This window comes from Oryza brachyantha, chromosome 2, assembly GCF_000231095.2.
Source record: "Oryza brachyantha chromosome 2, ObraRS2, whole genome shotgun sequence".
Classification (NCBI taxonomy): Eukaryota; Viridiplantae; Streptophyta; class Magnoliopsida; order Poales; family Poaceae; genus Oryza; species Oryza brachyantha.
The window spans coordinates 12,594,197-12,666,285 of record NC_023164.2 but is presented as its reverse complement, the minus strand read 5'-3'; the positions used below and the strand labels follow the sequence as shown (position 1 = coordinate 12,666,285).

The window sequence follows — 72,089 nt, the reverse complement described above, 5'->3', positions numbered from 1 at the left end:
ACATCAACAGATCAGCACGACTCCTAGGAGTAAGTAATATAAACTTTCTTATGCACTTTAAATGCCTGGTTCTCGTTTTCATATTCTCCCTCTTGCTTCAACAAATTCTAGCTAGGTTCGACACCAAGTCCCGAGCTCTATGACTGCTAAGCCCCGAAATGGAGAATCTGGAGTAAATTGCTCACGACAGGAATGAGATCCTTGAGAGGGCCAAGATAAGCGAGGAAAAATATTTGCCCAAGATTAAGGAGCTCTGGATGGTTAGGATCACTACTTAGAACACCATCGAAGGTATCCACTTCAATACTTGAGTCCCTCTATCACTTTAGTCATCCGAATCAAATTAATATTGAGTATTTCACTTGTGTTGCAGCCAAAGCCATTGAGATCAAAAAGTTGAATGCCAGATTGGTTGCCAAGTGCTCACAAAGATGGTACTCGACGCCAAGTGCCTCAAGCTCAAAAAAGGCAAGGACAATGCAGTGGCCAAGCTTGTGGGTAAGATCATTAACCAACCTTTCCATTCACACCAGGCATTTCCAAGGAAACTCTGTGAGAAAATTCCCCCGTGAGTAGAGGAACAAGTGTGTACTCATGTGCATACTCAAAGTTGCAAAAGAGGACCATCAATGACAACTCATACACAAACCCTGCCATATCTGTTTGGGGGAGGCATCTATAGAAAAAGAAAGGAAGGGAATCAATAGATGCTAAGAGACAAAGATAAACAAAATAAATAACATGGAAAAAACAAAAACTTTATGAAATAAAATTTTTGCATGAGAAAAAACCTATACAACCTAGTCGACAAGAAGTAATGCCAAGATATCTTACATATTATAGAAAAAGAGTTCACAATAACTCCATGCATCCAAAAGTAGGACCTAGGCCTAATCCATTGACTAATTTTTTCCCAAAAGTTTCCAACTCATCGCAAAAAAACTTGTCATTTTTCTCTATTCTATGGTCTAAGAGATTTTTGAACTCCAAGTAAATAAGAGCTTGAAATTTCCCAAACCACAAGAACCGTCCCTTTTTTCAAAAGGATTCAAAATTTTGAAGACCTCAAATATGCACATGAAGGGGGAAAGAGCTCCTTAGGGATTTCTATTTGGCTTGTCATACGGTCAAGGTCGGCTCTAGTACCAACTTATCATGCCTAGAAATTTAACCAAATTCTAAACTTTAATGTTCATTAAATCATCAGACCGGGTACATAGAACACAAATTAATATAGTACCATCATATTACAAAACAAATAAAAGAACATGTCTTAAACAATGCAAAGTAAATAAACTAGGAAGCGAGACAACGGCCGACAGGCAGTCCTCGAGTGTAGCGACTTGCCTAGTCCTCTGAAGGATCGTCATCTAACACGGCTCCTGTGTCTGACGGAAAAGGGGGAATTTGCAAGGCTGAGTACAACCATCGTACTCAACAAATGAATACAATAACAATACGGGCTATGCGACATGAACAGCAGATTCGCACGTGCAAACAAAGATTCGCCCAACGAATTCTAGACACAAAAGGACACATGCGACCGACGGCTAGGGCATAGATGACCAGTGACGGTGGCGACAACAACCAGCAGCGGCGCTAGGGCAGGGAGAGGGAGGAGAGGGCCTAGCGCACATAAAGGGGATATAACACGAAACAAAGCCAAGGTCCATTTAAATAGCGCGGGAAATAGATTAGATGGAAACTTTGGTAGGGACATGAGATTAAAATAAACTAGAAAACCAATCCTCGTAAAGAAGGAAAGGAATAGGTAAAATGGAAAAGAGATCGTAGCCAAGAGAAAGGAGAGATTGATTGCGGCAAGGAAGGAAAAAGATCGTGCAAGAAAAGGAAACACAAGCGAAAGGAAAGAGAGGGGAAATGAGGAGGGGCGGCCAGCCAGGAGGGAAGGAGGGCAGCGGCTGACTAGGGCAACCATGGCTTGGGCTCGACTTTGGCTAGGCCCAAGGAACATGAAGAAAAGGCCCACAACTAAGAAAAAGAAAGGGCAAAGAAAGAAACGGTTGCCTTTATTTTGATTAAATTTGTGAACAACTTTTATTTGTTTAAACTTTAATCTATTCTCTCTGTAATATTCATTGTAAATCTTGTTAATCAATTTCGGCATAACGAATACGACAAAACTATTCGCGGTCTATAGGTCCTTTTGATTAAATAATTTATTTTCATTTAGTTAACTCTTGATTTAAGCAAAAATAATTTCTTTATTCCTTTTTCAATTATGATTTAGCTTAGGAAAAACTCAGCATGTTACATCATGCCACCATTGCACCCAACACAAATAACGTGTTATGTCTGATGTGCCATGGTTGTGACTCATTGGACATAACCTTCACTTACCACTAGCGGGTGGAGAGGATGGCCCCTCACGGGTAAGACCTAGCTTGCCTATAATAGGTCAAGCCACTCGACCTCATCCATAACGAGCCCTTTTACCGACAGTTTGTGAAAACGTCGTCCGTAGTAGTGGTCAACAAGCTGCTCGACCTCATCCACAACGGGCTCTTTCGTGATCCATCAAAGGTGAGGTTATCTGTGACGAGGTATTGTGTCCCATCACAAGTAACCCGTTGCAGTTGACAACACAAGAGCATGCAGTATGATGAATCGATCATTAATTAGTCAAAACCTTACTCCGAATTATACAGTTTTGTACTGCTACGGATCGAACTTGACGGTCAAAACAAGACGGTAAGATCACGATAATGTCTGAAACAACATGCATGTATCGTTCAGTTTTGGTGAGTATATACGGATATACCATCTCTTATCCAGAGGGAGGAGTTCTCAGCCGGTTTCAGCATCATCATGCGTGTGTCTTAACTACTACTATTTAATTAGCTGACCGAGTGAATTGCATGTGATGGATATATGATATGAACGCTTGCTCACCATCGATCGAGGTACTGTCAACGGGAGAACGAAAACTAAAGTTCGATCGATCGATCTGCTGCATGCTGTCATATATTAATTCCCGAACCACTAACACTTGGTCAGCAGCAGCCTCGTTAGCTCTCGTACGTTTGTGTCTATAAATACGCTTGGTTTGGCTTTGCATGCATAGCTTCTCATCGCAATTGCAGAATAAACCATCTTAATCAGCTATATACACATACATACAGAGTGAAACACTGATCGAGGTGTGACCATGGCGTCCAAGGGTTTACTGATGTTCACTCTCCTGCTCGCTGCTGCTCTCTTCGTCAACTGCGCTCAGCAACCTCGTGAGCTAGCCTAACAAACCAACCCCGGCCCATCCGAAAATTCTGATTAAAGAGATCGATCGAGCCTATACATGCCAACTAATATATATTATCTCAAAAAATATATGCCAATAATTAATCTCCTAAGTTATAGTTTTACTGATTTTTCTTAATTAGTTATCTATCCACGACGAATCTAGCTATATATCTGTTTTCTATACTTCTTGCGCATGTATTTATGTTATTATATATGTAAATATATAAGTAATATATACATGTATTTGCTTTTCAAATATAAGAAATTAACTCGATCACGCGTATATATGTGTTTGATGCACATGTAGAGCCCAACCCGGGCGCCGGTGGGGGCAGCGCCGGCGGCGGACCAGGTGGAGGCGCCGGGCCAAGTGGCTATGGCGGCGGCGCCGGACCAAACGGCGGCGGCGGGCGTGGCCCTTGGTGGCAGGGTCCCTACTACTGCTCTTTCGGGTGCTGCGAGTGCAGCCGCTACGACGGCGGCTGCAGCCGGTGCTGCTCCTACTACGAGCCCTACCAGAACTAGCCCAGCCGCCACACCACCACCACCGCCGCCGCCGGCCGATTGATCACTACGATGCCGCTTAATTAATAAATACTTAATAAATTAATACATGTATGTTTGGTTAATTAATTTGGTGAAATAAAAAGGGTGTATGTGATGACTGGTTGTATACGCTAGCTCCTCCTGCTGACATGCAGCCGGTCACAGCTAGCCGGTGTGTGGTCGTGTCTCTTGCAACGTACGTACTATTATTGTACATGTGGTATTAATATATAATACGCGTGCATGGAATAATAAAGGAAAAATTGCAAGGATGTCATTATAATTTTGTAAAATTAGAAATATGTCATCCTGACCCATATGTCATTGACTCATGCGGGTCTCATATTATGTCATTGAGATACGAACGATATATCTCTAACTTTGCAAAATTATAATGACACCTTTACAAATTTGCTAATAATAGAAGGGCGATATATATCTAGCAGCTTAGTTAGTTAGTGTTATTCCCTGTCATTGTTGTGCCTGTGCCATAGGCTGTGTTTCAGCTTCAATTCGCCCCTCTCTGAGATGACAAGAGTTAAAAAAGATGGAACAAAACACCTCCAGGAAAATACACGAAACGGTGCATCACACCTGACACAAGAGATGTGTGATTCGTCACGTTATCAAAACTAATCAGATCATTGGACAATTGAAGTCCACATCATCTTTAATTTATCTGATAAATTGACGTGCACGTCCTAAAAATTCAGAGTTTGCTATATGCATTAGCTCTAGAATTACTGTAGTTATCAACGCTACTCTCCCGACCTCACCATGTAAACATTTATAGCATTTAAATCTTATTCCAAAATATAAGTATTTATAACACTATTCAGTACTCACAATACTACATGTCTTCTCGATCGCTTCTCATTCAAGTTCCTTTTTTAATAAATAAAGGATATCATAGTCTTTTCTTTCTAACCTTAATATCTGCTGAATAACCGAGAAATATTTATATATTTGAACGGTGGCAATAATTAACATTATCACCGAATAAGTCATAGCTGACTGAATAGGTCATTTAATTCACAATTTCACTGGCGCAAATTAGTTTACACATATATATGGCTATGACTTAACATTCGTGACAAGCATATAACTAGTGGCGGGATCAACCTAGTAACACGTTCTCTTTGATAAGCTGGAACCGGCGAGAGACACAACCATGCTGGCATAGGCTAGTGAGATATTAGAAGATTTTTTTTTACTAGTACAATGGTTTTTTTTAAAAAAAATTGAATTGACTAGACTCCCTTTCTGAAAATCTGATTAGCTATAAAATAATTGTTAACGATTGAAATCATACAAATCAATGCAGAAATGCATATATCATGATATTCCCTGCAATTCCATAATTTGGACACGAGTATAGTCGAACTTTAAAACTTTAACTATTAATAACTTTTAAAATATTTAGTTTGAACAACACTAGAATAACACACATATATATACGAGTCATAAATAGTACTTTAATAAAAGTATATTTTAATTTTTAATAGAAAATTATGGTTAAGATAAATTTAAAAGATTATGTTATCATCCAAAACGATAAGAATTATCAAAACGGGAAGAAGTATAAAATTTCAATCTTAGAAGTATTTATACATTGGGACAACGGGCGTAGCTTTCATTAATTAGTCACATGCCAGGCCTCGGTTTTGCATACATGTACATTCAATTTTGTCAAACACCCAACATAAATTTACATATTTAACTTCAACACATAAAATCATTCTCCACTTTTTCATTTGGCGCTGTTGGCTTTTGGTTCTACATTAGACTATTTATCTTATTTAAAATATTTATATAATTATTAATTATTTTTTTATGATTTGATTTTACTAACTAAATTTAAGAATGACGTATGATTATGCATATCTGTAGAAAAAAATAACTAAATGGATGGCCAGATATAGATACAAAACTAAATAATCTCAAATGAAAAAAAACGGAGGGGGTACTAGATTATTTTCATGAAATACTCTTTCGTAATGTAATGTGTTTATAATTTGCTCTGATTAATTATTTTCATGAAATGCTCTTTCGTAATGTAATGTGTTTATAATTTGCTCTATAATAGAGTGCTGTGGTTACTCATACAAATAGCCAACAGTATATACATCATGTTGCCTGCGTGCATGTCATCTATATATCTTGCTTTTGCTTGTGTCAAGTACATTTTTATGCCGGATTTGAATATCTCTTAAGGTGACTTCACTAGCTAGCTAGCAAGTTGTCATCGACTTATTTAAAATTTTAATACAAATATAAAAAAATAATAAGTCATGCTTAAAATTATTTTGATAATAAAATAAGTCACAAGCAAAATAAATGATATTTTCATAATTTTTTAAATAAGACAAATAATCAAACATTGCATAAAAAAAATCAAATATCTTACATTATGAAATGGAGGGAGCAGCTTTTACGTTGACGGCCAAAAGAGACTTGCTCCAAATTGAATAATTCCTGCTATGCTATAGAATTGGTTGACTTGAGATGTCAAATCTCATGTCCGAAACAACATGCATCGATTTGGTTGAGCATATTTGTTTTATCCATAGGGAGCTCAATCAATCGGTTTGGACATCGTCATGTGCGTCTCTAGTGTATATATACATCAGCAGTATTTGAGCTTTGAGTTGGATATATACGGGGCAGCAGCTATCAGATGAGACCGACAGCCACGGCTTTTCGCTTATGCTTGCGAGTCAAAATTTAAAATTATAACCTTAAAATTGGAGTTAATTTTCTTCTTTTTTCATTGTAGATTATTTTTCCAGTCTTCGCTTTTATATCACTAAAACATGTATATAAAATCTTTATGCATAAATTATTTTTTATTTTAAATCTGTCATTTGGTTTTTTAATTTCTTGAATAAGTCAAACCATCACTCCTCGAATAAATTGCATATGTATGAATGCTCAGCTCTAATTCAGTAGTCAACTCGATTACATGTGTACTCCCCGTTGATCTAGATACCGTCAAATACAGTTAATGTAATATTCTAAAATCAAAAGGCTCTTAATTAAGGAAAAGGTACGGATTACCTTCTGAAGTATCGCGGTCAGCCGAATTACCCTCTGAACCCAAAAACCAGACGTCCTTTATCCTAAACTTTCAAAACCGGGCAAATTACCCCTTGATCCAATCCAAAACGGTTTTGTCCTACGTGGCGTACACGTGGCAATCCAGTCAACTTTTTCTTTTTTTAACGGTGGGGCCAACCTGTCATAGCCTGTCACACTCTCTCTCCCTTTCTTTTGGCTGGAGCACAGGCAGGGGCGAGGGAGGTGGACGGCGATGACGCGGCGACTAGCAGAGGCAGCGGCGCGGCGCGCGGAAGACGGCGACAGCGACAGGCCGAGGAGATCTCACGGTGGCGGCGACGGATGTCATCCGTACGCCGCCTCCGCGCAGCGCCGCCCCTGCCAGCTCACCCCAGCGCTACGCCGACCATCCGCACGCCGTCCCCGCGCGGCGCTGCCCTCGCACCATCCGCACACCGCCCCCGCGCCCGTCGGCTCGCCACCCCAGCATGACCTTGCCCTCCCACCCACCGCCCGCACACCGTCCGCACACCCTCACCCTCCCGCCCGCTGCCCGCACGATCTCTGCCCTCGCTCGCGCTGCTCGCCGACCGCTGACCGCCGACGCCCTGTTCTCTGAGAGAGGGAGAGTGAGAGAGAGGGGGAGGAAGGCTATCATAGGTGGGCCCACCGTTAAAAAAATGCTGACTGAATTGCCACGTGTACGCCACGTAGGATAAAACCACTCTATATTGTGTCGAAGGGGGTAATTTTCCCGGTGTTGAAAGTTTAGGGTAAAAGATATCTGGTTTTCGGGTTTAGGGGGTAATTCGGCCGACCACGATACTTTAGGGGGGTAATTCGTACTTTTCCCTTAATTAATTAGATGTTGGCCTAGAAAGGGAACGAGGGGTGGTACGAGCTGGGCTGTTGGTAGGCTTGGCAACGAGTAAGGGCGGGACCGGGTTAGACCAGAATGGCCTTGGCCCTAGCCCCAAATTGTGGCCCCAAACACCAGACAAAATTTACATATTTAATTTAAATACATAAAAATAAGTAGTACTCTCTCTATTTTTATTTGAAATTGTTGACTTTTATGTTTATGTTTGACCATTCATCTTATTTAAAAAAATTATAAGTATTAATTATTTTGTTGTGATTTAATTTATTACTGAATGAATTTAAAAAATGAATTACACTTTTGGGTATTTGTAATAAATTTTGAATAAAATAAATGGTCAAACATAGGTCTAAAGCAAACAACATCTCAGACGACACTATGTTAAGCTATACTAAAATTGGAAGTGATGATACTGAAGACTTCTAAGTTCTAACTAAGAACTTTGGGAGATTGAAGTTATTTAGTGGAAAAGCACAATGTGATTTATAGAAAGATCATCTACTCACCTTTGATTCTAGAGAATTATCTATCAATAATACTTCTAGTGTTCTTTATGTGGTGTATTGAAATGCAGACTATTTATCCTCTGTGTAGTATATACTAGTTATTGTGTACTAATGTTCTATTTTTAACTTGCACAATCTCTAATACAAACAACTATTGCAAGTGCACATAACTTGTTCTCCTTGGGAGTTGTCATTGGTCCACATATCCTCTGGATATTAGATGTCAGATTTTTGGGAGTTGTGCATGTTCATAATATAATGATTGCCCGAAGATCATAGAACAATATATTGATGGGAACTTATCACATGTATTTTGAGTTGCTTGTGAACTAGTTGTCTGTAATTTATATCCCATAACACCATTTCATACCACCTAAATTATTCTTATTTGTTAAAATGTAAGTTTCATGGCACTATAATCTTGTTTAAATTCTCTACCTTGTTAGAGAATTTTCATCCACTTTGTGTTACAATAGAATAATAAAGTGTATGTGTTGCTTGTTGATTCATCAATATTCCAATGTATAACATTTAGTTGGTTGTTTGTGGGCCAGCTAACTGTGGCGTCCCAGGCTATGTCGGTTCACGAGGAAACCCATATAGACTAAGGGTCACATCATTACCCGTGATCATAGTACCATAGAATGATATCTCACAGAATAATAGTGGAAAACAGATGATACAAAGCTTTATTGAAACACTGATGGTGATCTCATACATCCTACTGTCGTGGACAAGACCCAAACTGGTAGTCTCATAGAACACATATGCCTAAGGCACAAACAAGATAACAGTAGCAGCAAGCGAGAAGCACATGGCACAAATGACAGGACAACTAACATAAACCCACGGATCATGCTTGGGAACTAGGCCGAAACCTTGTGATGTCGGACTCCAACTACTCCTGGTAGTAGTCTACAACTGAGGGGTCGAGGTACTCATCCTCTAACTCTATATAGATAAATAAGCAAGGGTGAGTACTAATGTACTCAGCAAGCCAATAACAAATTATGACATGTAGGCTAAAAATCAAGGTAGGAACATGGTCATTTTCGTAAAAAGTTGTTGAAACAATTTAGTTAATAAATACTAATGAGTTTGAAAACCCAAGTAATAAACCCATATCAGTATATAGATGGAGTATAACTCTCGTGCCATCTCGGCACGCCAACTTTTAATCCACCACAAATCCACACATGGCCATCTCAGCCAAACCTCCATATATACCAACACCTCGAGTCCCCAAACTCATACATCATCCCAAAAATAACTAAACCAAAGATTTTCCTTAAAAATCAAAAATAGGGGTTTTATAAAAACTACGCTATGAGAAACACCTCGCATCCGCCCATGACCGTGGGCACGGCTGTTTAAACAGTTTATCACTCTATAGAGGTTGCATGCTTTACCCATATGCCGTGACCATCACCCTTTACCCACACATGTGGATTAGACACGACGGATAAAAGAAACATCCACTACAAGACCTTTCCATAACCAAACCATGAGCATCCCTGGTCACATAGCTAGTCCAATCTCTAAAACCAAGTATCAGGCAAGTCTCATGCCCTCGTCTACTCAGGTCATGCCGTATAGCGCCGACCGTATCCCAACGGCCAGGCCAGACTCCCATCTTAGGAGAATGCCTTAGTCTCCCTATTCCGACATGCCTCAACTGCCAACCTGCTAGACACTCATGTTTTAGCTACTTACTCAACCAGGGGCATTCCATACTACCCGTGTCGCCGCACTGTTTTATGTTTGGATGAATTTCCCAAAGGAATTAGTCCTTAGGATAATGTGTAGTCAAGCCACCTTGGCACTAACTCCCGCATTATCAATTTAAAAGAAAATAACCAAAACCTTCTCTTTATTTTAAAACTACCACAACATATTCCTTGGTTTAAATATAAATACAATAAATATTTAAACCATAAATGATTAATCATAAAACAGTATAATCACAACCTATAGGCTGTCTACGCGGTGATACGAGCACCAAACAATTGTATGTGGGGTTCAGGGATGATGGCCTAAATATATAAATAAGTGCAATTAATAAGAAGGTCCGACGATTCGACGCAAACCGTGGCCAAGCAATAAAAAACACACCGTAACCTAAACATGCAACTTTGCAAACAAAATAATTAATTCAAAATTATAGGAGCAAATATGATCAAATGAGGCTTGCCTGGTTTGGGAGGAGCAGCAGTCAAAGCGTCAAAACCTAGCTCAAGCCCTCCGTCGGTCTCGGACCCTACACACGAGAAAACAAAATAAAATATAATATTACAGCTGGAAAGACGATAAATTATGAAATGATAAATGAACAGGTAGAGGGGAATTTTAGAAAGATTTTGGAACTGGAACGGAGTCGATCGGAGTTACGGTTTGGGAGATATGAATTTTTAAAGTTTGGAAGTATTTTAGGGCCGCTGGACTAATTCAAAATTTAAAATGGGATGTTCCAGGGAATGTCCCCTGACAGGCGGGGCCGGGCTGTGGTGAGGGCACTGACTTTGCGTTTGCTACTACTACTGATGATGCCCTTGTGCACGCATGTGAGACAGGCTACCGGAGACACGAGGCTGTAAGTTAGGTGATTAATTGAATAAAAGAGATGAACGTGGATGAAAGAAGCCAACGGTTAAAAACAAGGAGTAAAAACGATGATTTTGAGTGACTTGGGTCTTGAGATTGTTTTTGAGATTTTTGGATAGATGATTTGGACAAAGAACAAGAATAAAATTAGGAGAACCTAATTAACCAACAAAAATAAAACTCTGCTGAAGATGGGAACCTAATAAATAAATAAAAACACGGGCGTTACAAATCTACCCCCTTAAGAGAATCTCGCCCCGAGATTCAGATGGTGGATGAAAAAGGTCTGGGTATTTGGATCAGAGATGGTCCTCTTGCTCCCAGGTGGCTTCATCTTCTATATGGTTGCTCCACTGAACCATGAAAAATCGAACGGTCTTACGGCGAGAGGTGCACTTCTTCTCATCGAGGATCTTAATAGGTTGCTCTTTATAGGTTAGGCCCTTTTATAGGTCCACTATCTGAAGAGGAATTTGCTCCTCTGGCACACGTAGGCATTCCTTTAACTGGGAGATGTGGAAAACATAATGGATGCCTACCAACTCTAAGGGTAGTTCAAGCTCATCTGGCCATGATTGGGTAAGGGCCAATGTAATGTGGGGCTAGCTTTCCTGACATTCCAAATTGCTGGTTCCCTTAAGTGGTGACACTCGCAGGTACACGTGATCCCCTACTTCGAACTCAAGCGCCCTTCGTCGATGGTCGGCATAACTCTTCTGCCTAGACTGGGCCTCTCGGAGTTTGACTCGAATAACCTTTACTTGCTCTTTGGCTGCCTGTAGAATATCAGGCCCGAAGACTTTCCTTTCTCCCACATCGCTCCAACAAAGGGGTGTTTGACACTTCCGTCCATATAGAGCTTCGTTTGGGGCCATTTGGATATTGGCTTGGTAGTTGTTATTGTAGGAGAACTCAACATAAGGTAGACACGAGTCCCACGTCCCCTCAAAGTCCATGGCACAAGCCCTCAACATGTCTTCTAGGATTTTTATTTTATCTCTAAGAGAGTTATAGTCCGATCGAGACTTGTGTGTTAGAGATAGAGTCTACTTAGAAGTTTGTTATTTCTTTTTATCTATTAGGAGTCGTATATCGTGTTCAACACGGACTAGTATCCACCCGAGGGTATAAATATGTATGCCCGGGGTTATTGTAAAACATCTACTTCTTAATCAATAGATCAATTACTCTCGGCGCATCGCCACCCTCCTAACCGAGGTTTCAACTCCGGCGGAACTTGGCACCTAACGCGGGCTGCATCGCTTCGATCTCCGGCGGAGGGGTAAGTCCTACGTTCCGCCAGGCCAAGGTAATCGTATCGGCTAGATTAGAACTGTCTTGGTTCAGTCCGATCTTCTAATCTGATTGTGCGATTGCTAGTTATTGTATCAGTTTTAGCTTAAGTTACTTCGGTATCTTGAGTTGATCTGGTCGACCACTTTGGGTGATCTACGTTGGTTTGATATTTGCTATTTGACATTTTCAATCTAATATTGTCTCGGTTCGGTTCGATCTAGTAGATTGCGTTTATCAGATGTTTTATATCAGATCGATGTATTTTGTCCATCGTTTTATCGAAGTACCAGCTGATAAGTTATCAGTTATGTTGCATCGGCTCGCGAGAATTACAAACAAATTGGTTTTAGCCGACTGCAGCAAAGCATTCATCGGTTTATTTATTAGCCTTACCGATCTTCATGTTTCCTATAATTATATCGTGCTCGACTGCATACTGTCTTGGTTAAGTCCAATCTATGTATGTTTTGTTCAATCTGGTTATAGGGGCTCGTTCGATCGACTAAGATTAATAAGTAACTTAGAGGATTACGTTGGTCTAATATTTAATTCAAGTCTATTTCTATCAAGTGTCTAGCTGATCCAAGCTTTTTACAGCAGATCGTTTATCCTATCGGCTAAACGCTGCTACACTAACATCTGATCGGCTGGATATTTAGTCACCTATCTGCTCGATAGCCGATCGGCTGGTTTTACCGCTCATTTTGTCAGTTGTAGGATCAAACTGACTGGCACGTCCGTGCATTCTAAGATTTAGGTCTTGCACTGGAGCATTCTGAGAAACGACTCCTAGATCTTCGTGTGTGACACGTCATCAGTGATCACATTTTGACATCAACAAGATGCCAAGCATCGGTGGACATGCAACATCTAGGGTAAGCAATGGCCTATTGGGATTGGGAGCAACACACCACACTAGGTCTAATAGCATTTTGACCTGGGCCGTGTTCATGCTGGCCCGACACAAACAAACCAGTCGTTCCATTGGGTCATGCTTGGGCTGCCCCTCTCGCTCAGGTGTGTTGGCATGATTCGACACAATGACCAGCTCGTGCTGGGCCAACAGAACATGTTTCAGCACGAAGCATGATGGGTTGTGCCATGCTATCCCAGATAACCCAAGTCCCATCTCTAGTTGAGCAAAGGAAGAATAACCTTATGTTTATCATTTCATTCCAAGTTATGTTGATTATTAAAGGTGTTTTACTTCATTTCTTCACCTCACCACAATTCTATTCCTCAATTACAAAATATAAACATTTTTGCATGCTTCTTGAAATGCTTATATTTATATCTAGAGTCATTTTAAGAAACGCACCAAAATGTTTAGATTTATTTCAAAAAAAATGCAAAATGCTTATATTTTATAACACGACAGTATAACTTAGTAGCAGCAGTAGTGAGGAGGAGGAGGAACAATTTTGTCCAATCTTAATAAGGTTGGGAGGCGGTGTATTCAAAGTTGAAGGATGAGAGAGAATTGCTATGTTGCTATCTCAAAACATGGTTTTACTGTAATGCCACTTCTAGTTTTAGACCCCCTTTGATTCGTAGGAATAGCATAGAAAATTTAGAGGATTTTAATTCTATGGAAAAAATTCCTATGAGAGCCTTTGAAATAAAGAATTACATCCTAGACTTTTCTTTAAAATTCCTATGGATTGGGCAATCCTATGGAGATTTTGGAGGAAAATAAATATGAGGTCCTACTTCATGTTTTTTCTTCCCATAACTCTAAGGCCCTCTAAAATTTATGTGTTTTTCCTGTAGGCCAATCAAACGGCCATTCCTACATTTTTCCCGTGTTTTGCAATTCTCTGTTTTACATATACATTCCTGTTAGAATCCTATGTTTTTCCTATTCGTCCGTTTTTTATTCATGTGATTCAAAGGGGTCAGCTTCGCTAAAATGCTAATATCAACTGATGCAATACACTTAAATGCCATTTATCTCATTTCTCCAAAATAAAATCAATTCGACACTATTTCCTTTTACATTTTCGCCCCTAGCCCATTAAGTTATAACAAAACTTATTCACCTTACAACTTTTATGTGTGGAGAAAACCCAAAACCCTAACCTAAACTTTATAACCGTGGGGTGCTATTGTTGTCGGAATGTTAATCAATTGAACTACTCGAACGCTATTGGAACTCTTAGAATTATGCTTATGCTTGAGTGGTGCATTGGAGTATCTATAGTTTCTTTTTATTTTTCATATTTATTTTGGTTTGTAATAAATATATGGCTCGACTCACTGCCTTAATATTATATGTTTTATTATTTTTTGCTTTCAAAATATTTCGCTAATTGCCCACACCATTTAATCTACTGAACCAGCTTATACTCTCATGGGTAATTCGGTAAACTTACCAAGAAATAAACAACAAAAACATTTCTTTTGCATAAAATGAATAAAAACAATATTTTAATACGTCGCATTAGTTTGAGAATGATATTTTTACGAAACAAAAACTTGAACCATCTTTCCGGTGAAACCTCGTTTTGACAGTGACAAAATAACAATTTTCTGGAATGATACCGCTTGACATAGGATCCGGATCTTATAATGCAACTGTCGTCGTAGGATGAAGATCGGATGGCCAAAACACACATCTAAAACACTGTAGCAAACACTGTGCCGTATTTTACTGTTGACAATACTAATGTGACGGTTATTGTGTGCGATTGATCATTAAAATGAACTGCTATACTGGGTGCAGCCTTTTAAGTTGCAGCCTGATCTCAAATCCCTGGCGGAATCAATGCGGTGATATCCAGAACGTGTCAACAGGAAACGACTAGCCGGGCGGTCGGTCGGCTCACCTCCACAGCACGAGCCTGACTCTACCCGGGTTGCACGACTTGTGCTGCGCTGTCCCTCTACTGCTGCGCTGCGTGAGTCCCCCTCCACCTTGACTGCTGGTGCCGCCGCCCACCTCCCCAATGGCGGATCCCCGCGAGCCCGCCGCCCCCTCCCCGTGGGACGACATCCCCGACGACTTCTTCCTCTCCGCCTCCATCTCCTCCCCATCCACCTCCACTCCCCCTCCCCCCGCCCCCATCCCCTCCACTTCCCCGCGCGCCGCCCTCCGCTCCTCTTCCCTCCCTCCCGCCCCCGCGTCCTCCTCCGACTCCTTCCATCCCCACCACCACCACGACCCTGACCCTCCCGCACACCGCCATCTTCACCCCACCCACTCCCTCCCGGCCTTCTCCTCCGCCGCCGCGGCGGCCGACGTCTGGCCCCCGCCGCCGGGGCCCCGCCATTCTGGCTCCCTCCCGGAGTTCGCCGCCCCTGCCTCCGCGTCCCGCGCCGCGCACCGCCCGCCCCCGCGCGCCGCGGTGCGCGCCGACCGCCCGCCGCCGCTCGAGCTGCGCCCGCGCCCACCGAGGGAGTCCCAGGCTGGCGCCGCGCTCCGCGCAATCGCCTGCTGCGCCGCGGGGCCCGTGGACGGGGCTGACTCCCGTCTCTGGGCCGCCGGCGAGGCTGGCGTCAGGGTGTGGTGCCTCGCCGACGCCTTCCGCGCGGCCGCGTCTCCCCAGAGGTGGGGTGACGAGGCTGCTGCGCCGTTTCGCGAGTCATGCAGGACTCAGCCGGCGCTTTGCCTCGCGGCCGACCCTTGCCGTGGCATTGTGTGGAGCGGCCACACCAATGGGCGCATCATGGGGTGGAGCTCCGATCCAGGACTAGAGCCTGTGGAATGCATTGCCTGGGACGCTCACCGTGGACCAGTATTCGCATTGACCACCTCCCTATATGGTAATTCTCCTTTAATATGTTTTATGGGTGACATTTGATCCTATGCAGCAATAATACTACAATATCAACCATTTGCTGCAAATTCAAAATTCTGCAAAGCAACAACCAGTGGATGACATAAAATCCTCACTAGGGAGACCGGCTTTGCCGTATCTTACTGTAGAAAAATGAGATGTAAGATGAGTATCAGTTGACAATTGGAAATTTTTCTTGTACAAATATTAGCTTCAACTAAGCAATCAATGTATTGAAAACTCTTCCAGGCGTCTTAGCTAGTAGCCACATATATGTTACCATAAACTTTCCTCCTTTGGCCTGCAGTCCATGACGAGATCTCGCTGCAAGCTGTTGTTTGTATTTGTGCTTACTCACAGTTTCAGTCGTTCCGTGACTTGTATAATTTTCATTTTGTATTTTTTTTGTAGTTTGTTCATTTTTCTGGTTTTAATTTGATGAAACATTCTATGCTAATATGGTTCTTTCTGCTTTGCCAACATCTGTGCACATAAGTGCCTAGGTATATGTACTTCATCTAAACTATGTTCTGCAGGGCATACTTGTACAGTACAGTTGGAAATCCAATGATACTGAGTTAATTACTATGAACAGTATTGTATAATTATCAACATCATGTAGAATGTAATGTTTATGGTGATCATTATTGTATCTAGAATATAATTATTTTATGTTGGCCAGCGTTAATAAGTTGTTCTAACAATTAATAATAATAATAAAGTTCTAACAATCAACGGACAAGGACTAAAGTTCTTTCTGTGTAGTAAAACCTAGGTACTAAGGTGTGGACAAAGAGATATCATTTCTTGTTCATTGTTAATATGTGGACAGCAATGCATTATTAAATTGCAAACTTGCAATTATCAGACATGAACTTTTTCACTATGCGGACTCACTGCTTGCGCCTGGCAACTTTCCTTCATAGTTGCTGTATTTTAAATGCAACATTGACTCTTTTAATTTGCAATCATCATAGGGGACTTGTGGTCTGGCTCTGAAGGGGGAGTAATCAAAGTTTGGTATGGAGAAGGAATTGAGAAGTCCCTTGCTTTACAAAGAGAAGAAAAGCGTAAGACTTCCTCTTTAGTTGAAAGATCATTCATTGACCTTAGAGCCATGGTCAGTGATGGAGGGGCCTCTCCCTTGCCTGCCGTAGATGTAAAACTTCTGTTGTCTGACAATTCTAGGTCAAAAGTATGGAGTGCTGGTTACCTCTCACTTGCACTCTGGTACATTTCGTTCATCCATTTATCTGTTAGTGTTGCGTTTGGCTGACATTAGTCCAGCTGCTATATATGTCTGTTATATTCTTGTCTGTTGTGCCATACAGGGATTCTTGCACCAAGGAGCTTCTGAAAGTGATTAATGTGGACGGCCAAGTCGATACTCGTTATGATATCTTATCTTCTCAGGATTATGGCTACGAAGCAAAACAAAACCTTTTCTCATCGCCAAGGAGAGAGAAAGCCCGCAGTCCTGTTGGATTTTTCCAGAGATCACGAAATGCTTTAATAGGAGCAGCTGATGCAGTCCGGAGAGTTGCTGCTAAAGCAGGATTTGGAGATGATTCTCAAAGAATAGAAGCATTAGCAATGTCAATTGATGGGATGATCTGGACAGGGTCTGCAAATGGATGTCTTGCTCAATGGGATGGCAGCGGTAATCGTTTGCAAGAGTTCCAGCATCATTCATGTTCTGTTCAAAGCATTTTCAGCTTTGGGATAAGAATATGGGTGGGTTACATGGATGGTACCATTCAGCTGTTGAACTTGGAAGGTAATTTACTAGGAGGATGGATTGCACATAGTAGTCCAGTTCTGAGTATGTCTGTTGGAGGTTCATACATCTTTACATTGGCTGGTCATGGGGGAATCCGTGGATGGAATTTGTCATCCCCAGGGCCTATTGACAACATTATGCGTTCTACATTGATTGAGGCCGAGGCTTTATACAAAAAATTCGAATATATGAAAGTGTTAGTGGGTTCTTGGAATGTCGGGCAAGAAAAAGCATCTTATGAATCACTAAGAGCTTGGTTAAAGTTATTGACACCAGAGGTTGGATTAGTAGTAGTTGGATTGCAGGAGGTGGACATGGGTGCTGGTTTTCTTGCAATGTCTGCAGCTAAAGAAACAGTAAGTTGTTTAAGTTCTATTTTTTTCAATTTGTTATTTCAATACAGGCATTTGTTACTTACTTGTTGCACTTAATCATCTGCTACTATTATATGGAATCAAGGATGTTGCTAAGACATTCTTGTGCAATCCAACTATTGATATGCTTGTTTGTGTCACTTATTGATTTTTTTCGGGTTGAATAATCAATAATCATTGTCATTATGTATAAGATACCTCATTATACAATCTTATGGGCTTGACCACAAAAAATACACTTGTTTGACATGCTGTATCTCTGTTGTTCAGCAATATTCTAGAGTTAAGTTATTTTATGCCACTGTCTGTTGAGTGTCTAAAATACACCACTGATTAGCACAGGAGTACAGGACCCATCTGTCATTCTCGCAATGAGTGGCAGCATATGGATGAAACTCAATGACACAAGGATTTAACCTTGCCTTGCTAATGATAGTTCTACTGTTAGATTTCCCAAGAATATTAATAAAGGTAACATGAAAATGGCATGGTTTTTTTACTTGCAATCTTGGTACTATTGTACTTCTGCTTGCTTTAGGTTGGGCTGGAGGGAAGCCCAAATGGAGATTGGTGGTTGGATGCAATAGGGCAGCAGTTAAAGGGTTACTCCTTTGAGCGTGTTGGTTCGAGGCAGATGGCTGGATTGCTTGTCTGCATATGGTAAATTGTTAAGGGCTTATTTTATCTTGCAGCTTCTCTTCCTTCTGCCTGTGCATAAATTATTCAGTTTCCTTTTTTTCTCAGGGTCAAAACACATCTTAAGCAGTTCATTGGTGATATTGATAGTGCTGCTGTCGCATGTGGATTAGGGCGAGCAATCGGCAACAAGGTACTTCTTGTATCTTATGGCCCCACTCTCATACTTTCTTGCCACGAGATAAACTTGAAATGTTGCTTATGAGGCATTTGACTCATTAAACATGTCTTTACAAATTTGTTTTCATTTATGTATTTCATGCTTCAGTTATCAAATTTATTGGACGCGTTCATCACTAATATCTCATAGTTTGCCTATTCTCTAATATTTGATTTAAGTGGGTAATACACTGCTGGCTGCTACGTGGTAAAATTCCCTTTCTTGTTTAAGCACAATGCTTGCTAGTTCATTCTAGAGAAAGGTACCAAGGAGTATAAGATGTACCATACACTATTAATTTTTTTTTGCATGCTATATGTTGGAAGAAATGATTTGTAGTGTGACAGCAAGTGCTATCTGATTCATTTTATTTCGCATTCACACATTGAACATTGTTTATTTCACTTGTTTAGAATGACCATCTTAATGTTCTTGATGTTCAAACTATAATGATACACTAAGCAAAGATATTATTCATCCTATATTCATTTAGAAGCAGTTACTATGCAAAAGCAATAAATAATTGTTTCAAACATGATACCTGCTGGCTGTGGTGCATATAATCAATAATGAGAAAACACAAATTTTAAAGCACATAAGGGGTGTAAGATGCAACTACCCACTACACTGCTAACACTATTCCTTAAAATTTTGTGTTATTTTCCTGGCACACCATAGATTAGAGACGTTCCTACAAATGGATGTCTTATCTGCTGCTTTGTTCATGACCTATACTAGGGAGCAGTGGGGCTGAGGATGAGAATACGAGATAGAAGTATTTGCTTTGTAAATTGCCATTTTGCTGCTCATATGGAAGCTGTGAGCCGAAGGAATGAAGATTTTGACCATGTCTTTAGAACAATGACCTTTGCTGCCTCTTCGAGTGGAATAATGACAACATCAGGTATTTGTTCGACCTTTTCCCATTATTTTTTGTTATTTTCCAGTGGGCATTCAAGTCAAATGACCTGTAGATTTGTTTTGATATGACAATCAACACTATTGTCTTGCAGTTACTGGTTCTACTGGTCAGCTTTTTCGAGGAACAAATGTATGATGTCTTGATTTTGTTTCATTTTATTTTCTTGGTGGATAGGCAGCAAATTCACATCTTGATATTGTAGACATAACAAGTTGTTCCTATTACAATTTACAGGGATCAAGAATGCCTGAGTTGTCTGACACGGACATGATAGTCTTTCTTGGTGACTTAAATTACCGCATTTATGATATTTCATATGATGATGCAATGAGCTTAGTTTCCCAGAGATGCTTTGATTGGCTAAAATATAATGACCAACTGCGAGTGGAGATGAGATCTGGGAGAGTCTTCCAGGGACTACGCGAAGGAGATTTCAAGTTTCCTCCTACATACAAATTTGAGAAACATACAGCTGACTTAGCAGGTATTTTGTTTTTTTTTCCCCGTGGAATCCCTAGTGCTTACTTGAAGGATCATCATGTTTATTTGTCATATAGGGTACGATGCCAGTGAGAAGAGGCGCATTCCTGCCTGGTGTGACAGAATCCTATATCGTGACAGCCGAGTCAGTTCAGGGAATGAGTGTTCCTTGGACTGTCCTGTGGTTTCTTCAATATCACTGTAAGTTATTTGTTGTGATTTTTTTTAACAGGAAAAAACTTAAAATACGTAAGAGCATCTCCAAGAGACTACTCTAATCTCACTTGTCATACTAACTTTTGACAATTTTGTACAAAAATTGTTCTCTAAGAGACTACCTATTTGACTTGCCATATCATTTGAATGGCTAAACATGGCTCCTCAATAGCCAAATATGGCAAGTCATTCTCTTACTAGTAAGATTGTTATCCATGGGTCCCACGTGGGTGAGACCCACCAGCCATCCTCTCCCTTGCTAAATTTGGAGAGTAGGGATGGATAGTCTGTTGGAGTGCACATCAGATTTAAAGTTGCCAAACTTCATATGAATAGCCAAATTTAGATTTGGAGAGTCAAAATTTAGCCATTCTATTAGATATGCTCTAAAGAAACCTTGTTATTCTGTTTTCCAGGTATGACTCTTGCATGGAAGCAACAGATAGTGATCACAAACCTATTAAATGTGTGTTCAATTTGGATATTGCTTATGCTGACAAACAGATAATGAGGCAGAAATATGGGGAGCTAATAAGCTCTAATAATAAAGTGGTGCATTTGCTTCAGGGGCTTGAAGCATTCCCTGAAGTAAATATAAATAATACTGACATCATCTTGCAAGATCGGAATCCCTCTGCTATGAAATTTCAAAACAGAAGTATGAAAGCCACAGCTTGTTTTGAGATCATTGGTCAAGCACCAAATTTGTCCAGCACACATTTTTCTGCTTTTCCTACATGGCTAAAGGTGAGGCAATGCTTTGTCTGACTATGCTTTCAATAACTTTGCACAACTGCATAGTATTAGAAATATTAATCTTTTCAGTATCAAGAGTGAGTTATGACCATATGATTGCAGTTATAATTGATTGAAGCATTATCAATAGTAAAGACAACATCACTAACACTCCAAAATTTGCTATGGATGAACTCTTGAATCCATGTTTTTGTTTATGCATTATTCATCCTTCTTATTTCACTGGTGTGAACTTAACATCTTGAAACCTGAGAACATATATTCGATACAGGTCTCTCCATCAATCGGCGTAATATCTCCTGGACAGACAGTAGAAGTCACATTGCAGCACAGAGACCTGCGAGGCCAACAAAATTATAATGACTCTCCATTGGATATTTTGCCTGGTGGAGCTACCCAACAAAAGGCAGCAACGCTATTGGCAAAAATAACTGGAGTCTATTCAACAGTTGCAAAATATTACGAAATACACGTGCAACACCAGAACTCCAGGAGCACATTGCCCTCAAGAGGGTTTAACTTTGGTGACCGATTGTTTTAATTTGATTTTGTTATCAGAAATTAGAACCAATGGCTGCATAACCATACGTCTTGTCAAAATGTGCATAGAAAGTGAATGTTGTACCAAATGTTCCTTTGGGTGAAGTCGCAAAATCGAGGCTTTCAACTACCTTAACCTGTATTTTCGAGAAAGCAAATCTGTAAAAAGTGTAATATACAGCAGCTCAGTTTTTTTTACTAGGGTTTGGCGTCGAAAGCTACCTCTTTCGTGTTTAACGTGACCAAACAAACAAACAAATACTTGTATACCGTTTCCCAAATTTTGATTTCTTACAATATTGTCCACGTAGCGCATTGATACACGTGGAAATCACTCGAGCCATCCTTTCCCTGATACCTGCATAGGAAGATAGGTGAGAGCAAGTTGTTTGCCAGTGCATCAACTAGCAAAGGATTGGAGACAACAGATCTAGTTGCCTAAGCCTCTTATGTGTATTAAAATATGTCCCCTTCTTAATTATTAACTTTTGGACTTACATTTACTCCTCCCATAATTTTCATTAATTAGTCATTCCATGTCAGGCAAACCTTTAGCTTGTAACATTTGATATACAATAGCCATTTTATTTATCATATCCTTTTTCAAAGTGAACATGGAATATAATGCCTTTTCCTTTATCTGATGTAGTGAGTTAAGGATTCATGAATACTATTTATCTCTGTTTTAAAATGCAGTTTGGTTCTTGATATCAAGTAACGCATTACCTTTCGTAAAACTCATATTAATCAAGCATATTGGTTTATATTTTTTGAATTTATATTGCTTCCTTACATCTTAGGATCAGTGTAATCACCACCATGAATCAATCACTATAAAATCATCCAGAAGCATTTTTTGATCATCCTTAATCAGATCCTGGATTTTTTTTAGCTATTGCATAACTGACCTTATTTTGAAGCCTAACTATGTATTTGACCTCATTTTTTTCACTTTGCAGATTTGACCCGTTTTTCAAAAACGAAGACGTCAGCTGACTCTAGTCCGTTAAGTGACGTTAACGGTGTTAAATAAGACATGAATGGATGTTTTTACTCTTATATATTTGATCCTACTTGTAAATACTTTTTGCACATTTGGCCCAATTTTAAATAATTTAATTTAATTTATGTTTAATATTTGAGACAATTTTGTTTGATATTTTAGTGAAGTTTAATTAAATTAACAAATGCAGTAAAATTTGAACTAAATACAACTCAAATCTGAATTAATTTAAACAAAATTTTGATAAAGTTTTGCCTACTTTTTAACAAAATTTTGACAGCACACTGCCTACAATTGTCAGGTAAATATACATCAATGTTTATGTCAAAATAGCACATAGTCATCTCCAAAATTATTCAAAAAAGGAACACACACAAGCCATTTCTGCTCTTCATTATCAACCAGGCAACAGGCCAACAGCTATACATGCTGGGTGTCATGGAAGAAATCGATCTAGCAAGCAAAACAACAGCGGGAGATCCAAGCTGGGTGCCGACGGCTCCTGCTGCCTCCCACTGCCGCCGGCTCCTGCTGCCTCCCACTGCCGCCGCCGTAGCCCCGCCCACGCCGAGCTGCCCCTGCTGGCCGCCACTATCTTCGCGCGCACCAGCGCGTGCGAGCCTCCGTCGAAGCCCCGCTGCGCACCCGAGCCACCGCCGAAGACACGCTGTGCGCGCAAGCTGCCCTCCCGCTCGCCGCCGTCTCCGCGCGTGCCGGCACGCGACCCGGCTGCCCAAGCGCGCGCTTACGCCGCCGCCGCCGCCCCTCCGCGCGAGCGCGCTGCCCTCGTCGGCCGCCGCCGCCCCGCCGCGTGTGCGCCCGCTTCCCCCGCCGACCACCATTGCCTCCGCTCGCCGCCGCAACCCCCTCCTGCCTCCTCGCGCCTGTCGGTTAGAGAGAGAGAGAGAGATAGCAGATAGGTTTGAGAGCGAGGGCATTTTGGTCTATTCGTGTGGCCTTTTCTTTTGTTTTAATTTTTTTCCAACTCTAACTCACGGCAGGCACACAGTACGATCAAACCGCGTGTTCGTTTTTAAAAAATGGAGTCAAATATGCAAAGTGAAAAAAGGGTCAAATACGTAGTTAGGCTTCAAAACAGGGTCAGTTATGCAATAACCTCTTTTCTTTTTTAAAGCAATGGGGAATCCATTATACCTCGGTGCTTTGTGCTTGTTTCAATTCCTCCATACTAAAAAGTTGTATAAGTTGTTCCCTATATATCCTCATCTTTCAGTTTAAGCATATCTTATCTTTGTAATTTCATTAGTCTCTTCTGGATGGCCAAATAATTTTTTTCCGGAATTTGGCAATGTATTGTATCAACTGATCCTGAGCTTGAATCACACCTTCCTCTTGTTGAAGGTAGTCAATAGTATCTTTCCTTCTCCTACCATTAGCTTTTTGCATGGTAGTATTTTGTATTATTATCTCATTCTAGCATTTCTTTTTCTTTACATATTTGTATTTGGAACCATTTGATTTCTTCCTCGCAGATTTACTTTGTACATATGGTAAAAGAAAAAAAATCATAAAGATGCTATTATAATTTTAAAAAATTAGAGATATGTTATTCTGACCTACATGTTATTGACTAATATGGACCCTACATGTCATTGAGATATCAATAACATATCTCTAACTTTATAAAATTATAATGTTATGTTTACAAATTTCAGTGATAAGGCTTAGTACCCTTGAGCAAATCATACATTGCTCAAGTTCCAAGGAAGTGAGGGAGAACGAGCGAGGTGAGAAGGGGACCGTCCTCAACTGCTCATCATCTCATGGCGAGTTCGTTTTGTACCTCTTCCTCTGACCTCAACAGCGTGACAGAAATTCGAGGATGAATTGATCCTCGTGCGTGCACGAGTGCTCCGTACTTGATTCGTTTTCTGTGGCTGAAGACCCTGGATTTGTTCATCCACATCTTTTCGCTTTTACTTCTAAGCCATTTAAAATTTTGAACTTAAATTTGAAGTTGATTTTACGGTTTTTCACCAAAAAATATTTTTTATCTCGCTAAGAATAACATATATAAAAATTTTAGTTAGATTATTTTTTATTTGTAAATATACCGTTTGACTTTTGTATAAAAAATCAAACAATAACACCATTATGTTGGTGGCAAATTTTTCCATAGGGACGACAAGTCGACGACGCCATGTGTACCAATAAAAATAGCCAATCTCCCTCCTCTTTCAGGAATGACTTTGGCACTTTCACAAATTGTTGGTTTGAACTCAGCGACGATGGAGAATATGGCCGGTATGGTGATGAGTTCACCACCCGACAGGTAATGATGGATGTGGCCGACGTGGTGAGGGGATCACTACTCGGCGGCAAAGGTGCAATCACCACCCGACAATAGTGATGGATGTGGTCAGCATGGTGACAAGGTCACCGCTCAAGGACACTGATCAACGTGGTCAGCATGGTGATGAGATCACCGCTTAGTGAGGAAGAAGTTAATGACAAACCTACAACCTTCTTTAGAAGATGAAAGAGCTGCCAACAATACCGGTGAAAGGGCTATTGTACTCATCAAGATTGATCATGTGCAAACCTAAAGTACGATCATGCACAGCGAATACGAGTTACCTAGGTTGGCGTTCTCAAATGAGATAATACTTTACTACTGCTTGTATGTAGATTGATTGTCTAAAACCCTACCCTAGAACAGACTTAGCAATGATCTATTCGATTGTGCCCTTGAGGGACCCTTGCCTCCTCTTATATACCGGGGGATAGGGTTACTAGAGATAGAGACCTAATCTGATTTGACTAAGCCTATATTGACTCTTACCCAATTGGTTATGGAAACCCAATATAGAATACTACTATATGCCCAATCGATTACAACCTAGTATCTACATTTATAACTTTTTATAATTCAGAACCCCTCTCTATATAGGTATGTATAGTACACAAGAGACCCCATATCTGGGTATGCTACAAAATATTTGAGTGATTTTACCATGTTTGCGAGGTACCTAGAGATACACGAAGGTGGTGCGACGTGAGTCGTTGATATGTGAGGCGCATGGTATGAAAAGAAAAAAATTATAATCAACGACAGTGATGTAAATATAGTGATATTAGAAGGGCAAATATATGTTACGTGTATATCTTCCACATATAAAAGGTATCTCCGGTATGGAGATGTATTAGGCTTGTTATTTCGTTACGTGCATTCAATCTGTAACTAGAGTTGCCACACGGTAAAATCCCTCTAAATATTTGCATCATTTCTTTGCATTGCCACATTTTACTTAGGCCGCATTCAGCTCCCCTACTACTAACTCTAGATTCCCTCGTTTTTCATACGCATGCTTTCCGAACAACTGAACAGTGTTTTTTTACAAAAAAAATTTATAGGAAAGTTAATTTAAAAAAATCTTATTAATCTATTTTATATTTTTTATAATTAATAATTAATTAATTAATCATGTACTAATATGTTACTACGTTTTCCGCGTCGAATAACTAACCCTCATACTACACATGCTGAACGCGGCCTTAATCATCATGTTAAATTGAATGGCCATTCTATGAATTATCAGGCGCATCCCTTAGTAATTACATCAAAAAACTCATGGAGAACCTGCATGCCTAGCTTGCCCCTAAATCAGAACCAACCCATTGAAAAGGGAATTAACTTGGCAATGTTGCCCCATTGTTGTTTGTGTCTCTAACTTTGGGCCTTTTTTTTTTAACTGTGGACCAACAATTTGAGCCCAAGCATGGCTTGATAGGGCCAGGCTTCAGCCAGGCTAATATGAGTGTGTCACCGCCACAAACGTATAAGGCCAATTTACTCGAACCGACCTACCCTCTATTTTATTGGCAAGTCTAAAAAATTCATGTTAGCATTCATAAACTTATTTTCTTTATTGTCCCTCTTATTAAAAAAAAATACTAATTGAAGCCATCTTTATACTATTGCCCTCGCGGCCTCGCCGTAGTTCATGTGACCAAAGCCACTTATAAAACCATCGCAAGGGTTATTTGAACCAATTTTAATTATTCGGGTAGTAGAATACTCCTTTCATCATTCATATGTTAAGCAGACCAACAAGGTAACAACAATGCTTCAGCGAGGTTAAGTGGACTTCATTCTCAATTTATATTGTCCAAAATTTTCTAGTGCCCCAATAAAAGAATTGTCTATCCTCTTTCTCCACCCATCCCCCGCATCCCCACGTGCAGTCGTGGATCTAGCCAATGAGATTATGTGGGTTTGAATAGTTTAAATAAAGTTTAAGCTCTCTTTTCTATTGATCTTTGCCATAAAATTTTAGAAGGGTCTTCGTGGGGCTCAAATGATTTTAACAGGGGTAGCGGGAGCTCGAGCCCTGCCGCCTCCATGTTAGATCCGCCCTTGCTCACCTGAGGAATCTAAGAAAAGGGTAATGGAACAAACAAGAAGCCCAACCATCAATCTCATTTTTGTTCCATTCCAAAGTAGCAGGGGCCATGAAAAGAAAAACAACCCAGCAAGTTTACATATGACATACCATTTTGGTATTGATTCACACAGTTTACGCAAGTTCATATACCAAAATGATCGTTTTACAAGTTTATGTATACACTGATTGCGCTCACCTCAGTAAATTCATATGTCTCGGTGAAACAACATCTGAATAAGCAAAAGCCGGTGTAGGCTTTGTGTGAAAAAAGAATAGAGAAGATAAGATTTGAACTCCGCACCCGGATGCATCACAACGGGCCTTGTATGCACACAACTACGTAGCGTATACTCCCTCCGATTATAAATATTTGGCGTTTCATCAAAATTTGAATCTTTAGCCTTCTCTTTTATATTAGAAGTCTTTTTCAAAATAAATCTAATTAGTAGTACCTTTAAAGCCAAGTCAACCCATATACCATTTTGTAAGTGAGCAGTTGAGAAGTAACTGATTACCAAACTTTAAATGACTGGCTAAATCTTGTCCGTAATATTTTTGGCCGGAAGAACTAGTTAATAAAAGTCATTTACTGGAAACCCTAACAGGTATCTTAAATAACCTAAATAACATGTAAGAACTACTAGTTTATTTCCCATGCTTTGCTACGGTTAAAAGAACATACTCTCTTCGTTCCATATTATAAGACTTTTTGGATTTGACTAGATTCATCTATGTATCTATGTATATAGTTTATATATGTGTCTAGATTCATTAGTATACGTATGAATATAGGTAAGGCCAGAAAGTCTTATAATGTGGAATGGATGTACTATATTATAATATTCTGAATAAATATTATAAAAATATGTTTTCCATCAAATTAGTTACACATCTTTTTCTATAAGGAATATCCAACCTAACTTGATTTTATATGTAGTAGTTTATTGTTTCTTAATATTAAGAAGTTCAACGGGTAATCTGTAGAATTACAAGAGTAGGTGAGGTAGGGTTGGCAACAAGACAGGTCGGTGCCGGATTGGTCAACAATGGCCTCGACCCCAATGGACCCCTAACCCTGACTGGCGCCCCGCAGGTAGATGACAATGGCGTGGCGCGGCGATGGGCGTGGAGGCAGCAGCTGGCGTGGCGAACTGAATCCAATTTCAAACTAAAAATCTCGCAAAATGGGTTCCTCGTGCTTGTGCCACGTAGCTTCCTTTTTGTAATTTTGTTTTGCTGCAAATCTTACAGAATTTATCTAGAGTTTGTTTTGAAATTCCTATTTATTTGGTCCGTGTGGATTTATCCGGTTCACTTACGAGTTGCAGAGATAACTCAGACATCTTGATCAACCATCCTGATCTCTCTATAAATAACAAGTCAATAACTCCACATAGCAAAAAAAACTAGGGTTTGCTTCTTTCTCTATACTGTATTGTCGCATATTGTCTACTCCATCCTGCTCGTCGGCGTGCTCCAGGATATCCGAAGTGTAGGTCTCTAGAACCATTGCCTGTGACATCCGGCGTTAGGAAAAGGCGAATAAGGTTTTTGGGAAGCTCTACGCACGACTGCTTTCTCTTTGACTACAATGACGTCATCAATGTGTGCCGATGCGCAAGGTTCGTGCAACAACTACTACGAACGGTTCAGTTCAGAACTCTGTTATGAATCGTTGGTACATTTCAATGATATTTCTTATATTTATCTATTGCTTTAATTTACATGTCTAGATCGCTTAAGATGGTTCTATTACTTTTCATGTTCAATATCATGATTAATTAATGAAATAAATTGAAATACACATATATATGCTATACTTTCAACACCGAACATGAAACAAATCCATTAAATCTATTCCAGTTCAACCCATTAGCATGCCTTATTATCCAGCATATAACATATAGGCTTGTCTCGTAATTTTTCTAGCTCAAGGCAGAAGGATATATGCTGCAGGAAGCAGAGACTTGTTTTGATCAGATGAGCTTGGATTCTGCTTGGTTTGAGTTCATGGGTTGAGAATGGATTAAAGCCATTTCACCAAAATGTGCTGGGGTTGTTTGGTTTGATGTTTTCGTTGGATTGGTTTGGTTTGGATCTTAGAAGTGATAAAATGGAGCGGGTTGGACTAATCAGGTGTTTGTAAGGAAGGTGCTGTGAGTTCGATTTGGATCGGAATCCACCCCATTGGCAAGCTTAAAACAGATTAGGAGCAAATTAATCACTAACTGTTGGTTGAGCTAAAGCCCAATTATTCAAAAACCATATTTAGTGCTAAACTTGACGAAGGAAAACTTAGAAATAGCAAATCCCAACTGTTGGATAACATATGTAGTGTTCACCTGCCTCTTCTACGACTTTGATAAGATAATTCGGAATTTTAAACCAAATATCTTCCTCTAGACTGATGGACATTGGAATGTAAGCATCTTGAAGAATTCAATATAAGGACTATCTGGATCAAGTTGACCTTGGCAAATTTAGAAATAGCAATTCCCCACAATTGGATAACATATGCAGTGTTCACTTGCCTCCTGAGTCAATTTGATTAATTAATTGGGATGGTGTCCTGTTCAAAAGAAAATTGGGATGATGTCCTGTATATAACAGATTAACAGCAAATTAACCGCTGAGCTTTTGGTTGAGCTAAAGTCCACTTGTGGAATAAGTTGGGTATAAAGCTGTTCCCCCACAAACTGACGGACAAACCAATGTGGTGAACCGGACATTATCCATGGTGTTGCACGCCATTTTGAAGACAAATTTGTAGACGTGGCAAGAGTATTTTTCACATGTGGAGTTTGCATATTATCAGGTGGAACATTGTCATGCCCAGAAATTATACGAATATCTAAACAATAGGACATATTAAATTTCAGTCCAACACCAACCTAAGTATATACTATGACAAATTAAAATAGATTAATTAAAACAATAAAGTCTTAACAACGCAGCGTAAGATGAACATCTAATACAACTATAGAGAAACAACAACAGCGACACAACGCAGCACAGCAGGAAGCACTAAAGGCGTAGCAACTTACATATTCTTATGCATCTTGAACAGTTTTATCTCAAGATTCTCTTGTTCAAGTTAATCATGACAAATTTAGAAATAACAACTCTCCACAATTGGATAACATATGTAGTGTTCACTAGCCTCCTGTGTCAATTTGATTAATTATTTGGGATGATGTCCAGCATATAACAGATTTAACAACAAAATAATCACTAAACTGTTGGTTAAGCTAAAGCCCAATTATTCGAAACACATCATCTTCCTCTTTTCTTTTCTTTTTTTTTTTTGCGGCCACGAACGTCTATATAAGCCATCGTAATTAAGCATCTCGGGGATGCACACAAACACATTTTAGAAGACAAATTAAAGAAACAAAATGGTCGCGTTAGAGACCACGATATCCATGGCCACGCTGGTGTTGACGGAGCTGAGGGACGACAAGAGGAAAAAGGTGGGTGACAACGAGGGTTCACCTTACCGTCACAGGGAAAGAAACCAATCGGCGGATACCGCGCAAAACACTATAAAAATTACAATCCGAGGTTAAAAATAGAGAAAATCAGAAAAATAGTGTAAAATTATAAAAATAATAGGAAATAATTAATATGATATAATTGTAACATAGTTATGGCATATTATTAAAATATAAAATTTTGGCATGATAACTATAAAATTAGGGATATTGCAACAATGATGTATACGGTGATAATCGATAATTAATATAGAATACAATTAATAAATATGACCACACACTTAGTTACTAACAAATATATTTTTCATTTTTTTCTACAACCTTTTCACTACAAAGTACAAACATGGGTTACGAATAATTCATTTATAACTAACAACAACCGTTACACATGAAAGTCACTGCAAATTTAAGTACATATATTATTTTCCAACCCTGCAAATTAACCTCACAAGAAATATTCAAAATATTCACAAATCTCAGCTCTATATCAAAAAAAAACCCGATGGTTTTTATGGCAAAAATTCATTTTTCTCATTGTTCTTGTGTATAAAAATGTTTATTTCATCTTTTTGTTTCACCAAACATATCTGCAAACCATTATCTACCTCATATAGATATTTTCAAATTTTCTCAATTTTTCTGAATTCAGCCAAAATTTTTGGGAAATTTGCAAACGTGTCATTATAATTTTACAAAGTTGAAGATATCATTAGTATCTCAATGACATGTGGGACCCTCATAAGTCAATTACATGTGAATCATAATGACATATATATATACCCAATTTTGTAAAATTATAATGATATCCATGCAATTTTCCCAATTTTATTTGGGCATAGCTACTGTGTCCCATATTTTTATAGGGCTTATAAAAAAGAGATAACCCCTTATATACACCTAAAATTTTAGCTAATCCATTATATACCCCTGAAATTTACTTGTTTTCTTTTATACCAATTTTGATCCCTTCCATGTCCTTCCCGTCAATTGATCGTCAAATTTCTATAAAATTGACCATTATACCTTTTCGATGAGCATAGAAATTTATGAATTACATTATTAGAAATATAAAAGTTTATCGCATTAGACTATTAATAGTTATGAGTTTGTTATGTGATTCATTATTTAGATAATAAAATAAAATAAAATAAATTTATTTTATTTTTTAAAACTCATAAAAGTGAGGAGCATCCATACAAAGATAGGACTACCAAGGGTCACCATATTTTTTAAGAGTGCTTCCGATTAAAAAAAATCTAATTGTCCTATTAAATTTAAAATATAAAATTTAATTTATTACATTGTTTTGTTTTTAAAATTTATGTGAAAATTTTTTGTACTAATTAGTTAGTCTCATTAGTTACATAAAATGAAAATACTAGGCACTCAAACTAATTCTTCAATCTTTTCAAGTTTATATTCAAACTTAAATCATCAAGGGTATTAAAAACACTTTCTATGAACTTAACAGTGAAATAAAAAATGTAATGGTAGGGGCATGAAAGGGTCCAAATTGAATTTTTAAGGATGTAGAAGTTATCAGAATAGTTTCAGGTGTATAGAAGAGATTGAGAGAGTTTTCAGCGGTATACATAGAATTTATCCTATATAAAACTTCCGGTGTACCATAACCCCTAACTTAGTCAATTACCACAACTTGTCGATTAGCATATCACGGATAGACCGGCACTTTATTTGATCTATGGTGGATATTTTCATGCAAATATACCTCACCTTCCTCTACCTATATTTTGTTGATTGTTTAACTTTAAACCCAATATCTTCCCCTGGACGGATGGACATTGGACCGTAGGCATCTTGAACAGTTCAATCTAAGGAATATCTTGTTCAAGTTGATCATGGCAAATTTAGGAATAACAACTCCCCACAATTGGATTTCACTAGTCTCTTGTGTCAGTTTGATTAATTATTTGGGAATTTTAAATCCAATATCTTCCTCTAGACTGATGTACATTGAATATGATATAATTGTAACATAGTTAGGACATATTATTAAAAAAAATGAAATTTTGGTATGATATCTATTAAATTATGGACATTGCAACAATTATGTATACGGCAATTGATAATCGATAATTAATATAGAGCACAATTAATAGATATGACAACTAACAACTATATTTTTCATTTTTTTTCTACAACCTTTTCACTACAAAGTACAAACATGGGTTACAAATAATTCATTTATAATTAACAACAACTGTTACACATGAAAGTCACTGCAAATTTATAACACATTAAAGTCACTGCAAATTTAAGTACATATATTATTTTCCAACGCTGCAAATTAAGCTCACAAGCAATATTCAAAATATTCACAAATCTCAGCTCTATATCAACAAAAAAACCGACTGTTTTTAAGGCAAAAATTCATTTTTCTCATTGTTCCTGTGTATAAAAATGTTTATTTCATCCTTTTGTTTCACCAAACATATCTGCAGACCATTATCTACCTCATATAGATATTTTCAAATTTTCTCAATTTTTTTTGAATAAAGCGAAAACTTTTTGAAAAATTCGCAAACATGTCATTATAATTTTGTAAAGTTGGAGATATGTCATTGGTATCTCAATGACATGTGGTACCCGCATAAGTCAATTACACGCATGTGGAATCATAATGACACACACACACACACACACACACACACACACACACACACATATATATATATATATATATATATATATATATATATATATATATCCAATTTTGTAAAATTATAATGATATCCTTGCAATTTTTTCAATTTTATTTGGGCATAGCTACTGTGTCCCATATTTTTATAGGGCTTATAAAAAAGAGATAACACCTTATATACACCTAAAATTTTAGCTAATCCATTATATGCCCCTGAATTTTACTTGTTTCCTTTTATACCAATTTTGACCCCTTCGATGCCCTTCCCGTCAATTGATCGTCTAATTGCTATAAAATTGACCATTTTACCTTTTCTATGAGCATAGAAATTTATGAATTACACTATTAAAAATATAAAAGTTTATCGTATTAGACTATTAATAGTTATGAGTTTGTTATGTGATTCATTATTTAGATAATAAAATAAAAAAATATTTATTTTATTTTTTAAAGCTCATAAAAATAAGGAGCATCCGTACAAAGATAAGACTACCAATGGTCACAATATTTTTTAAGAGTGCTTCCGATTAAAAAATATATAATTGTCCTATTAAATTTAAAATATAAAATTTAATTTAGTACATTGTTTTGTTTTTAAAATTTGTGTGAAAATTTTCTGTACTAATTAGTTAGTCTCATTAGTTACATAAAATGAACATACTATGCACTCAAACTAATTCTTCAATCTTTTCAAGTTTATATTCAAACTTAAATCATCAAGGGTATTAAAGACACTTTTATGAACTTAACAGTGAAATAAAAAAATATAATGGTAGGGGCATGAAAGGGTCCAAGTTGAATTTTTAAGAATATAGAAGTTATCAGATTAGTTTCAGGTGTATAGAAAGGATTGAGTGAGTTTTTAACGGTATATAGAGAATTTATCCTATATAAAACTCCCGGCGTACGATCACCCCTGACTTAGCCAATTACCACACAAGTGACCCCAAGTATATTCTATATTATAGTCGATTAGCATATGACCGATAACCGGCACTTGTATTTGATTTATGGTGGATATTTTCATGTAAATGTACCTCACCTTCCCCTACCTATATTTTGTTGATTGTTTAATTTTAAACCCAATATCTTCCCCTAGACGGATGGACATTGGACAGTAGGCATCTTGAACAGTTCAATCTAAGGAATATCTTGTTCAAGTTGATCATGGCAAATTTAGGAATAACAACTCCCTACAATTGGATTTCACTTGTCTCTTGTGTCAGTTTGATTAATTATTTGGGAATTTTAAACCCAATATCTTCCTCTGGGCTGATGTACATTGAACCTTAAGCATCTCGAACAATTCAATCAAATTTATTGTTCAAGTTGACCATGGAAAATTTTGAAAGAAATAGCAACACCCCACAAGGACACAATTGGATAACATACGTCGTATTCACTTCCCTCCCAGTTTCAATTTGATTAATTATTTGGGATGATGTCCAGCAAATAAGTAATCACTAAACTGTTGGTAGAGCTAAAGCTAGCCCAACTGAATTATTCTTAAGAAATACGACTGTTTTACTATGTAAAATTCGTACCTTTAATTATTAAGAAAGGTAATATTGCTCTTATTCAAACCGTATCGTCTTTGCCTCCTCTCTCTCTCCTTTTCTTTTGCGGCCACCAACGTCCGTCTATATAAGCCATCCTAGTTAAGCCATCTCCGGAATGCGCACAAGCACAGTTCAGATTTCAGAAGACAAATTAAAGAAACACAGCGCGCGCGCGCTGCCGAAATCCCAAAAAATGCATACGGTGGCGTTAAAGACGGCGATATCCTTGGCCTCGCTGGCGCTGACGGAGCTGCACCGGATGAGCGACAACAAGAAGAAGAAGGCGGCGGCCGAGGCCGAGGCCGACACGCTGGAGGAGGACGTGGCGTTCATCAAGAGGGAGTTCGAGATGATGGAGTCGTTCCTGGCGGAGGCAGCCGAGAAGCGCAGCGGCTCCGGCTCCAGGAGTGCCAGCACCTGGTTCCGGAGCCTCCGGGGCCTCTCCCAGAGCGTCGAGGACTGCCTCCAGGAGCTCCGCCTCCTCCTCGAGACGCCGTCCCGCGCCGGCTCCAAGTCGCTGCTGCTGCCGCGAGACGCCATCGCCAAGCAGATGAGAAGCCTGCGGAACCAGATCGAGCATGTCAACCAGAGCTGTGGGATATACTACAACGCGGTTAAATCTCATCCGGACACTACTGCCACCGCCTCCATGGTAATTAAACCGATCAATGCACTTTCTATTACTTTATCTACTCCTACTTGTGCCACTGCCACCGCGTCCATGGTAGTACGTACTTGTGCTACACTTAATATACCCTACAGCGTAAGAATTAAACCACGTACTCATCATTCTTAAAATCCAACAACTAAACAAAAAATAAAAAATATTTTTTTTTAGTAATTCAATATACTGATCATACATCCAACTGTTGACGCTGAAAATGATAACAACGTATCACACACAAAGGCCTAGGAATCACTTATAAGAATGTTCTAGTACAGGATCTAATTTCTTAGATTGCTGGGCGTGCCAGTCAGTTTGATCCTATAACTAATAAGATATAAAACAGAAAAATAGTTAGACCTAAACCGCTATCAGCCAGACAACCGATACCATTTTAGAACCCTAGCCGATGAGCTATACGACTGGCTTTACATGAATTTTATGGTGACAGATGAAGATATATCCGATCGACTGAATCAAGAATAGGATAATTACCAAACAGCTCGATCAATCAATTAATCTTAAATCGAACTTAACCGAGACAGTTTTAAGATTAATCAGCCGGTCGGACCAAGCTGATGTTTATCGCACACAGTCAACATCCAATAGAAGACTAAACATGGAATTCGAAGTAAACCGGAATGCTATGGTAATTACTAACAGAAAACAATAAGAACCAAACGCACGCATGCTTGCGCTAGACCTAGAAGGGACTAAACCAAGACAGTTCAGATCTAATCGTAATCATGCATGAAATCAGTAAAACATTGCAATGTATAAGTAATCGGATATCAAACTAGCATAATACATCAATCTATTTACTAATCTTAGCCGATCGGATAGGTTCCTACAGACAGATCGGACCAAACTTACATAGATAAGACCAAACCGAGACAGTATGCAGCCAGGTACGATATAACCGTAGGAAATATGAAGATCCATAAATTCAATAAATAAACCAATGGATTACCTGGGATAATGCTGGCTAGAACTCCAGCGTTAAGCCCTCAGGAGTACTCGATCCAATCCGACGATAGAAACCCAGTCAATTAGATTGATTGAACTAAACCGAGATAGAATCAAGTTGAACAGATTTATATCGACCGATCGAATAGAGAACTCGCGAGAACTTGATCGAGAACCTATCACTACTTGAACCTATGAATAGATCAAAGTAATAACATGTCTTAGGTAGGCCGTTGACTAGCTAGGCAGGAGATCGAACTAAATCGAGACAGTCTTGTTTTAGCCGATCGACGGGTTGACAAAGACAAACTTACATTGCGAAGCTGACAAACCTCACGCCGAGAGCTCACTCTGTCGAAAAGGTTGGCGATGCACCGAAGTCGAATAGATGAACTGATTATTGTCTTTTTACAAAACCACGGGATAGTCTATTTATATCTCAGAATCTAACTATCCTAACCGAATATGGATTCATATTAACAACTAACATATTACACTTGGACTCTAGTTAGATATAAAATCCTAAACAAACTCTAAGATAAAAATAAAACTAATTTACACGGACTCTGATTAGTACCGATTCTATCTCTAAGCTTCTGGGTCCAATCGGACTCCAATCCTTATCTGATTCAAACTCTATCGGCTGAGCTCGTATTATCTTTATTTTATTCCTCCAGTCGATTCCCCTTTCCCGGTCCAACTCGGTCTCTAATCGTGCATTAATCCACAACGGTAATTTTCCAAAATATGGTGTTAACACCAACCCAAAAAAAATGAGTCATCTCATCTATCCAATCAAACATAAAACTGGATCATCATATATGAATCAATGTCTTGTGTGGTTGACTGTCAGGTATAAGCAGAAGTCAATCTCTTGGGTTTTTTTCTAGTTTCATATTCCCCTTGCTTATAGGTGGTCAAACATCATTATTCACAATTTAAATTTTAGACAACTTTTACGGTACAATATATATATATATATATATAGCATCAGTATAAACATCACTATGATTGGAATTTACTACATAATAAAAAATATTTTAGTAATTTTTTGATTTATGAAATCAATCCAACTTCAATGCGCCTAACGAAAATTGATGAGAAAAATCCTTCTGTGTCCTTGAAACTTAAGTCAATCCCTTTTGTGCCGCTGGGTTTTACTTACTAGTACTCTCTTGTATACACCGGAATTTTTGTCTTGATCTTTTTCATACCCTTGCCATAATTGACCGTTACAAAGTGTAAAAAATTAGTTTTACCACAAAACATGTAAGAAATTTACATATTTGTGGAATGTTCCTTTTGAAATATGGCAATTTGTTTCAGTTGGTTGTATGACAGATATTGTACATTAAAATTTTAATATATATTAAAAGTATGTGGAGCATTTAAAAAATAGTAAATGTTTTGGGTAACGAATCTATTGTAATTCCAACACAAAAAATGTCAAATATACTTCTTTAAGAAAAAAATATTTTTATCATTATCTAAAATTAAACTTTACTATGAATAATATCTCGCACAATAAAACCATGAATATAATATTCACATGAAACAAACTTATATACTTTCAACAATATACTTCACAAATGTATGTATCAAGAATGGGCAAAATTAGCATTTTTAAAGAATTAAACGAGCAACTAATACTTAATTGACAGAAAGGGTATAAAAGGGATAAAATCAAAACTCGCAGGCATATAAATAAGTCGGTAAAACTTAGGGCCATACGAGGGATCGATCGCTACAACGAGAGACGACAGCACCCATGACGGTAAGTCGGTAACACACCTCATACTGCCTTAGATGCATGATATGAATTTACAAAGAAAAAACTCCTATAGAATAGTACAAATAGACAAATATGATATTTCAAGTTTTATACTACAATCTAATTAAATAAAAATCAAACCAATATACACCTTCGGATCATTTATGCTAGCAGTACGTATATACTGCTACTATATATATAAATGGCAAATACTGTAATGCAAAAGAAACAATATTTCTATCCATCCATCTTTAAGTAGTAGGTAAGCATTTTGCCATGCCAACAACTATAGAGTGACCTAAAAGTTTAGACTTATAACTCATAAGAAACTTAAGAGGTGGAGTGGCCTAAAAGTTTATATATTTGGAATTGAGTTAAAAACTTTAAATGGGAGCTATTGTTAAAAAATAAAAAGATGGTCCATTTATAAAATTAAATTACATATATCTTTATACATGCATACAATGATTAATTAGTGACTTTATGAATTCCCTCTCCGACTTTACCTTCCTCTAACGAATCCGAGGTCTACACGATTAAAGCTATTAATCACCATGGCATGATTTTGAATTAACCCTACAAAAGTGAAAAGTTCTATATTGTTCACATATCTACAACCTACTCAACATGCACTTGTAATTAATAACGGGAGAAAATAAGGTACCGTATCACATATGTTTTTTTTCCTTCTACTTGCTTTTATAGTTGTGGACTGAAACATAGATCAACAATGATGGAAATTGGCTGCGGAGTTATCTCGATAAACTGACAATTAATATCTCAAGCTTTGTGTATTTTGAAAACATGTAGTTTATAAATTTTGCCTCTGTGTTTCTATTTTATTCTATAGAAAAATATAAATAAATTATAATAGAGAGAGATTACGTCAATATTATGATGCCCATCTAAACCCTTATTAAATAGAAAATTTTGACCATTGATTAAATAGTTCATTTTATCACAAAATGTATTTTAAATTTATTCCCTTTCATTACAAATACTTTTATCGTTTCGAAAAAATAATATATAGTTCCATATGAAATTGTAACCGTATTAGACTATCGAGTCAGCACTAACATAATACTCAGATAACTCATAACTGTAACATAATTATGGGCTTTTCCCCTACTATTTATATGATAAAAATATGGTGTATATGATGTAATAAGTAGCCAGTGCAACGTACGGGTTGGCTACTGGTAAAATGAAAGCATTATAAAAGGATTTTGTTAACATACTCTCAAAAAATTACGAGTCATTCGTTGCTTTAGATCAAATGGTTCTAATTGTATTATAATACACTGGTAGTAGGTATAATTGAAATTTTATAGGGGTAAAATTAAAAATAAAATATATAACATTGTCATAAAATTGTATGTCATATATCATGTTAAAATTATTAAAAATATATATTACCAAAGTTTTGAATACAATGTTTAATATAATTATTACAAATACAAAATTAAATTAGAAATTTACTACACTGCTATCGCTAATAGTGTAAGGTACCGTAACATTGTCCTTATAAAAATAGCTCTCCTTCCACATTGTATGCACTATGTGCTTCTCATGTTTTCTTCTTCTTCTTCAGTCAAGCTCAAGACCAGCAGTACCTGCTTCAGGGAATGCTCCACTTATCGGACGAGAAAAGGATAAATCTCAACTGATCCAACTTATTTCTCAGAACTCCAAGCAGCAGCGTCAGATTATCTCCATATGGGGGATGATCGGTATTGGCAAGACCTCCTTCGCTAGGAGCGTCTATGAAAGCGAAAAGATCTGCAGCATGTTTGAGCAGCGTGCCTGGGTCACTATCTCGCATCCTTTCAGCCCCCATGAATTTGCTACGAGCTTAGCCGTGGAATTAGGTGCACAAGATGATTCTAGTGTTCATGGAAATGTGTTGCAAAAGAGGAGTTGCTTCCTTGTCCTTGATGGTGTATTATCTACTGAAGAATGGGACTTGATCCAGCCACATTTGCCTGTGGAAGCAAACACAAAAATCATAGTCACCACAGCACAAGAAAATGTTGCTAAGCATTGCTCGATGACAGGCAAAGACATACATAAGCTGGAAGGTCTTGCAGAAGATGCGGCACTTGCACTCTTCAAGAACAAGGTATTCCCATCCCACTGGTCTAAAAAGAATTTTGCTTGTGTAAGCTTGTCAATCATAAATACAAAACTATTAGGATATAAAATGTGAAATTTATATAATAAGTATACTCATGATTAAAAAATCATATATAGTTCAGTAAATGTTAAGTTTTTTGTTTAAAGTTCATTCATAGTACTGTAAATCTCCAGTTTCTAGGATTCCATATCACAACAAAAATTAATTTCCAAAGTTGAATACTGCAGAATGGAACTGTTCTGATGTTAGTCTTTGCATTTTTATTATAACATCTTTAAATTTTGTTGGGAATATTTGATTTTATCTTGTTATTTTTCCGTAGCAACTTTTTCATTAGTTTTTTTAGAAACAATATATGTTATCCACCTTAATATTTCTGTGTGTTGGCATTTTTCTCACAATAATTGTAGGTATTTATGGACAATTTAAACATTGATTTGGATCTTGACATGACAACTCAAGCAAAACTCATCATAAAGGAGTGTGACGGGCATCCCCTTGCAATAACCAACATTACCGATTTACTGGTAACAAAGCCAAAAACAGCAACAGAATGGAAGAAGATAAGTGATAGCTTCAGTGTTGGGTCAGGGAACAAAGCTCTTGAGATGATAAGAGCAGCCCTTGCACCATCCGGTGATGATTTGCCATACCATTTAAAGTTATGCCTTGTGTACTTGTCCGTTTTCCCTAAAGGCTATAATATTAGGCGCAAACGCCTCATAAGACGTTGGGTTGCAGAAGGTTACACGAGTAAGACTCGTCATTTGAGTGCAGAAGAAGTCAGTGAGAATTGCTTCGAAGAGCTTATCAACAGAAGCGTCATTCAGCCATCAAAAACACTAGCAACTTACAATGTTGGTACTGTGAAATATTACCAAGTCCATAGTCTCATCCATCATATCAGTTTCTCAATATCAGTAGAAGAAAACCATGGGTTCGTTGTTGGTGGGAGCTCTCATGACCAAGATACAATACGACATCTCTCTGTAACTGACACATGCGATGCTGGGAAGAACACACTTGAGAACAAGGACCTTTCCCATGTAAGATCAATGACTGTGTTTGGGGAGTGGAGATCATCATCTTTAGATTTCAGTAAGATGAGGCTACTCTGGGTGCTCGATTTGGAGGGCACAACCGGTTTGAGAGATCACGACCTGAAACAAATTGGCAATCTTCTTCACCTGAGATACCTTTCATTGCGAGGATGCACTGATATCTATCATCTACCTGATTCAGTAGGCAACCTATGGGACCTCCTGATGTTGGATGTTAGTGGCACAAGTATCATCAAGCTACCAAAGACCATCACCAAGCTGAAGAAGCTGCAGTACCTCCGTGCTGGCAATGCACCAAATGATAATGTCACCTCTTCTTCAGAACTGAAAGAATCAAAAGATCTCTCAAAAAAGTTGCAAGAATCAATTGCCATTGGATTGGACATGGTAGAAGCTTATCGCTCAAGGAAAAATCATACCAACCATGTAAAGAAGCATGACATATACCATAAAGGCAAAGTGTTGCTAACTAGTATCATGTTGGGTGAAGATCTAGAAGGTGTTGAAGCTCCTGATGGAATTGGGAAGCTTAGTGTCCTACACACAATAGGTGTTGTTAATGTTACATCCAACAAAGCCATCCTTGGAGAACTTGAAAAACTTACCCAACTGCGTAAGTTAGGATTGACTGGTATCAACAAGAAAAACAGCCAAAGTGTTCTTTCAGTCATTAACAACCTTGCCCTCTTACACTCATTATCATTGCAAATAGAGGGTGAGCAAGGTTTACTTGACAACCTGGATCAAAAGTTCTCACCCCCAGCTAAACTGCAGAGCCTCAAAATTTGTGGAAATCTAGTTACACTGCCAATATGGATTGCCCAAATCCAACATCTATCTAAACTCAAGCTACTAGGCACCCAGCTGGAGCTAGCTCGCTCCATGGATGTCCTTGAGAAGCTACCACATTTAGCCATTTTGCAACTATGGAAGAATTCTTTTCAGGGGGAAAAACTCAATTTCTTTTTCCAATATAGGACTTTCCAAAGTCTTCAAGTGCTAGAGCTTGCTGATCTAGATGGCCTCAAATCAGTAAGCTTTATGCAAGGAGCGGTGCCTAGGCTTGAGTTGCTGCAGGTCAAGAGTTGTATGCATATTGAAAACAATGGATTGTCTGGTCTGTCATTTCCCCCAAATCTCAGAGAAGTCATGATCAATGGTGACTACAATGACAAATTCATGGAAAATGTGCTTTCCCAGCTTTCTCTCCGCCAAAACCAACCAATTGTGAAGAGGGCATGAACTTAATAATGTTAGTCTACTGTTGTTTGAGTTTCCATTTTATGCAACTTATAATTCTCGTTCATTTTTCCCTTCCTAATATTTTCTCCTTTTGAGTTTGATAAAATAATGTCATGTTGGTGCCCTGAGCAAAGTGTGTACTGTTGGATAATCTAAAATATTTATGTATGTTCTCATCAAAATACAAAGGCCAGATGTTGCTCCTTTAAAGTTTGTATGCTTTCTTTTGCATTGCTAGATTTTACTAAAATGTAATCATGTTCAATACAAACGCCATAGTAACCTAAAATATACAAGTAGTGCTTTCAAAGGCAAGTCAACCCATACCATTTTTAAGTGGCTATTTGAAGTACTCCCACCCAACTTTTTTGTTTGACGTTAACTAGTTCATGTTTAAGCTTGCAAACGTCAAACATTTGCACATGAGGGGAGTAATTGATCGCCAAACTTTAAATGTCTCGCTAAATCTTGTCCGAAATATTCTTCACCGGAAGAACTATTTCATAAAAGTCATGTGTTGGAAATCCTAAACGACCTAAACAACATGTAAGAACTATTCTATTTCTCCAAGGTTATCTATACTACTTTAAATGTTTCTAGTGATGGTGGCAATGAATCCATCCACCGCACTGCTTTCTATAGTTCTTTTATAAATTAGCCCATGATATTTCCTGATATTATAGAATAGTACATATTTGATTTAAACAATTGATATTAGTATAGTTGAAAAAAAATTAGTACAACCTCCGTTTCATATTGTAAGACTTTCTAGCTTTGCCTAAATTTATTCATAGATGAATGTATATAATTTATATATGTGTCTAAATTCATTAGCATCCATATGAATTTAGGCAATGCTAAAAAGTCTTACGTTGTTAAACAGAGAGAATATATCATTTTGTAATATATTTTTATAGTAAAACATGGGTATTTTGCTTGCTAGTAATACATGAATTCCAATAGATCCTACGAACTCTTAACACGGCATCTGAAAAATATCTTAGCCTTCGTGGCTGGCTGTTACTGTCAGTGCCCACGCGAACGACGTGCCTGCATTCAGCGACAAACTGAAGAAATGGACCGCTCGTGTCTACTGAAAACGACAGTGGAATAGGCCGGAATGGAGATCCAATCGTAACTGGACTCTACCTGTAACTTGTGGCACTCGCAGCTGATGCCATACCAGACAGTGTGTGACTCTGCTTGCAAGGAGCACCGCATAGTATATCTTGTGGACAGGCAATTCATACAGGGACAAACACAATCACACTGGTACGTTTCTTGTTCTTACAGAAAAATGTCAAAACATTTATGATCAGATATTTTCAGGAACAGAACAAACTGGATTTTGCGCATCAAAATATAACATATATATGATCAGATATAATATGAAAGGTTTGATTTTGCACATCAAAATATAACATATATATGAAATTTCAGGTTTACGTTGCGCAAGAACCAGAATTTAGTGTACCAGATGTTTTGCGTTTATACCTATTGCCAGGACTCTTTTCTGTTTTCGTCTACATTTATGCATATTTCATCACTGAGGTTTTTCATGACTAACATCACTTCATAGGAGGTAATAAACACTTGAACTGTATTGGGACAAATACTGGAGCAAAAAAAAAAAAATCACCACAAAAAGGTACTTCCTGGTTGATCTTGAGAGGAATGGCGAACAATGATATTCCACATACAAAATCTTTTTTAAACAAGTATAAGAATGCTGAGGGCGTGTAGTATCTAATATCTACATTCTACAAGGAGTTGAGGAGGCACTACCTGAAATCTACAGTATATGGTATGATACCAAGGTATAATTTGATGGCTACGCGCCTACGCCATCTCAGCATTCCTCATCTTATGAATGTAGGTTCTTGTAGTAATGTCACTCTTATTGCTGCATATCTTGAAAAACCACAGCCTGTAGCTCCTCCCTTGTAGCTATGGAGGCTTGCACGGCAGGATGTCTTCTGTGAACTCCAGACTCCAATGGTCAGCGGGTTTTGGAACTTGCCAGGGAAGCCCATAAAACAAATCTTATGCCAAATCTCAAAACTTTATCATGAGCTCACACCTGCAGAAGCTTGTGGATAAAATCTCGAACCGATATCTCTGATTCGCGAACCATTTCCCCAGTATGATCCAAGAGTCAAACCAAATATGGCCATGATAACAACAGAGCATGCTGCAGGAACCGCCTGACTACTTCCAAGAAATTGTGAAGCAAGAAGTCCAGCGAGGGTGGAACTCTGCATGCCAGTACATACTGAAATAGTTCTGCAAACGGGCTCTTCTTGCCTGTGTAGGAATCCAAAGGAATTAAAAAGAGGTCATAAAGGCCCTTCCGAAGTATACGTGTCTGCAAGAATTCTGGATTTTATCCTCCAATAACAGAATGCAATGTAATAGTGGTCATGTGATGTTAGTTCAGCTTACCACAGAGAACATAAAGTTTCTCAGATGCTATATATAACTGGTTGTAAATCAGGAAAGTGATTAAAGTGAGTCAATGCCATCGTTTAGGAAAATGGTGGAGAAAAACTATACATTTCTTGAAAATATTCTCAGTCTCGATCATTATGGAAAAAAAATATATGCTCACTTCTTCAAAATAGTTCAGGTCGATGGAATAATAGTTTTGTTAAAACATGGTCTACTATCAAGGGAGGACCAAAACTTCAGAAGACATGAAACACACAAAAAGGGAACATGAAGTTATGTATGCATAACAAATTTCACAATTTTGTTTTACTGAGCACTTTGTTACTGACATTAGACTGACAGCATTAATAATTTAACCACCGATAAAAACAGGATTTTAGCATCAAAGAATTACCTCAACATAGGCAACTTGGAAACCCAGTAACCCACAATGAAGGCAGCAACGTGGAAAGTCACTATGGGGAGGAGTAACAGGAATCCTTCTGACGATAGGATCATGCTCCTGTTGATAGCAAGAGGGCTTCCAATGCAAAGCGATGTGCACACCATAGCAACAAATGGCATTACTGGCTGAATGACATTCACAACCGCTTTTGCGTAAGTATTCAGAAGAAGGCCTAGTGTCACGGGAACAAGAACCACCTGGTAATCGAAAAATCGCAAACTGGCATAAGTACATAACCACAAAATGTGAATGGTTTCATCACAGTCGCAGAGAAGCCAAGCAGAAACGCGTATCATTACCTGCAAAATGGATTTCGCCATGGCGATCCCATCAACAGGAACCACAGAACCAATCAACAATCCAGTGAGAACTGGTGTCACGACCACCGAAGATATCGTCGAGCAGCTTGTCAGCAGGATACTCAATGCAACATCCCCTTTGCTCAGGAAGCTAGCATAGCTCGACAGCTGCGCACCGGAGACGCAGCAAGTAAGCACGAAGCCTGCAAAGAACGCCGACGGCATCCCGAAGGCCCTCGCGATCAGCACGCCCAGCGCCGGCTTGAGAATGTACTGCGCCACGTAGCCGATCGTCAGAGGCACCGGCCTGCAGAACCGCGGCACACAATGGAAGCAGCAATGAGATGAACGAGCCGATGCACAATCAAGATGGTGATCATCTAGACAGGACATGGGCAGTGGAATGCAGAGCTTGACCTCTTGAAGGCCAAGGCGAAGTCGTCGATGGACAGCTTGATGCCAATGGAGAGCATGATGCCGCCAAGCGCGGGGGCGTAGTACTCCTTGGAGACCCTGCCAAGTGAGAATTTGTTGCAGGATTAGGCGAAAGTGAAGCGCCCAGTACTCCAGGGGTTTTGACTGACTCGGCCATCTCACCACGAGAAGGTAGCCGGGTTGCCGAGCGCCGCGACGGCGGTGGCCGCGACGACGAGCGGGAGCAGCGCCGAGAGAGCCTGGGAAGGGTCGCCGGCGGACGACGACGACGACGGGGAAGAGGCGGGGCCCGCGCGGAACGACAGCAGCCAGCTGGCGGCCCCGTCCCGGTCCCGGCGCGGCCACCCGACGCGGCCAAGAGACGGCGCGGAGCAGAACGTGGTGGGCGCCACCCGCCGCGGGCGCCGCCAGAGCAGCGCGGCGGGGGAGGCGCGCGGTGGCCGAGGGGGGACAACGACGAAGCAGGCCTGGCGGTGGTGGCGGCGGCCAGAGGCGGCACAGCTGGAGGAGGAGGAAGCGACGGCGGCGGCCGCCACCGCGCCGGCCATGTCGACGGCGAGGAGGATGGAGGGAGCGGATGGAAGCGAACGGTGAGGAGGCGCGGCTTCGAGGATAGAATCGTGGGGGCGCCATGGTTAACGGCGCCAATAAAAGCATGTGTTTTTTTAATTTAAATTCGTCTTTTTACTCGATTTTAAATATTTAATTAATACTCGTTTTTTTTACAGATTTTTATTTATTTTTTGCGTCAGCCTGGGCTTAGATGGAATGGACAGCTGGGCGCAATGGAAAAGGTTTGTGGAAGGAGGAGATTCGCGTCAGACCGTCGGTGCACGGAGATGACTTTGTTCCTTCTATTTGGCCAGATGTGTGGCCTTTTTTTCATGGAGAGATTTTTGGAGGATCTTTAGAGAAATTGTCCTGAAATGTGTGATAATCTTGGGAATTCGCTATATGCCAAAGGAGTTGTGAATTTCCGTAGACGTTGGGAAAACGGCCTTTAGCTGCGAGCGTTTCTGGACGGAGATGGCTCTGCTTGTTTCGCGTGACGGCTTTATCGAATGGAGAGATTTTTAGAGTACCTTTAAAAGAACTGAATTAAATTCACTAAGCTTCGTTTGGTTGGTGGTTAAGGTGGGATGAGATATAATCATCGATATGGTGATTTAGATTTATGTTTGGTTGGATATGTAAAATGATTCAATGTTTTGTTTGATTGGATGGAGAAGGTTAGATGGAATGGACATATTTAATTATGAATAAATAATAATAACAATTAATCAACATATATTTTATCCTAATTATTACTCCCTATGTCCCTAAATGTTTGACTTTTTTATACATGTTTGACCATTTGTCTTATTTAATTTTTTTAAAAAAATGTAAAGTTATATATATGCATAAAAGTATATTTACCCATAAATAAAATGATATAAAAAATAATTAGTAATTATGTAAATTTTTTTAATGAGACGAATGACAAACGTGCATTAAAAAGTCAACGACATCAAATATTTAGGCATGGAGGTAGCACAAATTAACAATGAAATATATCTATCATCACTAATTAACATTAATTCAAAATTGGTAATTACTAATTAATAACAAAACACGGTAATTATTGCTAAACAATCAGTAACCATCATTGTTAATGAAGACGGATGAGCTCATCTAACAAATTTGGTCAGATACATCCATCTAGCATCTTCATATAATATTCCCTTCCTGAGCCGTCCTATCCAGTTCTGTCCACAAACCAAACATATAAAAAAACTGGACGACCATTTCCCATCCATGATGTCTACCCAACCAAACACGACCTAAAATTTTGCTAATTCTTCTCTCCGTTCGAAAGAAAAGCCCTGAATAGCTATAGTGGTCTTGTTATACAACAGACGGTAGATTTGGACAAATTTCATGCTATTTGACGCTTAAATCCATGCTAAGATTTATGTGTTACATTCGTCTCGAACCAACCCTGCAAACTATATGTTTGTCGTAGAACCTCCAAATTAGGTTTTTAGGGTTTAGGGCCGGCTGAGGGCCTAGTTAGGAGGGAAGACCGTCTAGGGCCTTAGCCGAAAGAGGGCAAAATAATTTATATTTATATACCATGCGGTTTGATTTTTATTTTATTTTTTCAAAGCAAATGATTAATTAACTTATGAAACCATTTACATGGTGATTATCTATTAGTTAAGATTACTAACTCTATTATTTACTTGTTGGCTTTTTTTGTCGTAGCCAAAATTTGATATTGAAACGTAATATTAGAGTTGATTTTAAATTGTTTTTATGTAGTTTATTTTTCTAGCATTGTCTTCTACATTGCTAAGAACATAAATAAAAAGGTTTTAATTATAAATTATTTTTTGATGATTTGCTTTATTTTTTCATTCAGTTTCTTTATTTTAGTTTTCAGTTTAGTGTCAACATTATTTATTAAAATTTAGAACCGAGACTAAATTTCAAGTTAACTCTTAAGATAATACTTGGTTTATCATGTTAATAATACTTATTTGTGTTACTTTAAAAAATATTTAGCCTAAAGGGCTTATGGCACCTAGATTGCCTAGGGTTTTCGAAATTGTAGAGTCGACCCTATTGGAGTTGAGGGGATTATAGGGGAAGGGAGGGATGGATGTGGCCCAGCGGTATAGGTAGATGGCAATGTGGTGACGGTGCAACTAAAGTCACACGATTGGGGTCGATGATGGGTTCGTGTTGGTGGCATGGTCACGAGGGTCTCGACAAGCTAGGAGGTGAGGTGGCAGGGTTGTCTCTGATAGCTTCCATCCCCATCATATTGTTTTTCTTTCTCTCTTTTTTTTTTGCCTCAATGACTATATCGACTTTTCTATTCACATACACTTCGTGTCATCTATGCATTCCTTTCTCTGATAGCTCCTCCACTTCTTAGGACTTCCAACCATGAAGAGCTCGAGGTGTTAGGGAGGCGGTGGCCTAGTGGCAAGGTATGGTGGTTGAGGGTGGCATGCACTATCAATTGTGATATGATCAAGCGCTTGGGTATTTGAGGTGGTGTTGAAGGGTACTAAGCTTGGCAGCAATGACACACAACACCTCCCATTTGTCTACACATAGAAGGCACTAGCAGAAGTAATGATTACTGGGATATGTGAGAACTATGGGCGAGCCTTGCATAAGTGTTTGACATGTGCCGAAGATGAGCTATGCATGTGAGCGTTGTTTTCCTTCCTTGGAGGCATTAGTGCTTCCCTCTTTCCTTTCGGTGGAAATCTAGTTCCAATTCTTCGAATAGTCGTTGGCAAAGTATTTGTCGTTGTGTCATTATTGAGCCTTCACCTATAAGGTTTGCTTCATAATTAGATGATGGCTCAACATTGGCCTCATTATACAAAGTTAGATCTAATCGGCAGCTAAGCACAAAGAGGAAGGGTGGCTATTGCTACCAGCGCAGCAGCCCACCTTCGCTCCATACCCCTCCTTGATAGCACCAACTATCGATTGAGGCTCTACCTTACAACATATTTGGTCATCTGACACCATCGTTGCCCGTCATCAGCGGCTGGTGTAGCAGTTGTACCTCTTCTCCACCTTGACTATGATGGTCTAGCTATCGTATCTCCTTTCTTGCCACAACCAGTCCCATTTGAGCATCTGTTGATGCCTCCAACTCTACACCCCAAATCTATTTGTATACGTCCTTCAAGAGCCAAAAAATAGCCCCCCGTTGCAGCACTGTCCAGTTCTGGCTGATTACTCTAATGACGGTGAGAAGGAAATGAGGGAAGAAGGGGTGGTGGTGTGGCGGAGATTTCCCACTGCATTGGCCCTTAGAGCGACACAGGGGAGGGTGGTTAGTTAATGAGCATGACTATCATACATGTTCAATCTTATTAATAATATACATATGCATTGCAATAGGTCTATACAATTGATGAATGACTGCACATGCTAATAGAGAAAATAAACGATCCATATAGGCCGTACAACTAATGATAGATTATAAACTCATACAGAAAAGAAACGGTTTTATTTTTCTGTTATTTTAAGCAATGGATTTTACACAACGCTTCATGGAATGAGGACGTACGACTCCGTATTTAAGTAGTAGATAAAACCACTTAATTATTTTCATGGATTTGTAAAGGGATAGTTTTTACGAAATGTTACGTGGAATAGGGAGGACAAACGGCTCCGCATAGGAGAGATATATTGACCCATATTTACACTGCATCTTATATATCTTCGTGGCCCATTTAGACTGACCTAGCCAATAATTCATTAACAATTTACACGCAGAAACCTTTAATTACACCACAGCAATAGAAAAAAATTAATTGGAGCATTGCAAATGCAAACACACTGCTTGATGGTTCGTTTGATCTCTGTCCTGAATTCTGATCTATACACTTCCTATATGCCCACAAAAAAAAATCTGTAACAATTTCATTCTCTTAAATCCTATCTGCACCCAAAACCAAAATCCTGAAACCTAAAAAGGATCAGCAAGCGGTGAAACTGTTTTCTATGTACAGCCGACCAACCAATTCAGTAGCCGATGGCGTCACCGCCCATCGCCGCCGTCGGCTGCGTGCTGTTGTCGTAGTTGAGCAGCGCGAACTTGACGTTCAGCCCGATCTTGCCGCCGTCCTTGACGAGCTTGGCGGCGGTGACCATCCAGTGCCCGGGGACGTCGTGGGGCCCCTTCACCACCTCCGACATGTCGACGAACTTGAGCAGCTTCCTCGACTGGAGCGGCACGGGCGGGCCGTCCGGGTAGACGCCCGAGTTCAGCAGCGCCGCCGGCGCCGGCTCGTTCCTCGGCGCCGCGGGCTGCATGAAGGGCGAGCTCAGCGTCGTGCTGATCGTCGTCAGGAAGCTGCCCCTCTGCGACGCCGCCGGCGCCGAGGCCCAATCCGTCCTCTGGATGGTGCAGTTCGGGACGTGGGTGTAGAGCAGCCGCAGGTGGAGCACCTTCCTCGACCACGTCCCCTTGGTCACCAGCTGCGCGCCGGTGACGATGAAGACGCCGCCGGAGATCCTCTTGAGCCACTCCGGGTTGTAGTCCACCTTGGACGTGCAGACGCTGGAGTAGCTCTTCCACTGGATGGGCTCAATGTAGCCTTCGCCCATGTCTTCCGACTCGCGCCACTCCGACATCGACGACGACAGCGAGTCTCCCAGCATGCTGGGTGCACTGGAGAGGTGCTGGACATGGATGGCCAGCCGATTGCACTTCCTTCCCTCTAGATATAGCCGTAAGCCAACGACAGGCTTATGAGAACTAGATACCTGGACCAAACAGAAGAACGTGTAAATCGATCGATGGAACCTCAGGTTTGCTTTTTCTTTGCGATGACACGAAAGTGCAACCCACACACCACTATGCCGACACACACCCGCAATTAAGATTTCAATTGAGACTTAGTTTTAGTGTTGATTTTTTTAATTGTAGTATATTTTCCAGCCCTGGGACAGATAAAAAATGTTTTAAAACTACGAATTAAATTAATTTTTGTTATGTTTCAAAAGTTATGGAAAATTGGAAGGCAAATGAAGCATTAAAGAAATTGATTATGCACCCTAAGAAAAGAATTTGATTATGCAAAGTAACAATCAGGTACCTGAGAAGTGCTAACTTGAAGTTTGGGACCAAGAAATCTGAACTGCAACGAAGGATAGGAGCCTTTTCTCTTTTGAGGCCCAAGGATAAGTTCATTGAACAAAGGCGCCCATTGTAGGGGCACTTGAAACTCTAAGAAATGTTGCAGGTCTTCAGGATCAGGTTTATCTGGCAGAACACAAACTTTATAAGGATCTATTTAACCAAATAGCAGTTCGATCCAGGGTTATATAAGTTACAGTGATGCAGTTAATCTGGTTTATGCAACTATAAGGTGATAGAGTAACAATTGAAAAGGGGACTTCTAGGAAAACTTACAGCGAAGATACAAATTAATGGCATGACTGAGGTAACCACTGCCAGGAATGCCGGTAAGAAGAGAGGTGATAGGAACGAATTTAAACATTATAGCATCAGGGATCCTTGGAACAGTTTGTAGCCATTTGGAATGACTGGCTAGAGTGACATCTCCACCCCTTTTCGAGCATGTAATTGTCAGCCCCTGTTTTGATATGCAGTTATCTTTCAGTATGTAGATAACAGCTAGAGAACCAACTGATGCAGTAAACTGAGAAACAAACTCACATCTTTGGTTGATGATTCGGAGTAGCTAGAAAGATGTAGGTTATTAGGCTGCTGTACCATCCTGACAAAAACATCAGGTACCTACATTGAAATTAATCGGATTAGATAAGTTTGCTTCCAGCGTATTGCTACATATGGGAGGATAGAAACATTTTGTACCTTGCTCTTGCCATCCCTGGTTTTACGATGTATCGGGGAGAGGTTCTTCACATCAGAAAACAGGAAATCACCAAGATCTTCCAGGTGCAGCTTTAGGTCAGTAGGTGAAATGGTTGAAGAAGGACTTTGCTTAACGCAAATGACATCCTGACCCCCAACTGCCATTTCAACAATTATATGTGTCCCATACGTTTTGATAAACCTGAAATCAACAAAGATCTAGCTGCTTTAATTCACACATACAGATTATGACCAGGAAAAAAATTTATAACTCAAAGCCAGCTGAAGTGAAGGAAATCAAATTCTAAGTAAACCAATAAAAACACATACAGCACAATTAAGCCAACACAAGTTACACAACATGAAACTATAGGTAATTAGTAAATTAAGCTTCCCCTGAAAAGAGTTGTCAAAAATGCATTACCGTGATAATGCTGCAGGATCCCATTTGGGTGGAACAGCCCTTCTAACTTCATCTCGAAGAACCAATGGAGAAGTTTTTAGGTGCAACTTATACAATGAGATGAAATATCCATCGAACGCTAGATGCTTAGTCTCTTTGGCATCTGCCATCCAAGCTCCACTTAAATCAAAAAGAGTGCTAAAGTAGCCTGAAGGCACTTTCCCTTGGACTGAAGAATTCTGATTAAGTAACTCGGACATCTGTCAAGAAAACCAAATATCAGCATAGTAGGATCGACTTGAAGCATATCTCTAATATACAAAAGCAGAACTTTAGATTTGGAAAGCCATGTAAAAAAAACACCTAACTTTACTCATGGCCTTAAAGGGAAAATCCATAGTCTAAACTGTGAATTGTATTTAAATACAGCCATCAAGAAAAGCTGCTTTTCCTCTTCAAAAGCAAGAAGGTTCTACAGAATTAAGAGGCCATGTGGTCCAATCAAATGCTATGATCGTGCTTTAGAAAGACATTGCAACTACTGTCGTCTGAAGAAGCCACATTCAAAATGTCAACAATATTTTGTCATCGTACAAATAGAGTATCAGTTTACATGACAAGGACCAGTTTATTGTGCTAATGGATTATGCATCATTTGTTATCCTTCTACACTTCAGCGAGAGACAACTGAATTACTCTTGATTCTTTTCTGCTAATTCAAATTCCTAAATGCCCTACAAAATAAACACCCAAGGTTGTGTACATATCTATAGAGCCAACTGATTCAATTCAAATCCTTCACCCAGGTAACCTATAGGAAATGTCAGCAAAGAAAAATGAGTGGTTTGTTTTCCATAGTCCCTAGTAGAACACACCTCTTGTTGTGTTATTGAATTCTAGCCAGTCATGAAGTTCACCCAAGAACCACTATTTACGGGCTTAATCGTACCACCATTCGAAGCGTGTGCGTGTCACATGTTGTAACATACAAAGATGGAAAGCTGCAAGAGAGACATGTTTAAGCCGATATCTAAAGCTCAACGTAACTGACAAACAAGGTATGCTGCGGACATGAGGCGAAAACCAATCTCTAGTATTAATGAAAGGAAAGTAATGATGGGTATGGAAGTCAAGCTGATGGGTGGGAGCAAAAAATTGCGCAAAACGTGCCCACATTAATCAGAATTTCACGTCTTCTTGAATTGAGATTTCGTGGATCAAGCGACAGAGTAAAATTAGCAGTCAATCAATTTTCCGCGGCTGTACTCAACTTCCAATTCTGCTCACCGCCCATGGAATTCTTCCCAACGAAGATCTCGTCCAAAAGAAAATTGGTGAATCGCATGTAACCAAGAATAAGGGAAACGCTTGTGATCCCAAAGCTCTATCCCGAATTCCCGATTTTGACCAAACGAACCAACGACTGATCAAGGGTAGTCAGGGTTGCCACCTCCAATCTTCCCGAGCATCTGCGACGCTCCGTTCCAGAACAGGCCCAGCACGCGAAGAACAAGAGGAGAGGTACGCGTCCGTTTAAGCTCTCACGATCCTGCCCCGCGGAAAATCTCGCAAAACCCATTCACAGCGCGGCGGCGGCAAATCCCGAGCCGAGAAAAGCAGAGCAGCAGGTGGCAACCCGAGACTGGAGTCCGCGCCGGCGCCGCAGCAGGAGAGAGGAAGCCATCCAGTGATCCAGGTAAAGTAAGACGTACGTACCTGGTTGAACTCGAGGACATCGGAGCGGAAGCGGATGCGGTCGCCCTTGTCGACGCCGACGTCACGCGGCACCCCACGCAGCACCGCGGCGCCGCCACCGGCACCCCCACCCGGCACGGGCACGTCCCTGGCCCCGGCCTCGTCGAGCTCCACCAGCCTCCGCCCCTCCTTGGCGAACCTGAGCCTGAAGTCCGACGTCAGGTCGAAGCCCGCCCCCAGCGCCCTCGCCGCCCTCTCCCCCACCTCCATCCCCTCCCTCACACACTCCCAACCTCACCACCTCCACCCACACCCACACCCTCCTCACGCAACACCGGACGCCGCCGTCGCCGCCTAGCTCATGCACTCCTCACGCTCGACCACAACTCCGATGCGGCGCCCTCGCGGAGATGTAGAAGGAAGGAGGGTTTGACTACGAGGGAGGAAGGGAACGGGGAGGCGGGGGTTTGGTGGGAATGCGGCAGGTGGGGCCCGCGGGGACGTGGGGGAGGAACGGACGGCGTGGATGCGGCGAGGGGGGGATGGGTGGACGGGTGGGATGGGTGTGTGGATCCCGGGGAGGGGAGGGGGGTTGACCGTCAGCGGCGGGTGGGTGCGGGTATTTTCGGCGGCCGCAGCCAGGAAGGGGGGCCGAGGCCGCGGCGGTCGTCGGGTGGTTGGGATTGAAAACTGGGGGCCTCGCCGCGCGTCGCGTGGGGGCCATGGAGGAATTCATCGAAGCGCGTACGCTCGTCTAGTGTTGTTTTTTTTTGTCTTTCTTTTTTGAGTGAATAATAATGCCACTGGGAGGGAGGAGTAAACTTGCTGTGCTTGAGAATATGACAGTGTGATGATGTGATCATTATGGCTGGATGACATATTTACCAGAGAGGAATTTTAGAGGATTTTCGTTATTTGAGCTAATTGTTGGCTTATCAAGAAAGCATAATTCTCCTAATGATTTTTATAAAATTTTTGTTTTCATATAACAACATTTAACTACTCAACGTGGATTTTTGGTAATTGCTCTAGAGTTTGTCATCGCTTAAAGGCAAGTTATTGATTAATTTCCATCGTTAATATACACAATACAACTATCCGATAGCCTTAATATAGAGTGTATCTACGGTGAGTCGTGACTCACGGACTGCTTCGTGAGTCGGTGTCAAGAATATATCAAATCACCTCTAAATTTCGATTTATATGGTTCAATACATTCTTTATATCAAAATCTTATAGCATGCAAATTTTTTTTATTTTTTTGGAGATTTTTAAGTATTTGTTTGAGATTTTTTAAAATGATACCTAACACATTGATTATTTTATTAATATTGTACAGTCATTTTTAAAAATCTCAAAAAAATAATTAAATATCTCCAAAAATAGAAAACTTTTGTGTGCTACAAGATTTCGATATGAGGAATATATTGAGCCGTATAAATCAAAATTTAGAGGTGTTTTGATACGTTTTTGGACCCCGACTCACGGATCAGTCCCGACTCATTTTAGCAAAACAATATATATATATATATATATATATATATATATATATATATAGTCGTTCTTGTGTTTATTCTCGTGCTGCTTCATCTATCAACATGTTATCTCATCATGTTGACTCATACGCATAGCCTCGGTCTTTGTATATACATCATCCTCATTATGGACCGTGCATTCGCCTATATCGAACCTCATCTTTTGGCTTTTAATAAGCACAAGTGAAACAACTTATTAATGATTAAAAAATAATTTATAGGAAAACTTTTATAAATGTGTTCTTACTGATCTAAAAGAAAAAATTGAAAAATAACTTACAATGAAAAACATCAAAACCAACTCCAAAATTTAAATTTTAGCTTATAAATATAGTGAAATGATGATGGTGGTCATCTTCTGCAAATATTACCATTATGGCATACCATCATGTTATGCCACCTCTATGTTTTGAATATTACATTCCATCATTTTTTGAGATATTGGAATGTTTTTAATCCCAAGTCAAGTTGTTGTTATGAATGTAAAAGAACTAATTCAAGATATAAATGGATTATATAAGAGTGAAAATATTCTAAGTTCGAAATGTCGTATGTCCTCGTTTTTACAAGCTGTCTTAATTGGTAAGAAATATTATAAAGGAATCAGATAACATAAATTACTAAGGCCGCGTTTGGCAGACCGGACAAGTTATCTTAGCCTCTTATTTTCCACGTGCAAGTTTTCCGAATGGCTAAACAGTGTATTTTTTACAAAAATTTTCTTTAGAAAAGTTGTTTTAAAAATCATATTAATCTATTTTATATTTTTTAATAGTTAATAATTAATTAATCATGTATTAATCTATTATAATATTTTTCAAGCTGAATAACTAACCAACTCCCTCCTCCAGCCAAACATGGCCCAATTTGCATGTTTCTTCAAAAACATCAATAGGAGGAATATTTAACTTTTTACCACTCAAGGGGATGTGTCACCTGAGAGAGGAATCTCTTTGGTACATAGTGACAAATAGTTAAATGCACCTCAAATTTAAGACTTTACTTATATATTTATTTAAACATATATGGTTGTAGAGAGACATTTATCATAATGACGTGGCATACCAACAAACACCAGTGATGTGGTGCTACAGTCATGAATGCAACAACCTATCAAAATTTAAATGATGGTGCTTACGAACATTACAGATATAGACCATGATCACCTAGTACCCTCGTCTAGACCATTTTTTGACCGTCTAGACACAACTGATGTCTAGCACAGTGACTAGCTAGGGTCTAAACTGAACATTACTCCGACGTCTTACATATAGACACCGTCTAGTGTAGACATATTAGAGGCACGTCTAGAAAAATATCGTGCTGTTTGATTATTTATTTTTTATAAATATATGAAAATATGAATTATAATTAAAATATGTTTAGTTTTAAATCAAATCACAACAAAATAAATAATAATTACATAAATTTTCTAAATAAAAAGAATGGTCAAACGTGTATCAAAAAGTTAGCAACATTACCTATTAAAATACATAATAAAGTATTAGTATTAGGCTTGTCATTTAGTACCTCCATCCCTAAATATTTGACGCTGTTGACTTTTTATATACACTGGACTATTCGTTTTAATTAATTTTTTTATCAAATATGTAAAGCTATATATATGCATAAAAGTATATTTAACAATAAATAAAATGATATAAAAAATAATTAATAATTATGTAAATTTTTAAATAAGACGAATAATTAAATATATATAAAAAAGGTAACGGAACATGGGTGGTCGTGAGACCACACCTCCATCGACAAACCATTAGTTGCTACATGTTGTTAATTAGTGATAGTTTTGTGGAAGGTTTGAAATGTGTTTTACTAATTGGCCTAGTTCATGCTTGCTATATATATACTCAATCCAATGCCTTTTAACTTATAAGTCGGTGGCAAATTTTGAATTTAAAACCCAGTTTTAAGGTTGGCTTTGGAGTTTTATTATGGTTTATTTTTTACTATTGACTTTTAAATGGTCAAGAACATGTAACAAATTTACTCATAAATTATAATTTAGACATAGTTGTAGGTCAATTCATGTTTCTATTAATTATTGATGTTGATCAACGTATGTTATCTATATGAACAGTTGAGCTCTAGTTAAGTAGGAAAAAAGGTAGTATGTCTTTTATGGCTGGTCACTAGGGACAATCGGTCAAGGGCGTGGCTCCATTGGATAGAGTTAGTGTGGGGGTTACGAATATAGATGCTAGAGACGTATTCCTTGTATCCCATAATATAAGACACTACTATTAACTATTAGTAATACAAAAATCATGAAAGAGCTTTAATTATCTACTCATTTAGATTATCTATATACACAATACATGCATTTAATATGGTTGGATGATTTATATTATAATACTTGCATGCACGATTTATATTATAAGATAAAAGAATAGTTATGTCTTATATTATGGGATATGATGAGGTGTGATGGAGGGAGTAGTACGTATCACACCTCATTTATTTCTCATCCTCTGCTCTGATTTTTCATGTGTCATTAAAATCCATTTCGTCGGAGAGGACATTTTCCGATCGCTTCGTTTAAAAAGGGAAAACTCGTGAAAGTGGTGCACGTACGGTGCATGCTTGATGGCATCAAACCGAACGGGCAGTGCATCTGTACATATGCCAAACCACGGGGGTGGCATGCACCCTTGACCCTTCCCAGGGACGAACACAAGAGTAGCGAAAACACACACACGACTAGCTAGCTAGCCTGCTCGGCCCCCCGCGATCCATCGATCCGTACATGTCGGGGCGCGATATATGTGCGATCGATTGGATGTCGGCCGTGGTCATGCATGGTCTCACCCTGTCGGATGCGCCGGTTTCGCCCCGTGTACCACCTCGGTCCCGAAGTCCTGAAATAAGACTATTTTTCAGTTTTCTGATAGACTCCTTATCTTATTTAAATTTTTTTATAATTAATATTTTTTACTATATAATAAAACGTAAATATTATTTTATACTTGACTAATTTTTTAATCTTGTATAAATTTTTTAAATAAGATGAACGGTCGAACGTTGGACACCGAAAAAAATAAAGTTATTGGACGGAGGTAGTATATACTTGTCGACGGCACCGGGTCGATCCGATCTGATCCGATATCGTCATTCGCTCGTTCAATCTATATATATCCGACAAGATAAGATTGATGGGTCTTATGGATACATATATATTTAGTGGATACCAATTAATTTTAATGAGAAATATAGTTTTTAATAAAGAGTAACCTAATCAACAAATTGTAATATTATCCCCAACGATTTAAAAAAATAACATAAATTACCTGCTAGCATGATTTTACGAGATTTAAATAGGGCTAATGAAAAGAGGTATCGGGATAGTGAAAAATCAACCTCTATCTATATAATAAAGGTATATTAATTATCCATGAGTAAAATAAACAACCTAGGAATCATACATGAGATTTTTAAAGATCCCAAGGAACATCTGCCTATGTGAAAATTTTAAATATATATATTCATACCCGAGCGATGCATAGTTTTATAAGATATAGTTGCCGAGATAAGTTTTATCCCATAAAACTACCTTATTTAATAACTCTGATAATTCATCAATTTTACTGATGTAGCACACTATTTAATATACATGATTAAAATGTGCATTATGGAATGGTAACCAAAATTGCGATCCCCACGTCGACTCACCTCCCCGCACGCGCACGAGAGTCGACCGGGCGCAGTCCGCGCGCGTGCGTCGTCGGTCGCGGAACCTACAGCGACGAATTGTACGCGCGCCCCGGGCCGCCGTGTGGCCGTGTGCTGGTGTGCGTGATCATGGAACGGGTAGAATCTAACCGGTCAACAGCGGCAACTAGTAGATGCAAGCGAACGTACGATAGCACACTATAGCAATGAGATGCCACTCGCCTTTCGTTGCCCACCGAACCGGACGCAGCGCAACTCAAAAGCTCGATCGCCAACGTACTCCCGTCCTCGTCGGCGCCGGCTCCCATTGTTTTCCTTAAGGGGTGATTTAGTTGGCAAAAATTTTTGTTAAAGTGGTCGCATCGAACGTTTGACGGTATGTCAGAAGGGATTATCGGAAAAAAATAGAAAAACAAACTTCAGATTCCACCGAGAAACCTTAAGACGAATCTCTTGAGTCTAATTAATCCGTCATTAGCACATGTTGGTTACTGTTGCACTTATGCCTAATCATGTCCTAATTAGGCTCAAAAGATTCGTCTCACGATTTTGCCTATAACTGTGTAATTAGTTTTAATATTCATGTATACTTAATGTTTCATTTATGTGTCCAAAAATTCGATGTGATGTTTTTAGAAAAATTTTTTGGAACTAAACAAGGCCTTATTAGAAGGAAAAACCACTTTTCCGTTTTTTAGACGAAAAATTATTTATAGGTAAACTTTTATATATATATATATATGTCCATAATAACTTATAAGCGAAAGTTATAAAAAATACCATGAAAAAAACCACACAATCAAGTCTAAAGTTAAATTCTAAAATTTAAAATTAGGCTTACAAGCATTTTCTAACTGCGAAACGACCAGAGCCGTCGTCTCGACTTTTGTTCCTTTCGATTCCTTGTATATTTCTTTTTTTCCTTTTTTTTACTTACACCAAACTGCACAAAAATAAAGACAGACTGGGTTGAACAAACGTGCTGCTACAAGTAGCCTGCAGCGTTGGCTCATGCGTGATCTGGTCGCACCTACCTACTACGTTAGGCGCAGGCACGTGCAATTGCATCCCTCGTACGTAATTAAGGTCCTGTTTAGGGGTTGTATAGCTGGAAAAATAAAAATTTTTGGGTGTCATATCAAACATTTTTGTTTGGATATCGGGTTGTGCTTTTCAGACACAAATAAAAAAATAAATTTCACGGCTCGCGTAGAAACCGCGAGACGAATCTTTTGAGCCTAATTAATCCATCATTAGCGCATATTGGTTACTGTAGCAGCTATGGCTAATCATAGACTAATTAGGCTCAAAAGATTCGTCTCATGATTTCTCACATAACTGTGCAATTAGTTTTTCGTTTTATCTATATTTAGTGCTCTATTTAGGTATCCAAAGATTTGATGTGATGTTTTTCGAGGAAAAATTTTGGAAACTAAACGAGGCCTTAGTTTCCAAAAACTTTTTCTAAAAACATCACATCGAATCTTTGGACATCTAAATGAAACATTAAATATACATGAACATTAAAACTAATTACACAGTTATTGAGAAAATCGTGAGACGAATCTTTTAAATCTAATTAGTACATAATTATCCACAAGTGCTACAGTTACCAACCTATGCTAATGATGGATTAATTAGACTTAACAGATTCGTCTCACGGTTTCTAGGCATAATCTAAAATTTATTTTATAATTAGACTATGTTTAGTACTTTAAATGTATGAACATATATGTCGATGTGACCTCTTTTCCAAAAGTTTTTGGAAACTAAAAGCAGCCTAAACCGATCATTCCTAGCCGACCGTTGCCGTAGGTGTACGATCGAGGTATACACGTACGCCGCCGCTGCACCACGTTGCCATCGTCGCCTGACTCGCCCGGCCGCCCAAATCCGGCCAAATCGACCGGATTCATCCGTCCGGTATCTGAGGGAAATATTCCCCTCAGGCCGCCCTATCCTACTCCCGCCCACCAACCAAACACCTACAAAAAATGGGCCGCCATGTCCTGTTCACCCAAAACCCTCCATCCAAACACACCAGCCCTCGAATGAACACGACCTTAGTCGAGTAATATCATCGCCAGCCGGCTGGGGGAGGAAACACGTCATCATTGTTAATTATTATTTGTTTGGACTTGATTAAAATTAAACTAATACATGTAGAACTTTGACTATCAGTATAACTTTTAAAATATTTAGTTTGAATACACTAGAATAAGATGTTTATAGACTAGTCATATAAAGTATTTTCATAAAGTTAATTTTTTCCTTTCTTATTTTAATTATTTCCTTTCTTATATTATAGTAGAAAACCATAGTCAAATATATGTTTTTAAACCACATCATCATCGCAAATGTTAAAAATTATGGAACATGAGGTAGTATAGTCTAGTTATTAAAACAACTGAGATCACATTTCAATGCACTCTCTCTTTGGGATGATGCTATATTATTTTTGAAAAGGTAAACATGCGAGAGGGAAAGGAGGTACTACATTTCACTATTAGAATAAGAGAGTTAATCTAGTTTATAAGAAAAACCAAACATACAAACCTTACAAGGCACGATTAATTATAGGCAAATCACGAAAAGACCTTGACATTATCAACAACAGACAACAGTTAACCACACAAACCAGATGACCTAATCCTAAGAACAAAGCCCTAACAAAGAAAAAACTCCTTAAACGAAGCCTTCGAGAAGGAAACGCCGATAGAATAGTAATTACGTCCGATCCAAAACGAATCTAAGGTTTTCACTTGAAGAGATCCCTTAAGGTGGTGGAGAACTAGGTCTCATAACAATGCCTTCAAGGAGGTTAACGATGCTTAAGGGCATTGTCACTGCTAGCGCCTGCAAACCGAGCATGGCTTTTGCCTCTAGGTCCTATCATGAGTCCATGAAGAGAGTCACATGATACCACCTACACACCCAAAGCTACTTGCACCAACACCACCCACTAACACCTGTACACTTACCTAGATGGCTAGTACCATCTCGATAACTGCTAGCCAACTTGTCAACTAGACCTATAAGTAAGAAGGACCAAGAAGGAGAAAGGAAGGGGGAGAAGGCATGTGATGTAGGGAGGAAGGTGGACGGCAACAACGTCCACACAACTATTCGCTGCTACCGCCTATAGTGGGGACTGTTGGAGACATCTTTAAAAGCCAAGCAAACTGGCGAGCCTGGACTGCCCTATCCCCATGTCGACGATTGATGTCGGCAATAAAACTATAGGGTGGCTATCGAGCTCAGAAGTCGATGGTTAGGATGAAGAAGGTGATTTACCCAGGTTTAGTCTCTCGACTTGGCGAGATAATACCCTAATCTTGCTTGGCGATTGTATTGGATGTATGATTGTCTCTCCTATGTGGGATGCCCCGTACCCCCTTAAATAGTACGGGGTGGGGTTTACATATATGGTAGAGTCCTAATCTGATAAGACTAAGATCTATCCTAATTCGGTTACAACTTGGATCCGGTATGTGCGGCATACAATCCTACAGTCACCAAACTCCGGTTGATACCATACAGATATAATCTCCTTCCTATTCGGTACCCCTATGACTATATAGATACATGTAGTCTATGGGTACCCCTAGTACATGTATCCCACACCCCATATTTGGATATGCCTCATAGTCTCCAAAATCAGTCGACATCATGTAATACCCTAGCATGTTTGAAAATTAGTAGTGTGCAATGGTCTAGGCTCATCTACCCTAGAAGTGGTTGTGTAGTGTGGTGGTTTAATATCACCTTGAATGTTTAGGTTATTGAGTGCATTCTTATAAGCATCGGTGCTCCAATGATAATATCCTTATATTAAGACACTTTTACATGAAGTGAGGACGAAGTGTAAGAGCGGTATTATGTAAATGTTGGTCCAATCAGTGTGTAGAGAAGACAAATACGGAGTTGAGAGAAAGGGTCTTACAGTTGGTTAAAGCATAAAACTTGCATTGTATGATGCATGTAATCTAGGCCATGGTCTACACATGAGGAGAGTGTATATAGTGAGATGTTGGGGCATCATCCCTTAAGGGGGTGAGTGTAACATCATAGTGCGTCTGAAGCCTAATAGTGTGGAGCGGATTAGGCCCATGCAGCCCAGAAATGGTTGTGTAGTGGTGGTCTAGTACCACCTTGTAAGTTTAGGTAGATGATAACCTACTCATAAGAATTGATGTTCAAACCATGGTATCTTCGAATTAACCCTTTTATGCAAAGCAATGACAAAAATGCAAGCGAGATATTATGTGAATGTGGGTCCGCTTAGTGTGTAGAGTGGACTAATAAAGATTTTAGAGGTAGGGTGTTGCATGCCATCGAATCTAGCCAAGGGGGGAAACCGGATTTGAGAACCCCACCATCACCAACCATGACCTCCCTTGAGGCTGCAACCTACAAGGCTCTGTGTTCACGACCTTGTTGGAGACTTCCATGGAGTATGTGAGCATCAACACTAACAACCAATCGAAGAAGAGGAGCAACCCCAACCATGACCTCCCTTGAGGCCGCAACCTACAAGGTTCGGTGTCCATGACCTTCTTGTTGGCAACTTCCATGGAGTTCGTGAGCGTAAGCACTGACAACCAATCGAAGAAGAGGAGCATCCCATGAAAAGTGCAATTATACCCCTATGGGTTTTGGATAATTGATGACCAAATAAATAGGACACTAATGAGCTTTGATGACTAAAACACATGTTCAGTCCCTAACATAAATGCTCCCTAAGATGAAAATGAGTATGTTTGGTGACCCTTACAAAAGATGAAAAAGGTTAAATAGCTCAATATGGTTTAATTTTATTTTGCATTTTGAATTTGAGTCCTTGGATAGTTGTAGTATTAAGAGGGCCTCTTGCATAGTTGAGTGGTTATGTCAAAAATACTCCGCAAATTTTTTAATCTTTAGTTTGAGAGACACAAGGCACCTCACTTACAAGGGAAAATTGGTCTTTTTGTTTAGAGGTGATCAGAAGTTTTTATCAGAGTGATCATAACCTCTGAGCAACCTCCTCTATTTGCCTAAAAAGACTGACCAGACATCCTAATGATAATCATTAGAAGTTCCAATCAATGCTCTCTATTAAGCAAAGAGGGTGTAACATACCCAAGCCTGTAAACCCGAGAACTAAATTTAACTTAAATGCATCATGTGGTTGGAAGTGATTTTAATTGTTTTTGGATCTTAATCATCTCATCATCACATGCAATAATAGACCTAGAGTCACAAAAACAATTAATATGGTACTTGTATGCATCCAAAAATTCTACAAAAATTCTGAAAAATACCTTGATATGTCAGAAATCAACCCTCAAATTTTCAAAATTTTTCTTTAAGGTTTGCTATCTCTTTGATCTATTTTAATCTCTCCAAAATCCTGAAAAACTGTTAGTAGATTCAAACTTGCTCCCTTCGAAACATTTATTTAAAAACCTCTTTTAAAAGTTTTGTTTCAGCCAAAGTCTTCTACTAACATTCTTCTAACACCAAGAGGAGTAGCACACGCTGGATCGCTATCTAACCATTTCTTCTCACCCTCCAAAAATCCTTTGCAGCCAACTCTACTTGACTTAGCCTCCATGCCAGATTTCAAATTTCTTTCAACGACAAGTAGGCTCCACACCCCTAGGACCCACATGGCAGCCTCCCACTCTCTACTCACAGCCTCCACCGCCCCCCATGGCCAATGGAAGCCCAAGAAATCCCATCATAGCACCAGCCACCTTCTCTCCCTCTCTCAGTCTTTGTAAGCATTTCGTCGAACAACTGGCGGGCGTCTTCCTTGGAGTGGAGAAAACAGCACCCCTAGCTTCCCACCATGCCATGTCGGGCCTTCTCCACGAAGCTAAGATGTTAGCCGACGCTGCTGGTGGGTCTAGACACCATGTCTCCATACTCATCGTCCACCTCGAGCCATTCTCCCCAATCACCACCCAGGTACGACTCCATTGAAGGTAGACAAGGCCGTTCCGACCAAATCACCGCGCCCAGACCAAATCTCCTCCTCCACTACTCTTCCACGGCACGCTGCACACGTCCTGACGCGCCCAGCCGCCCTGTTCCATCGTCGCACAGCTCAAGAACGCAGGGACAGAGCTTAGGCCATGGACCGAGCTCACGGGCACCGCGTCCAAACTCCATCTTTAAACCAGCCCTCGCGCCAGCAGGCACTCCTACCTCGCCTCTTCACGTTCCAAGCGAACTCTGGGAAGGAAACCCCTTGGGATGGCCGGAACGCGAGCGCCCATGTCGGCGCCGGCGAGCCCACGTCGCCATTAATCTCTCCCTGGTGAGTCTCATGAGAAACCGTCCGCGTCATCCTTCTTAGCATCCCTCAGTGAACCCATTTTACCCTTGTGCTCAGACGAAACACCACCGAGCAACGCCGCCTCTCCGACGTCCTTCGCGTCGAGCACAACACCGTCGCCGCTGCCCTTACCATTGTCGACGCTTTTCCTCCCCGGCTGGCCGTGTTGTAAGCTCCCTGGAACCTCTAGGTACTCATTTCATGCCTCATTCTAGCCGGATCAATCAAGAATAGCAACATGCACCGTCGCCCAACCGAAGGCCGCCGCTCGCCGTCGTTGTCGGTGCTGCACAGGCCACCGTCGTCGTTGCCACGACCACCATTAGATTCGCCTTGACCTCCTCTCCATTTTCTCTGTTGATCACGACCCCATCCGAGCTCTAGATCGAGCTAGGCATGGCTGCCCCTCCTGTGTGAGCCTGACCAGGGACCTCCTGTGGAGAATTCGACTAAAGTTAGGGTCCTATCCGAAAACCGCCTAGACACATATTACTGTAGCAAGGGAGTGCGGGTTGATTTCCTATCTTCCGAGGGTCTTTCTGCAAAACGCCCCTCACTTCAGAAAACGCCATTCACTGACATGTGGGCCCGGCTGAAATTAAATTTTGAAAACTGATTTCTATTTTTTTTAGCTGAGAATGAGCAGAACTTCAAAATTTTGTAGAAAATTCATTTTAACTCTGAAAATTGTGAAACCAGTTTTGTTACATCCGTGGAACTGTGAGCTATTTTATAAAAATATAAAACTTGGTACTTTTTGTACAAACTTTTCCTTTATTTTTGTTTTTCCCTAAATGTCTCCTAGAGCTTGTTAAATCCATAACAAATTGAAAATAGCTCTAAAAATTGTGAAACCACTTCTGTTAATTTTCTAAAATCATGCTCTGTAACTTTGTAAAAGTAATTTTCTTCACTTCTGTACAAAAATGTTGCTTAATAAAACTAGGCCCTTTTTAAACCTTTTTAATTATTAAATGCATATATCTATAAAACAAAGTGAAAAAATAAAAATTCCTTCACTAGAGGCCACCTGAGACCGGCACACACTCACTGCATAAGTCTCATGCATTTTTGGTTTTTATGCATTTTTATATTTATCGTATACGCGTATTTTGAATAGAGGAAGAATACGTCGAAGAAGAAGAGGGTGAGTTTGTTGAAGACCAGGTTCAGGTGTTTGCGGACGAAGGCAAGTCAGCCCCTCCTTTGACCACTTTGATCCTATGTTTTATTGGGCTAAATGATTCTATTGCAAACATGCATACGTTAGCTAGTATTAATTTTAGTAAAAGAAATTATATAAATATAGGAATGGTAGATATGACCTAATTGCTGCATAACCCACCTTGAAATATTGAATCCTTGCTGGTTGTAACCATAGGGTTCTATTGGATACAATTATTGTGTTATTTGGGATTATGTTATGCTTATATTGCCGCTATATGCTTATATATTCGGTTACCGCCCTACAAATTACTCAATTTGATAAATGTTACATGTGAAAAAGGTTATTTTGATGCTGCTGGATAGAATTTTAAATGTGTGAGTATTGTGAACAGAAAATGGAGAAAACTTATTTTTAGACTTGGGCGGCGAGTGGTGTACATTTGGTGGTAGATGTGCACCGATAGGGGGAGCGTTCGCCCGGGTCGATTAAGGACCTCACTCTATGTCACCAAATAATGAAAACAGTACAAACCACATGTGCTAAGTATGGGCTGGCCTTAACCTATTAAGTTGTTTAGAGTTTAGCCTTGCATCTTGGTAGGCCGAAGAGTATGAGTTACCGGGTTTTGGTAACTTATCGGAACTTCCTATGGTTTGTGATTTGTTGAAATTGATTAATGACATGTGGTATGTGATGATTTGAGCGGGCAGTCTGTCCAATACAACGGTGTCGTGCCTCGTGAGGGATTTCGGGTAGGGTTCCTTACGGCGCTAGGTTAAAGCGTGGGCCCGCTACCTAGTGGCGCTACTTTGCTAGTAGCGTGGGTAAAACACACATCGTGCTGGTGCAAGGCTAGACAATAAACAATGTAACGGTTTTGTTATGACCTCTACATCACACTCAATGTGTAGAATGTGATGATACCGACGGGTATCGGACAAACTAGAGCGAACCATATCATGTGGGCTTAAACGTTGTACAAACTCTGCAGAGTCTAAAACTAATCGATTAGCCGTGCTCACGATCATGAGCGGCATGGTGAAGTGTCATGAGTATAGTTTGTGATTTTGATAAACTCTTGTGAACTTGGAAAATGGTTGGAATGTTTTATTGGTGAACTTGGGTAAAGTTCGGTGAATGGTGATGATATGATGGTAAGTGGTGATGATCTACCTTGAGGGGTAGACGCGTGTTATTTATTCATTTACATTACAAGTTTTACTTACTCTATACTTTTGTAAAAAAAAATTCCGTCGAGAAAATGTTGTGAACTAAAACTGGCATTTATGCAAATTAACCTATACACAGCTTATCCTTGATTATGGCCAACATGTAGCATGCTAGGATTGTCACCGACTTGCCAGTACATTAATTTGATTAATGTACTGATTTCTTGCTTTCTTTTACTTGTTGGCTCAGACCCTGCTGCTGGTATTGACTGTTTGGATGAGTAGTTTGATGCAGCTTGTGATTTTCAGGATGGTTCTAACTAGGGATTTACCCTAGCCGGTTTGCGTATGGACTTTTGGGTAACACGCTTACCACATGAACCAATATGTATGGCTTGTCGCCAAGTACTACTTAGAACTTATTAAGACTATTATGTTTTATGCTTAGAACCACTTATGATTCGGATATCGTGCTTGAGATGAGTTATGTGAGACTATGTTGCATTCCTGGGCAACTAGTCCCACATGAGGATGGGTTTGAAATGGTTGAGATAACTGGGAATATGCCTTTGTTGAGATCGAGTCTCTGGGGTACGCTTTTGGTTGCCACCATCGAGTGGTTGACGGGCGTATGACGTAGATGATTGGCGTGGCTATTCCAATGGTTATGTCTTCTATTTCATATCCGATGGCTTAGAGCCTTTGTAGTGCCCTCTTCAAGACATGTCGGGGTCTGCGATGAGGTTGGATGGTTACCATAATTATTTGGGTTTAATTTGAGGCCCCATCCATCCAGATATTTCGCGCTGACATGTCTCGGAGCATTGCACCACCTAGGCTTTGGGACGTCCTCACAGAGCGTTGATCAAAACTTCTGATGGGTACGATCAGAAATTCCATGTTTGAATCTATGAGTACCAACTAGTTTATTAGGAGTGTGAGTATTTAGCTTACCATCACCCCAATTTGATGGTTGTCGTCTCATCTAAACCAACTCACTAATATCATTCTGCCTTTCCCAACTTGGATCTTGAGCTAAATCTTTGCATGTGAGTTGGATTTTGAAATTTGGAGAGTTTGTGAGGGTAGATTTGTGTTGAGCTAAATCTTTGCATTTGAGGGTAGTTTGTGAGGCTATACTTGGAGTTTATTACTCTTGGAAGTTTTTATCCAAGCCGGCTAGGCATTGCCCGCGAGCATCCAAATTGATTGTTGATATCCCACATGAAGTGTGTATGAATTCTTCCTCAACTCCGCAAGGACAAGAGGTACCTATACTGGATACCACACCCCCTTCTAGGAGATCAGTTGGTAGAGTGGATCGCATCGGATGTTGGACTATGTTGCTTGGGTTGTAATCTCTTGTGGTCACCTAAGAATGACTCACCATGGTATGGATTTGAAGGATGGGATCTTCTTGTGGATGTGAGCTTAGCGAGACAAGGGATCGAGTGGGATCCGACTCCTTAGAGTTTCTCAATTTATTGGGGGATCTTTGATGATCTAAACTTTGATGAAAATCGCGTTGCCCACTCACTTTTTTGTATCTTTATGTGTTTGTTTGTTTGGCTTATCTTCCTAAGTACTCAATATTGTTTTCTTACTTGTATGATATCTTAGTCTGTAGGTGTTGCTCTAGTTATATCACTGAAGAGGGAACCAACACAAGGATTGGAAGTTCCTATCACAATGACCAAAAGTTCTAATTGTTTTAACACGAGGTTCTAACGACTATTTAGTTCTTTAGGAACTTCTATTCATCTTCCCTCTATATGACTCAACGGTTTACTCCATTACCACCTTTCTAGACTCTACAGCTTCTGGCGATTGGCTCTAGCGGCGACAAGGAGGGATAGGATTTAAGGGAAAGGCTTGCAATGTCCAAGTCACCGTCCAGATCATCCTGTGGAGGGCTAATCACTAGTTGAGGGGTGCCTAGATTGAACAATGACTAATATTAGTGAGGATTGTGATGAGTTTTTTAATCATGCATCAGCTTTTTTAAGGAAGATGATAAATTAGACCGGAAGGATGTGCATTGCGGGCCTACTTATATGTGGATATATATTAAAAAAAGCACCATATATCATAATGTAAATAAGTATATTACATAAACATGGGGTTCCTTGAAACATTGTGTCCCAAAATATGAGTTTTTATACAAATTACAAAACTCGGCGTTTTGCATTATACATGTCCCAATACCGTAGGTTTTTGTGAAATTTACTCATATAATCATGAATTTCAAAATGTATGGGACTCATTGTTTGACTTCTACCTGTGCTGACAAGGCAAAATTTAAAATTTCAACCTTACACTTGAAGTTGATTTTTGGATTTATTTTAATATAGTTTGTTTTCTGGCAGTGCTTTTAGATTGCTAATAACACATATATACAAGTTTTAATCAAAAAATATATATTATTTGAAAATACGTCATTTCACTCTTCAAAAAAGTAAACCGATGACCCACAAATAATTTTCCATTCCATTCTTGTTAACCTGATGGATCGAAGGTCAACATTGATACAGTTAAAAACAACATCATGATGAGTATTTGGCCACATCAGTACACTACCCCAGCATTGTTGCCATGCATACTGTATAACCAAAATGTTTGTGTTAAAACCACTTATTGGAGAGTCAATTTCAAAATTGAGTTAGATGACTGTTAAAAATAAATATTCTTTTGTTGAGAAAGACAATAGGTATTCTGAACTAAGACAAACACACTTTTAATTATATTATAAACGACAATTCAAGATGACATGTTTTGCCACTATTGGGCCTTATGAACTTACTAGTTTATGGTGCGGTATCAAGCCATCAATACTTCAATACGATAAAAAATGTTTTTTCAGTTTCGTGAAATGATATACTATAAGTAGGATCAACCAACTGCCAAATATTTTCACTCTTTTATATTTGTAAGTAACAGAGTCAACTTTGAATTCCCAATAGATCAACCCTAAACCCTATGCCACGGACAAACTACAGAAAGAAAAACAAAGGAGATAAAGTTAGTGAAAACACTTCCTTGTCTGGGTTAGAGCATCCCAACAGATCATCTAAATTTATTTATCCATATTTTTATTTGGATGATCATCTAAAACAGTTTCATCCTCTATATCTCTTTGTACTCTAGCAGATCATCTATATATGACATCCTTCATATTTTCTTAGAGTATGGAGAGAGAACATCCAAATATAGAATATAGAGTTTCTCTCTCCAAATATGGATAACATCTAAAAATGATATTCTGCTGGAGCTCAATCTTTACCTTTCATTTTCTATGGGATAAAGAATGAGATAGATGAACGGT

General features: G+C 39.4%; 4 protein-coding genes across 4 annotated transcripts; 2 read left to right on the top strand and 2 right to left on the bottom strand.

The window, feature by feature from the left end:
- Positions 1-15,056: 15,056 nt before the first annotated feature.
- LOC102710472 (type II inositol polyphosphate 5-phosphatase 15-like) lies at positions 15,057-21,848 on the top strand. Its single transcript, XM_006648574.3, has 11 exons — positions 15,057-15,909; positions 16,901-17,153; positions 17,255-18,059; positions 18,616-18,737; positions 18,822-18,906; positions 19,672-19,837; positions 19,947-19,984; positions 20,090-20,339; positions 20,413-20,536; positions 20,968-21,298; positions 21,579-21,848. Exons 1-11 carry the CDS (start codon positions 15,093-15,095, stop codon positions 21,846-21,848), a joined length of 3,261 nt encoding a protein of 1,086 aa, XP_006648637.2. The 5' UTR covers positions 15,057-15,092.
- A 13,235-nt stretch (positions 21,849-35,083) lies between these two features.
- LOC121053505 (disease resistance protein Pik-2-like) lies at positions 35,084-42,806 on the top strand. Its single transcript, XM_040520603.1, has 3 exons — positions 35,084-35,620; positions 39,961-40,488; positions 40,914-42,806. The coding sequence occupies exons 1-3, from the start codon at positions 35,084-35,086 to the stop codon at positions 42,804-42,806; spliced, it is 2,958 nt and encodes a 985-aa protein (XP_040376537.1).
- A 1,591-nt stretch (positions 42,807-44,397) lies between these two features.
- LOC102709906 (probable sodium/metabolite cotransporter BASS3, chloroplastic) lies at positions 44,398-47,066 on the bottom strand. The gene is given in 7 exon segments (XM_040520313.1): positions 44,398-45,110; positions 45,649-45,896; positions 45,999-46,305; positions 46,416-46,511; positions 46,596-47,004; positions 47,007-47,030; positions 47,033-47,066. Coding segments are annotated over 7 exon segments (1,356 nt in total). The 3' UTR covers positions 44,398-44,872.
- A 3,509-nt stretch (positions 47,067-50,575) lies between these two features.
- On the bottom strand, positions 50,576-55,297 carry LOC102719270 (MACPF domain-containing protein At1g14780-like). The gene is made up of 7 exons (XM_006647238.3): positions 54,908-55,297; positions 53,213-53,451; positions 52,789-52,990; positions 52,630-52,710; positions 52,363-52,546; positions 52,046-52,212; positions 50,576-51,713 (listed from the first exon to the last, which is right to left on the bottom strand). Exons 1-7 carry the CDS (start codon positions 55,154-55,156, stop codon positions 50,970-50,972), a joined length of 1,866 nt encoding a protein of 621 aa, XP_006647301.1. The 5' UTR covers positions 55,157-55,297; the 3' UTR covers positions 50,576-50,969.
- Positions 55,298-72,089: the final 16,792 nt, after the last annotated feature.

What these genes read in the sequence shown, in the direction of transcription:
- LOC102710472 (XM_006648574.3), top strand. Translation starts at nt 15,093, where the DNA reads ATGGCGGATCCCCGCGAGCCCGCCGCCCCCTCCCCGTGGGACGACATC. An exon ending in AGCTTTTTCGAGGAACAAAT is followed by an intron (nt 19,985 to 20,089) that starts GTATGATGTCTT and finishes TACAATTTACAG; the next exon opens with GGATCAAGAATGCCTGAGTT. An exon ending in CTTTTCCTACATGGCTAAAG is followed by an intron (nt 21,299 to 21,578) that starts GTGAGGCAATGC and finishes TATTCGATACAG; the next exon opens with GTCTCTCCATCAATCGGCGT.
- LOC121053505 (XM_040520603.1), top strand. Translation starts at nt 35,084, where the DNA reads ATGCGCACAAGCACAGTTCAGATTTCAGAAGACAAATTAAAGAAACAC. An exon ending in CTACTGCCACCGCCTCCATG is followed by an intron (nt 35,621 to 39,960) that starts GTAATTAAACCG and finishes CTTCTTCTTCAG; the next exon opens with TCAAGCTCAAGACCAGCAGT. An exon ending in TTGCACTCTTCAAGAACAAG is followed by an intron (nt 40,489 to 40,913) that starts GTATTCCCATCC and finishes CAATAATTGTAG; the next exon opens with GTATTTATGGACAATTTAAA.
- LOC102719270 (XM_006647238.3), bottom strand. Translation starts at nt 55,156, where the DNA reads ATGGAGGTGGGGGAGAGGGCGGCGAGGGCGCTGGGGGCGGGCTTCGAC. An exon ending in CCGAATCATCAACCAAAGAT is followed by an intron (nt 52,547 to 52,629) that starts GTGAGTTTGTTT and finishes ATATCAAAACAG; the next exon opens with GGGCTGACAATTACATGCTC. An exon ending in TTCAAGTTAGCACTTCTCAG is followed by an intron (nt 51,714 to 52,045) that starts GTACCTGATTGT and finishes TGTTTGGTCCAG; the next exon opens with GTATCTAGTTCTCATAAGCC.